We start from the raw sequence: 72,089 nt of genomic DNA, 5'->3' as shown, positions 1-72,089 counted from the left end.
TTGCAGATTAAGGTTTTGGGGGAGTGCACATATTATGAAATAGATATTAAATCATATTATGCTGTCTTGGAAATCTCTTATCTATACTGCTGATGTAAAGACACTGTCTTGAAAGACCACCAGTCCTTACATAGAAACTTAACACTATTCCTTGAAAGAACTTTTAACAATGTTCTTTCATAATTATTTACATTATACTGTTACTAACTTATACTAAGTTATTATTAAAACACCTAACCCCCCCCCCCCCCAAAAAAAAAAAAACACACTAAAAATGAAGTTCTTAAACCATGTTCATGTTGTGGCTTTCGTAGCCTATGCAGAAAGGAAAAGGTGCTGAATAAGCATTTACTATTCTTTATGGCAATGAATGTCAGCTCTCTACCGATGATGTAAACACACTGGTATGAACCTGCATAGAAAGGTCACCTGTTTACATGAACTTCTTAAACTATATTGACATTGTCGCTAGGGAGGGCTTTGAAGGAGTTCCTGATAAGAAATGATACCATTCTTGACTCAACTGAAAGTTTGCTATCTAATGCTGATGTGAAGACAATGTCACGAACCTGCAAAGAAAGGTTACCTGTCTACATGAACTTCGTATATCATATTTTATATGACTTTGGGGATCTTTGAAGGAGTTCCTGATAAGAAATGATACCATTCTGGACTCAACTGAAGGTCCGCTATCTAATGCTGATGTGAAAACAATGTTATGAAACTGCATAGAAAGGTCACTAGTCTAAATGAACATCTTAAATCATACTAATGTTGTGGCTTTTGGGGCCTCTTTTGGGGCCTCTTTTGGGGCCTTTGAAGGAGTTCCTGATAAGAAATGATACCATTCTATTCTCAACTGAAAGTCTACTATCTACAGCTGATGTGAAAACAGTGTCATGAACCTGCATGAAAAGGTCACCTGTCTCTATGAAGTTCTTAAACTATGTTGACATTGTCGCTGTGGAGGGCTTTGAAGGAGTTCCTGATAAGAAATGATACCATTCTTGACTCAACTGAAAGTCTGCTATCTAATGCTGATGTGAAAACAATGTCATGAACCTGCATAGAATGGTAACCTGTCTACATGAACTTTGTATATCATATTCATTTTCAGGCTTTTGGGACCCTATGGGGCCTTTTGAGGAGCTCCTGATAAGAAATGATACCATTCATGACTCAACTGCAAGTCTGCTATCTAATGCTGATGTAGACACATTGTCTTAAACCCATTACTTGCATAGTCCCACACGATAAATATTTGAGACATTTGCCATGATGTCTATCTGGAGCCAGCAAGGCTCAAAACAGATGATTTAACTACATGCCATTATTCACAAAATTCCATTTAAATACTTATCCAAATCAGAACTCCTCTTCTTCTTTAAATATTCTTCTCATGAGATCACTTGGTACTAATGTGCTAAGTGGAATGATCTACTAATTGGTGGCATACATACAAAGCAAATAGGACACGTATCGTGAGATTTTCTGATGACTGTTCTGGAACATTCTGAGTCCTTGGTCATGATTAACCAGAGGGATATCATGCAATCAACAGCCTTTCCCATCACTCTTCATGTGGCCTCAAACATTCATTCACCTCATTTATCAACCTCATACCCTAGGAGTTCAAACAAACATACAAGGTTTACACACCACTGTACAACCTCATGCTTAACACAAAACCATTATGCCATAGAATCTATTAATTGGACAATTGCCTATGCTAATGCCCTTTCTCCCACAATACAAGCAAATAAAAGCTATTCACTATGATGTAGTTGGCTGAAAATAGATGTAAACGGCTCAGCATAGAAGTCAGGAACTTCCCATTCTTATTCTCAACTCTTTCCAGCAAATTCCATGGTATAGTTCATTTACTTGACTCTTGAATCAAAAGATTGTGGGTTCGAATCCCAGCCAGGCACTAACATCCTTCGCCAAGACATTTATATGTTTGCCACTCTCCACCCAGGTGTATAATCCTGCCACCCTAATAACAAATACAAAATAATCTATGCCATAGCACCGCTGAGATGTACTATCAAGATTAATTGCCTTCTGCAAAATTTGCCCAATATGGGGTTATAAAATTACTACAAATGTTCACTACAAAAAACACCCCTAAGAATTACATGTTTCTACCTGAGCTTCTTAATTTCCCACCATGGAATGCACTTTCAATATTGCTTTCAGGCCACACCACTCCTTCATGCATCATATTGTCTGTTCCAAAAAGCCTGTATTTTAATGGGGCACACTTGGCATTTTATCTGTGTAAAGGGCAATAGACTGTTATCAATATTTCATGTCTGCAATTTGAGAATCCTCAAGGATCTTCTCCAGTTTGCCTGAGGCACATCTCCCAATATAACTCCTTTCTTTCCTCAGTCTTACCCATCCTACTCTAACTCACCAGACTTCTCTTTGCCCTACTCCTTGCAAATTGACACTCAGGACCATATACCTTCATATTATGGTCGCGGCCGTATCAAGTCAAGTCTGCCGAATATTGGAAAAGAGGATTTGACCGAGATACTCTGTAGACGGGCGGGAGGGCAAGATTTCAGTCTGGTATATATTGACAATACCTTTGAGATATAGTTCTGTGGAGTCCTGAAACAACAATATTCATCTTCTATATGTGGGCTTGTAACATGCGTACATGCAGCACTAATATTTCTCTTTCATCTCAGGTAAATAGAGTTCCAGTTCCCCACAAGTTTGATTTCATTCAAGGCGGGCAAAAGAACAAGTGGCTAAAGTCTTTCTCCACTACCTTGTGAACCCATCCATGTTTTTAGGAGAGATAAATTTAGTCCTCTTAGTTTGGTCCTTGCTTTTGTAATAAGAAGGCTAACTTGTAATTTCTTTGTAGCTTTTTCTTCTATTCTGCATTCTGTATCTAATTTTTGTTGGTATCAAAATCAATTTAAAGTAATAATTATAACATTCCGCTTATAGATAGCGCCTAATACATCTACAATTTATCATTTATCATTGCTTTATATTGTCTCCTGCTATCTAAGGGAAATAAATAAACTTGAGAAACTGAACAAAATATATGACTTGGCTTGATTAAGTCCACAGGAGTGGACAAAAGCTTGCCTACTAAATTTTAAGGTTGGTAGAAGCTTCAACTACATGTTATGACTACCTCAACCAAAGAAACTTTTCTGTATCAAGGACTTATCTTTCATCTTACTCACATGACCAGAGCTATATTTAGAGATAAAAATAAATTTCCAGTCCAAGCCCCAACCCAGCGGAAATGAAAACAAGAAGCCGTTTTTAGAGCGGAAGTGGGAAGCGCCTATCTTGCAATGTTTCTTGCAGGGCCGTGTAAGGGGATTCCCATGATATACAGATTAAGTCATCAGGCTCTGCTCCGTGAACATTATTCATCAGCTTCTCAGGAACATGGGAGGCTCAGTCACCATTCTTAAATAAGAACTTTTCATTTACTCTTTAAAGGTAATGTTCAGCTTTTAAACAACGATAGGAATTCTAAGTCTTGTGAATAAAGCCTTTCTAAAATCCCTTGGTTAATTCAAAATAGTAGCATAAACCAATAAAATGATCAATAACATAATAAGTTGAAGAGCCTGTATAAATAATTAACCAGCAAGAACTAACACTAAAAACATTTATCAACATTTTTCTTAAATCCCTATCCCCTAACCCAAGAACATGTATTGCATAAAAGATAAGGCCTCTCCCTTCCTCTTTACAAATAACTGTGATTACAACAACAAAAGTTGTCATGAAAGGATATCATTCTGAAGTTGGTAACTATGTTCAAAGCTCTTTGTAATTAAAGTTGTCTGATACGATACTTCCTAATCAGTACCTCCAAACCCTCCCCCCAAAAGGGCCTTGCGGAAGCTTAGTGTTTATGCTAGCCAGTTCCTTGTTATGGGTGAGAAACAGCAACGATCGTCAGCAGAGATATCCAACCCTCCTCCCCGTCCATCAGCCCCTCCCGCCCCGTCTCCCTCCTTGCGTAGGTAAGGGAATAGTATCCTTATGCACACACATTAATTCATCCAACGCAACTTAAATAAACCCTTCTCAAGCTTGGCTGCTTAGATGTCAACCAAATTGGCAACGCTGTCATTCACCCATCTAATGGTGCTTCAAACATGAACGACATCCTCCTGACATAAACAACGAAAAAGAGAAACACTGTTTAAAGTCAGTCACTGACATCAGAATTAGTTAATTTAAGTGTATATTTGTGTGTTCTATTTCTGAATCCTTTCCCCCATTAACCTGCAGTGTGCCTTTCACAACATACACAAATTATTGAGTCACAAATTGTAAGGTCAGATCTCTGTTTCATGATAAGAGAAACATAGAAATATAAAAAGATTCATTAATTATTTAACACAGATTTGTAACATGCTGAATTCTAATGTTTCCAAAAAATGCTTTGCATAAACACTATCAAAGCCAATAGATCTTAAAACTGAAGATCATTACACAATGTGTGCAACATCTCTACCTTCTAACTAGTGTCCGTACCATAAATGCACCCTTCACAGGAATACACACACGGCAATGGAAAATTGGCAACCACAATAACTTCAATTCCTCAATCCATACATGGTTCCATGCTCTCTTGTTAACAGTAGCAAATATAATATTACTCTTTGGGAACCAAGTGGTCTCTGGGAGAATGAGAGAATTCAGTGGAACTTCTTGATCCCTAAGCCTAGGTTAACCCACTACTTACTGAAACCTGGTTTTCCCTGTGTTTAGTCTATGAGAATTGGAGAATTCAGTAGCCAACGAGTTAGGTCAAGATCAAACCGATGGAAGATGGAAACAATCTCTGAAGGGTTGTGTCTCATCAAAATGACACAAGCAAGACAGCCGAGATTGGAACAAGAACTCACACATGGCGATTGAAATTATGAAACAATATACTATTTACTATGTAATCTGCGACACGCTGAATGAAAGTGTCAATATTGTGAGATCAAAAGCCTGTCGATGTAACCCAATTCATGCTGGAATTCAGATTACAAAATAAACCTGAATTAAATATCTCTCTCAAAGCTAGAGTTCTCCTAGATGTGGGTCACGTTCCTGCTACGTACTTCTGACGTAACCTTATTGAAACCTGATGTCTATGAGCAGACCTTAGAGAATTCACTCTCTGGTCTTAAAACTAATCTTTCATTCCAAAGTATCTTCTTATTTCTTTGCCACATAAAATAGCAAGTCCAAGGTCATTAGTCATCTACGTGATTGGTGTTATCCATGGTCTCATGAAGCTATTAGCTGAATAAAATAGCCCAAAATACTCAAATTCGAGATGTGTGTGTAACATACGGGATGGAAAACAAATCTTGGACTTGCCAAAAATCATACTTGTGATAAAAAGATTAACAAGATTATTTTTCTAGCATTTCATCACCATACATGCCCGACTTTTAGCAGAGGCATTTCTGACAGTTCATTATGATACTCCACTCCTTATGCCCTTCTTCTGCATGGCCTCACAACACGGCCATTGGGCAACACCATGCTCAAGTCCAAAATTGATCATCTTCATCGGTTTTTAAAAGGTTTATCTTATCAGGGTCATCCGTTTTCTTTGAACCCAGAATAGGTCTATTCTAATATCTGTAGAATACATTGTTTTAATCAAAGATCATAATTAAGCTGAGAACCAACAGGCTACATAAATCCTTTGCTTACTGGAACCGGTTGTTCCCTGTACTAAGCCTATGGCAATGAATGAATTCAGTAGTCAATGGGGTAACTGTTATGAGATAACATCCTTCTGGCTCTCATGAGAAAAATATAGTAGAATCTACTTTCCCTTTAATAATCAATAAGTCTACTAAACTAATAATGACATCACCTGTGATGGGTGATGTGAAATCAAGCCTCTGTTATCATGCCCTGATTTTCCTATGTACCATGATACTAAACCAACACAATCTGCATCGACTATCTTCGGTTGTTATTCTCAGTAACATATTTTCACAGAGCTTTGTAAACTTGCATCGAGAGAGCCTACGTCACAAAAAAAGAACATCAGTATATTTTTCTTGTCTCAATTTTCTCAATTACATTACATCCATACAGCACAGTAGGATACAAGTTGTAATCAAATATATTTCATTGATAAATTTGCATCTCATGATTGTTTTTCTATCTTCTCACTTACACTGCATGCATACCACACAGTATGATAAGACAATGTACAAGGAACATAAGCTTCAGCCTCTGCAAGCTATGCAATAAAATGTTTCAGTGATAATTTTGCATAATTCACAGATAATTCCTGTGAGGCATATTTTGCACAGTTTGGTATAGACTGTATATATAAATGATTACACACACAGAAGAAATGGAATGTCCAAGCATGCAATAAAAAACATTTCATTATTTGTTAGTCCTTTCCCAAGTACCATAGTAAAGTGAGGCCATATTTGAGAAGGTTATTTTAGATTGGAGAAATGCTATAATTACATCTACAGACCTTGCAAATGAGTGAGAAATCACATCATATTTCATTATTTTTCATGGTCATCCAATTATTCATTAGAAGAAAGATCGCACCTACATAAACGTGACGGACATGTGTGCTATATAAGAAGCCACCATTATTATTATAAACACCCAACGGATCAAAAAAATACTTTCCCTAAACAATGCATTTCCCATGCTCTGGGCAAAGCCAGAATGCAGCAATTTGTATTTATATTGTATTTGTATTTATATTCTGACTTATGAAAACTATATGGAGTTTGTAATGAATGGAATTTCCGGATCTCATATTTCTGAAAGATGAATACCACAATCAACAGATTATTTGAAGAAGAAAGAATTCATAAGCAGCTAGCTGCCTACGGGCCATGCAGCGGCTCATGACAGCATTTATTGATGGAAAGAATCTCATGAATATGAGATCCCTTGCAGTTTTGTGATGTTCTCATTCTGAGTGAACTGTAATGCAACCAAACTTTGTATTTATACAGTCAACCATATCTCAAGGAATCATTGTTAACCTCTTCAGCACCGTGAGCGGCAAATCCTGCCCAGGACTAGCTTTGCATGTCTGTGGAGGTGTGATAGCTCAGCAATAGAGCAGTGGTCTCGTAAGGGGAGGTTCTGGGTTCAAAATCAGGTCGATCCTCATTACCAAGTTCCTCTGAGAAGACTTAACACCATCGGTCCCTCTGGTTGTTTAACAACAATCAAACACATATTTTCTTATCAGTCAGGTAAAAACAAACCAATTTTGAACAATGTATTAAGAATAAAATGGCTATATTTTCTTTGTGAAACAGAAACAGATTCCCTCATTGTGAAGTTTATTCCTGCACGATATATTTCATGCTTAATTCAACATTGAAAAGGGCACTCAGAGATAATCAACACTTGGAAGTTCTCTTATGTTGATTGTCCAAAGAACTGTTGACACAAAAGGAGGTCAAGATGATTAAAACTGAACATTGTTAATAGCATTGCACTGCAGAAGCGCAGCAGATGTATGGTACCAAGGGACTGAAATTCAAGACTAGCATATGGATTGGCGTAATGACCATTGGTATAGATCTCCCATCATGCATCTCCTCTCACCTGCAGCAGTATCTGTAGTGTTATTCTTTCTGCGGAAAATCTCTCTCCACTTTTTGTCTCATCTTCGAATAAACACTTCAGACCTCCCACTTCCATTTCACTCTCTCCATCTCTTCTCTGACTGTCCAATCATCTCCCCTCTCTCTATCTATCCATCTAAATCTACTTCTTTTCTCCCTCCCTCCCTATCTCTCTCTCTCTCTCTCTCTCTTTCTCTCTTTCTCTCTCCGACTCTCTCTTTACATCTATCTTTCCTGCCTCTATTTCTTTCCTGTTTGTCTGAGTGTCTGTTTTTCTGTCTTTCTCTCTCCCTGTCTCTTCTGCGTCTGTCCAATCATCTCCCCTCTCTATCTATCTGTCTTAATCTATTTCTTTTTCTCACTCTCTATCTCTCTCTCTCTCTTTCTATCTCTCTTCCTCTCTTTCTCTCTCTCTCTCTCCCCACTCTCCCTATTCATCTATTTTTCCTGCCTCTACTTCTTTCCTGTTTGTCCGAGTGTCTTTTTTCTGTCTTTCTCTCTCCCTGTCTCTTCTCTGACTGTCCAATCATCTCCCCTCTCTATCTATCTGTCTTAATCTATTTCTTTTCTCCCTCCCTCTCTATCTCTCTCTCTCTCTCTTTCTATCTCTCTTCCTCTCTCTCTCTCTTCCTCTCTTTCTCTCTCTCTCTCTCTCCTCCACTCTCCCTATTCATCTATTTTCCTGCCTCTATTTCTTTCTTGTTTGTCTGAGTGTCTGTTTGTCTGTCTTTCTCTCTCTCTCTCTCCCTCCCTGTCGATCTCTTCTGCCTCTATCTTTCTATAATGCTGTCTGTCTCCACTTCTCCCCCCCTCTTTCTCTCTCTCTCTCTCTCTCTCTCTCTTTATCTCTCACTCAATTCCTCTCTTTATGTCGCTCTATTTTCTCTTTCTTCTTTCTCTCTCTTTCTCTCACCCTCATTTCTCCAGCCATTATGACCTTTTGACTACTTGGTAGAGTATCGTCTCAATTCAACTTAATGGATAATTTGATATCTCCTCCGTTTTGTTCAATCTCCAGCGCACACTAGGCTTGTCTCACTGGGGAGATAGTGTTTTGGAATGCCACGGGCAAATTGAGCTACCATTCTCACTTTGCGTCAGGCCTTTAACTCGATGACTACCGTGCTGAATGTTCAACAGATGCTACCGCTGTATATATCAGTTAGATCAACAGTTTGAGCAAAAGCAATTGACTGTTTCAAGCATGATATACCTCTACTTGTGGGCAGAATTTGATTACTCTAAATTTGGAAGTTGTTTCATTTTGAAAATGGCCAATAACATCCATTATCTATCAAGATCACACCAAGATACATCTGAAAATGAGCGATCAAAACTGTCATTGAAAAAGACAGTCATTGAGATTGTATTATGTATCTTGTGACAATACTCGAATGCCATGGATGCATGAAATTTCCATTATTCTTTGTAAACCGGTAGCTATTATTTTGTTTCTTCCAGAACACAGTGGGCAAAAAAAAAGAGCCATTTAAAGCTACTTTATGAAAAATGACTACACAACAAAGAATTTATCTCCCATGGCACACCTAGTCCATTGGTATCTTCAGAAAATATGTCAGAAATATATCTGACCACATCACAGACCTAAAAACCCAACAGATGGGATGACTGATTGTTTTGGAACATCAATCATAATCCAATTGCGTGAACGAGGTAGGCGGCACATTGGAATCAATTAAAACTAATTAGCACCACTAACGATCTAGATGAGCGCACAGCTTTCTTTCACAAACTGATATATTGCTGGTTTGTTGCCAAATAAGCCTGGAGTGCTTCAAGGCCGAACAATTAATATTTTGATTAATCTGATGAATTATTGATTCAATTACACCATACTGGCCACAACAGATTCATTATTCATACTGAAGTCAAGGTCATTTGTTAAAATCAAGATGTATAAATATCCATACATGGAATCATCAATGGAGGGAGCTTGAGTGCTGGATGAATCATTAAGTATTCAAATAAGCAATGCTAGTATTTAACTTTTGTTGTTATGTTATCAAGAAAGGGCCAGGTTTAATGAATTTACATAATGTTGCAGCATAATTGTTGATTTGAAAGAGAAAAATAATCACGATGTACTTGACTAAAATTTCCTGATTTAAATTCACAATCAATATTTCGTTAACAAGCCACATTCCACATCCTCCCGATGGAGAAAAAGATTCAAATTGTGCAAAACTTCTCTTTTCTTTTTTTCCTTTCCATTCTGCCCACACATTGTGATTTAGTAATAAAGCATACTAAATCACTGATGCTGTATGAAAAAAGGATGAAAAATAGAAAGAGAGCCCCTTCGATCCAGCCATTGGGTTAAATGACTATCAACACCCTAATGTATCACAGTGGTAGAACTGTTGTGTCATGCATCTGATGGATGCATTTTCACATCTCAGTATTAAGCTGATAAAAATAGTCCTAAGAACTCAAGAGGCACATTTTTTTCTTCATAATAGCTAAAATGCTAGCCGATAAAGCTGCATTAACATAGCTGCATGTTTAAAGTACAAGCCAATAAACTGAGCATCAATCAAAGTGCTTGATGCTAAAAATTGTTTTATTAGTTTTCTCTCTCTCAGTAAAAAATATTTACAAATGTCCACTTTCGATTTGGAGTTCTTTTATGTTCATTTAGTTATTGCATGAAAACAAATATTTACATATTTTACAAAGCATCGCTACAACTTTCCATAAATGTCATTTTTGATTAATCTCACAGAAGAATTGTCGTTGCCTGAAGAACTTTGTGTTGACTTTGCATCATAACCCCTTCCCTAGCTCCCACTCAAAAACTTCTTTAAAACATCTTACTCATGTTACATCAACACAGACACTGCATTTTCAGGGCCAGTTGAAGTTGTTAATGAGCTGGGTTGATTACACAGTTGCATGGGTATGCATCAAAGATCATACAGTTGTTTATTCTGCCGCGGCACTAATGTCTTTTGGCTAAGCATCAATCTACATTTGCCACACTCCACCCAGGTGAGGTAAATGGGTACTCATTAGGAAGAAATTCCTTGAATGCTTGAGCGCCTTTTCTTGGAGCTCGGCTACAGCCGCTGTTATGTTATTGCAGAGTCCTCAGGAATAATAGTATTAATACTGATGAGGCTACTCTGGGTAAACAAGACATATTATGATTATTATCATAATAGTATTTTGTACATTCTTTTCAATTACCTCCCAATTTGAACTTTCCTATAAAATCCTATGACATTCCTTTCCTGTCACTTTCCTCTTGGTTTCTGCAGTAACCACTTACATCTATTGACTTACATTCATGTACCAAATTAAACATTGATTGTGTCTAGACCTTCCCCTCCCTTCAATCCCAAAACCATTCAACTTGACGTCTAGTTTGTCTCTTCATTTCCTCTATCGACCCAATATAGGGCGAACTTTAGAACCATATATCGCTCTAATCAAATAGGTTTATGGGTAGAGGAAAAGCCTCATTGATTGCGTTTTGGAAGGCACGGAGGCATTCCGGATGGCGTTTTATAACTTGCGCAGGACAACGTCCAGAAATGTTCATTTTCTTTTGCTGTAAACTGTGCATTAGCAATAGGCCACCATTTTCAAGGTTGAAATTTGAGGCTTTGGAAAATTTGGGTTTTAATTTTACATTTCTTTTCCCACTCTCTAGGGCTTTTTTTTTCGGACAAATGTAGTTAAATGAGAAATGAAAATGTGAAGTACTAAACAAAATCTTACAAAATTAGTAAAAGTAAAAGACCTCACTTGCAAGTAATGCATGGCAAATGCCGTTTTTAGATTGGAAGTTCTTTAGAACCCAACTTTGCCGTACTATCCATCTAGGTTCCCAATATCATTGAAGTAATCTTGAAAGAATGATCCTCTCAGTGATCCTCTCCGTCTCACATATTCAGTTACTCGACAAAATACTGGAATGATCTACCACTTAGAATTAGGCAGTCTCCATCAGTTATTACCTTGAGAAAGGACTTATAAAGACACATCATTTTTTGCAGTTTGTAGTTGTAAGACTTATCACATGTAGTTATGCAATTTTCATTTTCATTTACTGTACAAGCGCTTTGGGCCTTATAGAAAAAGTGCGGTATAAGTAATAATAATAATAGAAGTTCCATAAAAAAAGTTCATTAGATGTAAACAGACACTCAAAGGTGTACACTCTTGCCAAGAACAGGCTGTACATGAGTAGACATCTTGATGGCCTCTTCAATAAGGTAGCTTTAAATAGCAAAATGTAGTGGCAAAAAGAGATGTCTCCGGTATACAAAAGGCATTATAGCTAGTGATGTTTGTCAATTAAAATTAAAATTTTACATACTGGTATATATCTCTCATTGAAAGCTTATGTAACAGTTAGCCTACTCAAAGTAGTACCTGCATTTACCAGCTGCACATCCCAATGACATGGTTGTAACTCTAAATGATAAATATATGATTTTTAACATTTACGCATTTTGCATTCTGGCCAGAGTCTCAATCTTTCCATGCCACTGCATTTTGCTAAGATGTCTAAACAGATTCCTCCTTTACTTTACCTTCCCTATCTGGATGTAGGTTACATTGCTGAATAGAAGATACACAGGTATGTCCCCTTCATCCTTCACATTATGCATTCAACTTATATTATAACGGATCACATTTCCTACAGTGGCACTCCAGTCACACGTCTTCTGGGACATCACTCCGTATTGAGAAAACAACTCTGCTAGCTGCACAAGCCTCTGTCCGTTTGCTCAATTAGACTAGCTCACTCTCTAGTGATGCTAGCTTCACTCTGCTTTTTCAAGCATCTTGGTTGAAATGATGACGGAGGCCTGATCGGCCGGGGTAAGCAGCTATACTTTCTCTTTCCGTTGACTGCGTCCGAACCTCGCCAGGTGTGAATCAATGTGGAGATGATGATCAGGCTAAATTAATTTTCACTAAGCGATGGGCCTAACTGGCATGCTTGATTGGATCCCGTCTTGGCACTTTGCCGCGTCCCTGCACAGCCTCGTTGGCGTTGGGCTCGCTTCCAATTTGCTAGGCCGATGCACTTGAATTTTCCGCACCAGTTCTCCGGGAGGAAGCAGGTGGGAGGACGTGAGGTTCTCGTTTGCGTCCTTCCACGGGAGATCGTTCGTGGAGCTTAGCGAGAACTAGAACACCACATGTCTGCCACATTAAATACAATCCCATCTGAAACTGTCCTGTATCTGTATAATGTCAAACGCACCAATCGCTAATCCCACTCTAAAAGCCCATTTTTTTAAATGTCTTAAGAGTATAAATCACCAACTTCGAGGCACTATTTGAGTCAGTTTCTCAACTCATTAAATGCAGTTCATAATGAAAGAGAAGCCTCAAGTTGTACAATGTCAAAACATTACAATGTATCTCACTCAAAATCATTATCTCAATGATTTAGATTTCATTTGGTTCAATTTAAGATATGTCACAGTGAAAGCAAAACATCAACATTGCCAATTTCGAGAGGTCTTCAGAAATTTCCTTTCTGTGACAGGTTCAACAACAAAGTCCTCTTTGTAGACCAGCGCGTCATAACAAGCAACGTCCGTTATGTACCAAGACGGGACGTGGGAGTTTACCCTAAGTGTTTGGTATTCATCTGAAACGTTAAGTGGCACATATCCCCATACCATCAAGTGTCTCCCGCCCACGGTACGAGTCAGAGAATTTAATTTAAGGTAAATGTTTGTGCTATCAAACTCCTTCAACTGGCTTCAAGGTATTCCAGATGCATTTTTGCGTCACTACATTTCACTATCAAAGCTACCTTACCAAGCTTGTTTCATTGTTTTGCTTGGGTATAAAATATATTCCATGGGAAAAGCCTCACAATGATGATACCTGTTTTTATCTTTTTTCTTCAAATGTACAATTTGTTTTTTCCCAACACTCCAATTCTTGCTACCTATTGCACAAAAGAAGGTAAAACATTGGAGCTTAGTTTGTTCGATTGCTAACATTGCTTTAATACTCTTAATACATATTTGGACAGGTCTGACAATTTACCAGCTCTGTTTTGAAAGGGGTTGAACATAATGGGTTGAACATTATTATTATTTTCTTTTTGCCTGATGGAAAAATCTAATCCATTAATGTTTATGCCACAGGACAAATGGGTAAATATCATGTCATATTGTACATGCAGATATCATGTATAGATCTATAATGCATAATACACTCACAATTAGTCAGATTCATGCCTAAAACATCACTGCTACTCTACAGGGGGGGGGGGGGGGGGGGTCGTCAGGGCGGTGAGTACATTGAGAGCAACTATGAATCATTCTCTTAACACACATGACAAACAACAGTATGTCAAGTGTAGATGTGTAATTGTGCAAAGGGTTTCACACTTGTTCTCCATCTTTTTGAGAGAGAGAAAAAAAAGCTAGTGAAATGAAAACAGGATAGGCTTTTAAGGGTCGAGCGGTCAACATATATCCACAACAAATATAATCTTCCTCTAGTATAGGGTTCAGTTCAAGATTATCATTTAATATGTTGAAAGAGGAATTATGCCTAATGATATGTGATATTGTATTTTCTTATATTTTAAATTTATTTTACCTTCATGCAAGATGTAGAATGTATCCCAAACCAATGCAAGAAGGAGAAAGGAAGAGAGTGATAAGGATGATGAGAGACAGGGAAAGGAGAGGAGAGAGGAGAGGCAGAGAAGGAGAGATGACAGAGGAGAGAGGAAAGGAAGTGTGTGTGTGTGTGTGTGTATGCGTATGTGTGTGCATGAGAGAGAGAGAGAGAGAGAAGGGAGAGAGAGAGAGAAGGGGAGAAAGAGAAAGAGAGGGAGGGGGAGAAAGAGAGAGAGGGAGGGGGAGAAAGAGATAGAGAGGAGAGAAAGAGAAAGAGAGGAGAGAGTGATTGATAGAGGGAGAGAGAGAAAGAGAGAAAGACAGAGTGAGAGAGAGATAAAAAGAGCAAGAGAGGGAGATAGAGAGAACGATATAGAGAGAGAGGAGGGGGTGGGGGAGGTAAGATACAAGATACAAACATCTCTAAGATAGGTTTCCAATGTCAGCAAATTTATCAACGTACTACATCAATTTGTGAAGTGGAACAATTTATGAGGCTAACAAAGAGCAAATGGGATGTTATGATGACATTTATCATAGATGGGGTGGCGAGGGTCATACTAATTTTTTGTGAATAACTAACAGGCCTTGTACAAATCATCTATGACAGATGCTAATTGGGTACATGGCTTCTGCATAATTATGAAAATGACCTAAAAATCAGCCTCAATTGGGCTAATTCACCCCTCCATGTAGAAGTGACCGATATTGGGATAAATCTCATCACTCAATGAATATGAAATAAGAAAGCCCAATTATCATCCTGTGCGTAGGCAGGAGGAGAGATGTCATTTCATGTTCTGATGCTGATAACTGAGATGTATTACTATGATGATAAACAAGAGACTAGTCTTCATGGACAGACTCTAGAACTGATAATTGAGAGGAAAATGATGTACAACAGCTAGTCTTCATAGACAAACCTAGAACGTGTCATTTTATGTTCTGAAGATGAGGATAGATGAAGGCCAGTCTTTATACACAGACTACAAAATGAAATGGTGTTATTTCATCCCCTTTGAAACACATTAACATAGGTGAGAAGTCAACAACAAAATACAATCCTCGTATTGGGGATGGATGATAATAAAATGAAATCAGGAGAAATCAGGAGAAAACAGAAAAGGGACAAGACAGATGGCATTATGACTGTTGCAACAGGGGGGGGGGGGGGACTGGCCAAGGATTCAAAGAGCAATAGCTACAGAAATACATGTCAACGCGAAAAAACAATTTTAAAGAGAAGGTTGAGTTCTGGGAAGAGGTGAAAAATAATTTGTGAGCATAATTATCATTCTTATTATGCAAGTGTGGAAGAACATCAGATAAGAGATGTTCCCTGAAAAGCGTGGCTCTTCAAATGCCTTCATACTCTAAATATGACATGTAACATCGTAAAACTCAGGGGGGGGGGGGGGTAGGATTTTTACGCCACGTGTTCATGTAGTCCCATATACATATTTCTGTGTACAGTGTTTGTAACTTTACCAAGACTTGGCCAAATTTCTTTTCATTTTGATGATCCAAGAACCTTGCAATACAAACAAATTCTTATATGCTAGATGATCAACCTTTTCTGATCGATTCCACACCGTTTCTTTCACAATGCAATCGCATGACCAGAACTCAACTTCATATTTAAGGTTTGTTCACACGCGATGCAGTAAACGGACTACCCCCCCCCCCCCCCCCCCCCCCGAAAAGAAATATGTTGCATAAAAGTGCATGGTCGCTCGATTGCCATAAGTGCATTTTTTGCACAAAATAATGGGCACCAATTGAAAGTAGGATTCTTGATAAGGTCCATGACATCCCCTTTATTTAAACACACTTTAAAATCTTGGACTGGAAGCAGGTAAATGTTCTAGAAGCCTTTGGTATATCCATCCCACGATACATACAATGTGGCACAGGGGGATTGCTTGTGTTTCACAATGAGTGCATATTCTACATCTTGTAAAAAACAGATAACTGATTATGCACAACAGACTTTATTGAGCACAGGTACTTTTTTTCAACCAAACTTCCTACTCATGTTCACATTAAAATTATTCCTATTTTGCAATGGCAGCTATGTTCTTACATAGTCAACCCGGTGTGAACACTTCTTTATCCTGTTCTGTAAATGCATAGACCACTGGGTATTTCATCCATGTAATCAATACGTTAGCACACTTGTGATGTAAATAAAGCTCTCTATCTGACCGGTTATCCACACAGTCTGGACCATGGGTTATCTTATTTCTGCGCCATCTAGACCGAGCCGAGAGTCAATTATCATCGATCAATCAAAACTTACCGTCCAGTCCAGAGTCCCGTCGATTGATACAGTCAACAGCTTGAGTCTTCAGTCAATCAAAATGTCTCTCTGTAAGATAGAAAAACAATTACACAATTATAGTCATATACAATTGTAAATTTGAACATAAATATCAATAACGTGATCCTTATACAAATTAAAACATTCATTTCATTGATGTAATATACAGTGATAGTTTAGATACTGCTTTATGAAAAACCACTCGGAAATGATTTCATATTTTTTAATAACTGAGTTAAACGTTGTATGATCATTATAATAAACATTAATTGTGTGTTCCAGTATGGATTCAAACATTTATTTTATTTTAAGTATTCCAAGAGTTCAGATACCGCTTTTTGATAACCACTTATATATGATTTTAAAGACCTTTTTTTCCAAGTCATGTTTTTTTCCTATTTCATACAAAAAAAACAAAATAAAGAAATTATATATAAAGGTGAGCACAGTCTTGGATGAAATGTATTAATACTGTTCCAAATAATTTTAAAATGCCTTTAACTAGGAGGGAAAAAATGTAGAAAAAAATAAATGAATATTGATTTATCTCAAAAGAATCATGAGGTAGGCAGGTGCACCCATCTTGAGGATGGGGGCGGGTGCAGATGAATTAACCAGAAACATATACCCTATACTGTCATTCCTAGATCTACGGGAGGAGCTAAGGGGACAGGCATCCGTACCCTTTACAGACATCTAGCATATTTTAAGAATGCAAAAATGTACCGTCCAAAAAAACAAAAAAAAACAAAATGGTGGTCTTGCGACTCCTACCCCTTTTAATAGCAAATGTATTCACTTTTTTGCTGTTACTGTTACTCGTTTCCTTGCTTGCTTTTCAAAGAATTAAAGAGGTACTAAAAAGGGAGTGAAAATGTGACAACCCTCCATTTTCTCTCTCTCTTTCTTTTTACTTTGTTTTTCATTTTTTTTCTTTTTTTTTTTACTTGATCTAACTTTTCAAATATTCCTGGATCTGCCCCTGCATAGTTTAATGTGGTAATAACACCTCCCGGAGTATGACATCATAACAGGAACTCTTCAAAACAAACACAGAACAGAGATGACGATAGATATATACTATGCACCTTGTCAAAACATTTTGTCTGTCTGGAGTCCGATGGGCCTTAACTCTGTGTGATATGATGTGGGTTAACGTCCCTCTGGCTCCAAACAGACAATATGATTGATTGATGGATTGATTCTATTTACTGATAGTACCACTGCATAATGGATTTACAGCATGTCATACATATAGTCAATATAAAAACAAACAATATTAGATATGACTCTGTTAACGATATCACAGTACTGAAGATACAGCTGCAGTATTGAAACCCCATAAGGAGATGACTTAATATGGTAAAGAAGGGGACTTGAGCTAAAGAGAAGGTGCTCCGAAGATTCCTTCTACAACAATTACTCCAGGCTTGGTTTTGTCAAACGGTGATTGGTTTGGTTGTTTTACCTGACTGCTAATAAAGCATGAGTATGATTGTAAGCAGCCAGGGGACTGACGGCTTTAATTCTACTCCAAGGGACTTTATAGTGAGAATTAATGTCTTGCCAAAGGGCGCACATCAACTTGGTTTCGAGTCTGCGATCTCATGGTTACGAGACGGCCACTCTACTACTGAGCCATCGCATCTCCCATAAAAATGTAAAGGGTGTGGGGATAGGGTTTCAACTGGGAGTTAGCGTTAGATATTAGTGTTGGGTCTAGGTTTGAAGTTTGAAATTGGTTAGAGTTGTGTAACCAAAACATCTATCCATGCAAGGGCATCTAAATACCGCTCATCTTTCAGTTCTCTGTTCTTTAATACCAAAGAGCTTAAAGACAGAGACAAACAAATCCTCAGCAGCTGAAAAATATTTGCTATCAAGTTTTAAGAAAAAAAGGGCAGCTATGATAAATTATGATAAAAAGCCACCGATCTGTAGTGTTGTTAAAATATTCATGCTATGACTATATATCATTCTTATTGCTTAAAGTGTTACATTTTTTAATGACTTTTTCAATTGTTTAAGAGTATTATTCTCTGAATTAATTAATGTAAACTAATATCAAGTCCATTTTCCCATGTTACCAATATGAAAGCCTTACCGATTTGAGATAGTCATATGCCTTTCAAATAAACAATGTCTTATTTTTTGTGTGATTAGTCCTTTCTAACAGTTTGTTGTATGCACGGCCAAACATGTACAATATGTATTATATGAATTATTATTTTGTTTATAGTATATGTGCTTTCTTGAATTGAATTAGTACATAACATTAAATCCTTGGAAGACGATTTAATTTTCCATTTCACATGCATTTCCAATAGGTCTCATTTCAAGTCAATCAGAGCTCAATGATCACAGGTTAGATTCAATAGCTGTAGAAGCAGAACATGTTACACAAACAAGTCTGTAGCCTTCTGACTACAGAAATTAATGTTACTGTTTTGAGAAAAGCCATCAAATAAACATGCAGAATCACCTACATGTACGTGGCCTTTTGAGTAACGTATTGGTTTGCCACCCATTTATGACAGGAGACCCACGCAGAATGTATAAAGATACCTCTCCCCTCCTCCTCTTCCCTCTTCATACAAAAGCCATAGAGTCATCACCAAACCCAGCTCACACCTCAAACAGTTTCAAGTAATGTGATATTGACATTTGATGAAAAGAATCTGGCCAAATCAGAGATGGAGATAATGCGTTTGCACAAAAAAAACAATCAATGCTGACATTTCAGCGGGGATAGAATGGTCGTCCTTCATGCCCGACCAGACTTAACTCACGCCACAAGCGCATGAAATGATAATATTGATTTCTGGCACCATTTCTGCGCAGCTGCGCGTGTTGGCGAAAAAAAAATCAATGGCTCATTTTAAGAGAGCTTTCGAGGGATGGTAGTGAAGCAGTGGGAACTATAACAGCTCTATCCAAGGTATATTCCTTTTATTGGACATGTTCATCAGCAGGCGCTGCCGTAATGTTATATGACGCTGGCTTTTATCGAAGTGTCGGGTTTAGCCGGAGAGAAAAATGTGGTGAGGGTAATCTATAATGCGCAGTTGTCGGAGAAGAGAGTGGTGAGGATGGAAAAGCAAAATAAGTTTCAGAAAACAAAAATTAAGGATCAGATATCCCTTTTCTGCTTTACCTCTGTTCAATAAAGGTGGCCAGATGAATCTGACATACAATCAACAGACAGATTTATCTGATGAAATTTATTCCTGGCTTATCAACTTACTATCACGGAAGTAAACATATATTCAAAATCCTGGAGGAAAAATGCACAAACAAAAATGATTCAGCCACTTAGAAGGGAATATACACAACTGTGCCAGGAATGACCTACAGAGAAAGAATATCTATTTACACACTCGATTAAGTGCAATACCTGAAGTTCTGCAAATAGGATGGAAAAAATACTCTGGGAGTGTTGGTTTTACATGATGTCTTTATCAATTCTTAAAACATTATTTCATATTAATTATTATTCATAAACTTTCAAATAAATCCAGATAGATGGAAATCTTTATTTTTAAAGTAAGTGTTCATAATTTAGGGTGTCATTCTATCCATGCCCTAACTATCATTATCATCATCATCATATCAATAATAGTAATCTACATTTATATAGTCCTTCATTCACATTGTTTCATACTTCAATGACAGATCTCTGGGCACGTAACCATGTGTAGTCAATTAAAAGAAAACTACACAAATATAATTGTCTTACAATAGGTCATTTTGTAATGCACAACATTAATGGATGCTTCTTCCCAATTAAAGTGATGAGATATTTCATTAAGCAGTTCCAAACAAATACATGTTGCTATGTCAGACAAACATGTCAGACAAAGTCTGTAAATTAAATATGTACAAATAATGAGCTCTCATACTTTTTAAACTCAAATTCAATTTCCTTTACCAGTCACAAAGTTTTCAATTTGTACAATTATCAGAATTTAATAAGACTAAATCGGAATTATTTATCCACCACTTCAAGGAGAAGATAACATCAAAGACATTACACTAGAACCGGCACAACCCTTCTGTTTGACTGGCCAACAAATCCTTACACGTCCTCAGTTCAATGTCTCCCTCTAAATCATAGATGCAGGGTAGATTTCCTGAGCCAAATGAAATTTGTATGATAAACATGGGATGGTTTTCATGAAATTGGAGACAATTTGTTTTGATCCTATCTTGAGCATCATCTGTCGGCACGTGCTGTAACATTGCCTGTTGCTAAGCAACAAAGGGCAGGGTTATTCACGGAGTGACATTAAGTTACGATGTAGATGGTCTCGTGAAATGCCTAATGCATACTGCTCAATCGTTACGGTGCTGTTTGCAACTGCACAGCCTGTACTTTCTGTTCCACTACTATATAAAAGCTTATCTGTCTCTTCTTTAACATTTGAAACGGGCTCATAAATTGGGAATGCATCTTTAGCTGAGATTTTGCAGTACCTATTTATACACCTGGATGGAGAGAGGTAAATGTAGATTAATGTCTAGCCAGAGGGCATTATTGCCATGGTGGGACTCGACTTTCAAGCCATGTGATCCACAGCCTGGCGATGCACACTTCTCTAGTCCACAACACCTCAAGATGTAGGAATAATTAAAGAATTAAGGAATGAATATTAAATATAAAATATAGCGCTCATGAGTTCTCAAAAATATTATGGTAAACAGAGTATAGGAATTTAATTGGTATATCAACATCAAGACCTTGATATTTATCCAATTGTTAATCATATTAATGGGTTAGTGCCTCAAGTTAATAGATAATTTTTGCAATGTTACCAAATCTAATAACTTCGCATACACATTTGATACAAAAGGTAGGACAACCATTATGGCTTGCTCTAGCCACCTTACAACATGAGACGTATGCATTTGCATACAAATTGTTGAAATACATTTATTTGTAACAGAAGACGTGTGCTATAGATCTGGTCACATTACACAAATTGTCTATTGTCCGAGGCATGATGAAGGGTATTTTTATGGGGGAGGGGCACTTTTCCTAAGGAGAACAAATAAATGAATAGAAATCTGGGAATTGTCCAAGAATTTTGTGCTCTGATTGAGAATATTCTCGTTCATGTAGTTTTAAAGCTGTTTGGACCATCAAGTACCACAACAACATTAAAAATACTGATGAACTGCACAAACACTAGAAAGCACTCAAACACAGGTAAGCACACATGGGACTAGGACTTACAACTAATATCCATTAGATTTAATATTTCATGAGTTCAGCTACCAACAAACAAATTTATTTGAGAGAAATCCTATTATTGCAGCTTGTGAGGGGAAGGTCCTTCCACTTGAAAGGATAACTTTAGAAAAAATAGAGAGTAGAGAGAGATCCTCCCTAACTGTCCCAAGCCATGCATACCCCCATCTATTGATTGACATATAGACGAATATTTAACAAGTTTTATCTTTCTCCCGGGTATTCTTGTGCGACCAACGGGTGCTCGAGGCGAATCGATTGCAAGGCATCGAGAGACGTGGCAAAGAATACGCAGACTATTTACTCTTTTCGCAAATCCTGAAGTGTACGATACCCTCCAAAGACGTCTATTACAAGAATGGAGCTCATAAGTTATTTTTATTGAATGCAAGTCGAGTGAGGGTGCATAAATTAGCTCAACTATAACGCATTGTGATAGTCTCACAATTATGATATTCAAGGCTTGGAATGCATGTTTTGATGAAGAGGATAAACTGTAATCAAGCCTTCCCAATCCTTGCGTTTTGTAATACAATTCATTAATATTTCAAGTTGATTATAGGTTTGTGCATGAATTATGTACTGATGCTATAGTGGTTACTGCATTTTTTGGACAAATATCATAAATCAATGTTTCAGGAGTAAGTTTCTTTTCTTTTCATTTCAAAATCAAAATTCATCATAAAATATCTTTAAAGGGAATGACCTCAACATTGCATTAACTAGTTTCAGATTCAGAAAGATAGAGGAAAAGCTACTCTCTTTCAAATATAATAATCCAATTTTTAAATTCTCTAGTATATAATCACATTTCTCTTTTACTTAGTTCACTTTTCAGAGCTACAAACTCAATACAATTAGTGCTGTAACATCACGGATATCTCCAATTCCGTTTAACCGCCGGTCAAAACCGGACGGTTTTCAGTTAAACAATTAAAAAAAATAAAAATAAAAAATAAAAATAAATAAATAAAAAAAAAAAAATCGTTTTTTTAGTTGTTTTTTTGACCGAATGTGAAAAAAATCCATGCGGGAAGGATATTCATTTAAAAGAACATTTAGAAGAATGTGTAAGATCATTAATGTAAATTAAAAACATTAGAGGACCTAGTAACCTAGGGTAGAACCTTGTGGTATGCCATGTGTAAAAGTTGGATGAATTATTATTATAAACTACATATTGAGATCTATTACAAAGATTACTTTCAAACCAAGATGACAGACAAATTGGAGTGTTGTTCTAGTTTCGGAGTGGTGAGTCAACGCACAGATTACTGAGCTGGTAGACATTGCCAGGCATAGTACCAGGTGGAGGGGCATATATAAATCGAAACTTTAAAAAAAAAAAAATTATAAAAAAAATAAAATAAATAAATTAAAAAAAAAAATAAATAAATAAATAAATTAAAAAAAAAAAAACGGGAAAACGAAACCGTCCAATTGAAAACGGAATCCGCCATGGGTGGTCGGATACCGAACGGTTAAACGTTTGACTACAGCACTAAATACAATGACCAAATTTATCTTTGAAATCTTCTTTGCAATAATGTACAGAATTAAGCTGATAATCTATATTATGTAAGGCATTATACATGTCATTACCCCTAATTCTATACTAGACAAACATCCAAAACCCCATTAGCTTGCAGATTTACATAAATTCAAAGAGATTGCTTTTTAAAATGCAAACAGAACTATTTAGGACAGCAATCTACGTCATAGAGAATCAGAGAGAAGCTTTAATCTGTATTAGCTGGGGCTTTTGTCAAGGTATTAGGATATGCTATCTTATGAGGATAGCAAAGTAGAGTATTGAAGAAAGAATAAGCCGTCTTAATATATCATGGAGTGCTATGTGAAAGGGCACATACATATGAAAGGCCTGCAGATTTATAGAAATATGCTTTTTTAAAGTTATAATCAAATTTTGAAATTCGAAATACAAATCTACTGGCAGTATACAGATAATCAAATTTAAATTTCATTATCTACACAAATTTTAAAACATCTATGATACATGTCATTATCTGTTACACATTTTACATCCCACATTGTTTAAAGTGCTAGAACTGCAATAGGTTTCAACTCCTACACATCTGTGATCTTCCCTTAAATCTTTTCATTTAATATAAGTCTTGGAAAATGAAAAATTTGAATGAAATGTTCCAATACTGCAAAACTCTCTAAGCAACATACATGTCAATATCCCAAAGCACTATGCCTTTGCTTCTTTATATATTCTTATTATGTCCTGCCGCCCTTTGGCCAAATGCCAAGAATGTATAAATAATTTGCAGTGCATCTCTAGAAATTCTTGGAAAATGTTGTTGTTGATGTTTCCATGGTCACCTTGCTTCTTGCAACAAAACTTTTCATCTTTTCCCCTCCTCCTCCCCCTCCCCTCCCCCCCCCCCCCCTCTCTCTCTCTCTCTCTCTCTCTCTCTCCTCTCTCTCTCTCTCTCCTCCTCCCCCTCCCCCTCCTCCTCCTCCTCCTCCTCCTCCTCCTCCTCCTCCTCCTCCTCCCCCTCCTCCTCCTCCTCCTCCCCCTCCTCCCCCTCCTCCTCCTCCCCCCTCCTCCTCCTCCTCCTCCTCCTCCTCCTCCTCCTCCTCCTCCTCCTCCTCCTCCTCCTCCTCCTCCTCCTCCTCCTCCTCTCCTCCTCCTCCTCCTCCTCCTCCTCCTCCTCCTCCTCCTCCTCCTCCTCCTCCTCCTCCTCCTCCTCCTCCTCCTCCTCCTCCTCCTCCTCCTCCTCCTCCTCCTCCTCCATTGAGAGCTAGAAGGGCAGTAACTCTGTCAAAGGGATCAGAGTTTGCACCCTTCTGGCTCTCAGCTGTTGATACGCTGAACAGCACCTTTAACAAACTCTTCATTGCAGAATGCTAAATGGGACTTGATCATTTTAATGGTTAAGGCATTTGCAGAGTTGCTCAACCGAAGTTGCTTCCGAATGGGAACATCCATCACTCAAGCTCATCTGTACAACAACCCGTTCAGACTATAGAAAGTTGTTTCAAGAAACGTTGTACAGTGGTGAAAAGATCATTCAGACTAGAAAACAACATCGTATAAAGAAAAGAGATTTGAAATAGTCAATTAACGTGACAGGTGGCCAATCATCACTGTGCAACCTTGATAAGCCCCGCCCAGTAAATGTGTACGATACCATATTCAGACTTGAATGGGACAAAGTTTTGGTAAAAATGATGCTCAAGTGAGCCTTTTGCTATACAATATTAAGTTATACAACATTTTGTTGTATAACATATTTGATTGAACATTCACACTGGGAAAATAGTGATTACTTATCGTGAAGGTATACAAATAGTTTTGGTAGTCTGAACGCAGCATCATTCATCGGCTGTACCATCAATTTTACTATGCACCAGGGAATAAAAGAATATTCCTATGTATGATTCGTGTTATTACTAGTTTAAGCTTGGCAGATACCACAAGCAAAGTGATGATGTGTTCTTCATATACTTGAATGTTTATGTTTGACTTTGTTACAATAAAAGCTTAAAGCTAACCTTGAATTTTGGTGATCAAAATGCATTCTGAGAGAGCTTGCTTAGAATATTGCTAAATTGTTTATCTTGCCAAAGATCAGGGATTTAATCAGTAAATTGTAAAAATGTGTCTAGAATCATATGAACTGAAACAAATTGTTCTTTTGTACTGCATGATTTTGGAAACACTGGCTCAATTGTGTTACCTTCCTTTGCTCATATACTTGTATCATTTATACAGTCAAACCTGTCCTTAAAGGCCAACTGTCTCTATTGTTTATGTATTGTATCTTGGGCTGTATTATGGTACATTTTCAAAATTTATTCAGACTCCTTCATATCATTACCATAACTCTAAATCCTTTGATAAAAGAAACTTTCTACGTAACTAATACTACCTTACACAAGAGGGAGAATATCTAATAATACATACAAAGTAGGGCAAAGCCTGCAATATATCAAGACATCACTTCATTATTTATAGCTCAAGAAAGATCTTGCAGCTAAGATTTGTGTAATTTTTTCATCAGGAACACCGCAATTTAATGAATATTTCATTGGTTTGGACAGCCATTTCTTGACCGCCTACGTATAGCAAAGAGCTAGAGCTTAAGGCAAGATGCCATTTTAGATCTGTGATCACGCTCTTTTTGATGAGTAACTGTTAAAAAGCATCTTTGAATTCGCCATTGTAAAAAACAGCCATTTTCACAGTATAATACCTTCACAGATTGCATACATTCATGTTGTGAACATCATTTAGTAGCATGAAACTTCATGTCCACTTGCAAAATCTGTAACTTGGCGTCATGCATGCCAAAAGTTCAATTTTTTCAGCACGCGACATGTTTGATAAGAGCTCTTAATTGAACATAACCTAAAATAACTCAAATCATGGCCAGATGTTTATATTTTATTTGACCTCTTGCTAATTATTCCATTGTAAAAATATTAAAAAAACACTTACAGGCTTTTAAAAAAACTTTATTTTTTCATTTTTTTTAAATTGGCAACATTTTTACAAGTTGGCTTTGGGGGCTAACCACTATTACATAAAGTACAGATTTTGAATTTCATATGGATGAGCTCTATCATACTCAGTTTTAGTCAGATGATGCATTTTCAAATCAATCTTTTAAACCCTATCTGCACTGGTTTGGCCAGGAGTGATTCGACCTCCCTGCATGGTCACTGACAGGTGGTTATCTCATCAAATCAGCTCTCAATTAACATAAGAAAAAGGGGATTATGGGGGGCCAATGGTCACCACTTAGGCATCGTTTGCTATAAAGAGGGTGCATGTAGCTATAAGTAGTGCAGTGGGGCTTTAATACACATCTCTTTATACATATATCATTAAAGATATCACACTCTTAAATGTCACAGTATGATGAAGAAAGACAATTTATCCACCGAGACTCCTGTAAAAAACACCATTAAATAGCCCTAACCAATTACAACATGAACACAGCAATGTAGAACAGTCTTTTAATACACATCTTGTTAAACTTATCTCATTAGACATATCACACTTGTAGATGTCACTGTACGATGACAAAATGTAAATTATTCACCAAGTCTCCTGTAAATGCACTATTTAATCCCTAACCAATTACTTTACAAATACAGAGATGTAGAACCATCTGTTATTGAACACACAAGTATAAATGGATCTGCAGTGTGAACGTCAGAAGTAGATTACCTTTCTAATTGCTCTAGCCTATTACATCTCATTACACCGGCGTGGCTGCATGAAGCCCGCCCGCCTGGTGGGTAAGTGTACATCAGGAGTGGGATAGCTAGGAGAAACATTAATGAGATTTGGTTCCTCATGAGAGTGGGCCCTACCTCAACTCATTTCCTCTGATCCTTTATTGACTTATTGCTCCCGGCAATATTCTCAAACAGCCCCCTGTCTGTCTGTCTTCTCTGTTATTTAGATTTCAGGAGGTTGATGGGCAAAGCAACGCTAAACCGGAGAGCGATAAAGACGGGCAGAACAACGCATAAATGGATACCAATAGAGACGAGCATCCAGTAGCATTTAAAAGCCTATGTTCAAGACAAATTTTCAGGTGATCTGACAGTTGGATACAGAAGAGAGATTTTAATAAATATTTTGTGATTCCACAGGATCTTTTAAAAACTTATGTTCAAGATAAATCCAGATGATCTAACAGTTGGTACAGAAGATAGATTTCATAAACTCTGCTGTGATACCAGAGGATGTCAAAGATATATTTTTCATAAAACAAGTAAAAAGCCAACCCTCATCCTTTCACAAGGAGCTGGGAATGGGGTGTATGAAAATACAATGCCACAATAGTTTTGATCTGCTCAAAATGGCAATCAAACTCAATTTACATAAAATAGACTACAGACTCATATTGAAAGTCAGGCCATTTAAATGCACCAAACCTTCTCCTTCTTAAATATGATCTATCTTTGAACAGTTATGATGCAATTATGATTAATTCCAGATTAATGTTTCCAAAACAGACAATTCTCATTTCTTGCTCTTTTACTGTTTTTTTTTTTTTTTTTGTTGCTGAGAAGTAGTACTACAAAACAAACGGTTGTCCTCCCAGACAAACTAAGCTAGAAATAAGGCTACCACATAAAAAACCTATCCCAATTTCTAAAGAATCAAATCTTCATTTTAATCAGGTTGAAAGATGGATGGGATATATATATATATGGATTAATGAACACAGGCAATGGCATCATTCTGGATCAGTTGGCTTAGAGATGATGATTATTTCTTGCCTCGTATCATATATACCTTCATAAAACCCTAAGGGTACAATGATTAGCCTACATATGTCTCCAAACAAGGCCGCTCAAATCAAGAAACCTCTTGAAATAATATTTAGCCCACTGGCAACATGATGTACATCACAAGAATGGCATGTGAATAAACAAAAGAGGAAACAGAATGGAGGACACTTTTCTGTTGAGAGCCAAAAGGGCATTACCGCTGTGTTACACAAGTGTTGTAGTTGAGTGGTTTAAGCACTTGACTTGAAATTCATAGGTTGTGGGTTCAATCCCCGACATGGCACTAGTGTCCTTTGGCAAGGCATCAATTTACATTTGCCACTCAATACCCAAGAGAGAAATAGGGACCTGGTAGGATGACGAAAGCATTTGTGTTAATAATTGCCTTTACAGTCCTTACAGTGACCATATAGTAGGAATACTCCCCAGGGAGCAGAGATGATGCACATTGTGCGTGACCGGGGTAATAATATCTATAAAGTGCTCAGAGATGGTATTCCGTTAAGCGCTTTACAGATATTATTACCCCGGTCATCGATTTCATTCACACACAATGAGTTGCAAATGTAGATTGATGTCTTGCCAAAAGACATTAGTGCTGTGTCGGGGATCAAACCTACGACCTTTGAATTTCAAAGCAAGTGCTTAAACCACTCAACTACGACACTTATATGTCTTGTATATCCAGGGTAGCCTCATCCATATTGATACTGTTCTCCCCAGGGGTCTTGCAATCATATTATACAAGTTTGTAAATTAAGTGGCATTATAAAGGCTGAAACGTTTATCCATCCCTTTTAGCGCATTGTATCCTGGGGGCAATTTATTCATAAATACCCCTATTATCATAAATTTTTACGATATTTTTTACGACATTTCATTACGCATTTATCACCCACAATTCAAGCATTTTGTTTTCCCTTGAATAACAAAAAAGCATTCAGAAGCAGGTCTAAACATATAACATGTCTTAGCTCTAATCATGCTGAAATGGCTCATACAAAATTTGGTCCTTTAATAAGGAAAAATATAGTTTACATGAAAACAAACAGACAAAGTTCTGACAATTACATAAGGACTTTCAACTATAAAGTCAACAACAACAAAATGAAGAAGAACTGGCTGATCCATGAGCGGATTCAGAATATTACTTCAAAGATGCATGTATTTTTAAAGCAAAGATGCAAACTTTTTTTTATAAAGAAAATTCTCATTAAAAAACCTGTTTCAAAGGTTTCTTGACTCAAATGCATACTTTGAATAATAAGCATAGAATTACTGAAACTCTTCAAATCAGTATTCTTGTAGGAAAATATTCCATGAAAGCTTTAGGAAAACCAATTAACATTTGGTATGCTGGGGAAACTTATGTTGATGAGAAAAGAACATATACTTGACTACAGGGACTGTACAAAGAGCTCTAAAATCATAGATACCTTCAGATGTAGAAGACTTTCAAATGAATTTTCATACCATTGTCAATACCGACAACATCTTCCTTCAAATGATTTTGACCTAATTTTTCAATATGTATTTCCAAAAGTTAAATGGCCAACGTTAATTGTGTCATTGCGGTATTCTATCTATCAATCCATCCATCCATCCATCCATCCATCTACCCGCCCACCCAAACACTGACTTTACTTATTTCTGCCTCTGGTACAAGACTGTGAATATAAAGAAAAGGCAAGCTATTCCATCGGAGCTCCAAGGCTAGGAGACATATATTCTGAACAATAGGCGGTGGCATCCTACCCTCACGCTCTCACAAAGGCTCATGACAAGATGAAAAAGAGCACCATGATACTCTATCTCTGACCTTTCTTGCCCGACCTCAAGCCCACAATGGGCACACTTATCAAATGTGCATAATATTCAACCATCGGTTTGTCATTGTACAGGAGACGGTGGGTTCATGATGGATTGAAAGACCGACAGCTTTTTGAATGCGTGGGGATGGGGTGACCGTTTCTCATCCATCTGTGCAAGAAATCATCTACTCGCGATCACGTTTGAATTATTTTCCATGCGATTGAACCGACAATAACATATAAATTATAATACTTCATTGACATCAGTATGGAAGTGCTCCGTTCATTAAATAGGAGACATATTCATCCAAGTTCACTTTATTTCCTGCCTATATCATTCAACTTTGTTATTCCCCACTGCCTTTTGTAATATATTTGAACTAGCTCCATCAGGTCTGAGCTCTATCAGTATATCTCAATATTGAAGCTACAACCTATGGTTCCCCATACAAACAAGAAAATATGATTATACAAACATTTATTTGGAGTAAGCGTTGTAATAATTCAAGATCAAATCTAAGTGGGATTAAATATGCATGGATTTTGCTACTTTTGAGAATAGATGGATTAAAAAGAAATTACACTTAAGGCTTGGTAATGAGATGAACTAATGCTTGCCTTCAAAACAAAGACCCAATTAAGAGGGTGGATCATTCCTTGAAAATATTTACATTACATCATGCAAATCATTTGTCATAAAAACTATTCAACAACTATCTGAGGGAGTCTTAAAGTCCTTAAATCCCCACTGCACTACTTGTAGCTACTTGCGCCCTCTATATAGCAAACAATGCCTAATCGGTGACCATTGGTCCCCCATGATCCTCTTTTCCTTATGTTAAGTGAGAGCTGATTTGATGAGATAACCACCTGTCCAGTGACCTTGCAGGGTGGTCTAATCTCTCCTGTAAACTAGTACAGATGGGCTTTAACATGTAAATCAAAGAGAAATATGGCAACATGTTTCAACTGATATTTAGACAACTTTACATCTCAAAATTGCACTCAGACATGACTAGAAATTCATTTAGGAAATATCAAAGTATACCTGACAGAGTTGTAAATTAAGAAGATGTATTTCATAAGAGGGCACAAAAATCTACTCCTACCCCAATTATAAGGTATCTCTAATAGCCAAATGTAGTGACACAAAAGGAGGCATCCAAAATCCCGCCTTTAAGTCCATGAAACACAAAATCAAGCCCTTGTAGATGAAACACCAGGACTCAAAACTTTTGATTGCTTGAATGTCATTGACCGCATAAAGGCTTGTTGATCAAACTTTAATTCCTGCCTTTTTGGCCCAGGTGAACAAATATCACTGCTTCTTGTGAATTTTGCACCCTGGAAATGCCAGCTATAATTTGAACATGAGAAGTTCAGCAATCTTCTAACCCAAATAAAAAGGTAACCGAATACGAAACGTCTTCTAAAATGAATACTTGTTAGCATTTTGTATTGTTTAAAGAAACTTGTGGTCTTGAAATGCAGTTGATGTCAGGCATAGAAGTCTTTTGTGACGCACATAGAGATCATATGTAATTTAGTTCATCCATCTCTGATATCCTTTCTCTTGCATCCTTCACCATTCTCCACAGAGAAGACAATCTTTATTCTGACGTCATTCTTTTACCCACTTTTTGTTCCTACCATCAACTTCAAATACATCTGCGTTATTTTTCGTCCCATTAGAAGACACTTCAGACATCAAATTGGTGTTTGTCTAGCCACATGCTTCAAGGTAACACTTAGGTATTTGGAGTAAAATACGTGCGCAGAAAACTTCACATACAGAACCAATAAACTCAACATCATTCATTCATTTTTTTGTCCATATAATTTTTTTTGGAGGGGGATGAATTACATCTCACAAAGGTAAATCATTAAACAGGTGTAATGTAAAGCAACATTTATCTGATTTAATTAAAAGATTTAAAGCAAAAGCTTTTGTAAGTGAATTATATCTTTGTTGTTTGAAGTAGACTAGTAATGTTTAAGTGGCCCCTCTGAACAGAGAGTATTTGTTGTGTTATTGTAAGGAAAGTGGGCTTTTATCGCAGCAATTTCCTTGTTATGAGAAGGAGTTGTACTCTAACATTTAAAATTGGAGAACAGCTTTACAATTCTAGTTTTGCTTGACAGTCTCCCATAGCATATAAACGCTACAAGGTAATAAATTTATTTTGATTTATTTGCAATGCCACACATTTATATTATTTTTTGAAAGGAAAAAATGTAAAGAAAATCAAACAGTGGTCTCCCAAATCATATAGGCCATGTTTGTACCGTACCAACATTTAATGCATACGTCTTTGAGATGTGCCTCGATAAAAATTATTCCTTTTTTCCTGATTTTCAAGTGATTTGTGAAGAATGATTGTATCTCAATAGTCAGGATGTGAATTGCATGCATTAGTTGTTGCTAGGTAGGACAAACATTATGGCTTGACCTACCTGTCACCCTCTACTATATGCAATTTGTATTCAGACTATCGAAATACAATTACACGTAACAGGTGAATGAAATAATTTGTATCGAGGCCCAAAGACGTATGCATTAGTTTTCTAATTTTGATTACAAAAATGGCACATTAAATAAAAACCGGTATGGCATAATTATTAAAGAAAACCTTACATTATTAGAAAATAATCGTAATAGCAACTCTACTTCTCTACTATTTACAAGGCAATTGAGCTGTATTCATAAAACTAGTGAATGCTGAAGACTATAGCAAATGGATAAATATGCCATTTGCGTAATTTAACCAAATTGGAATCATATGTCTTTGTGAAGTGGCTCGATACAAATGATTCCATTCACCTGCCACGAATGATTGGTTTCAATAATTTCAATAGTCAGAATGCAAATTGCATACATGACATGTTGTTAGGTAGGGCAAGCCTATGTTTGTCCTACCTAGCAACTACTAATGTATGCAATTTGTACTCTGACTGTTGAGATACTATGATTCGTAACCGTTGAATGAAATCATTTGTATCGAGGCACTTCACAAAGATGTATGCATTAAATTTGATTACATTAACAAAACAGTCTGATTGAGAACAGTTCTATTCACCGAGACATAGCACTACAATATGAAGAAGAGGAACAATAGTATGTAATCTAAGGCAATTATAATTTGTCTGTTTGGAGCCAGAAGGATGTTCAATTACAAAAGTTAATGCCTTTCAAGCTCCAAAGAGATAATAAAGTCAACAACAACAACAAAACACATCTTCATTTATCAAATTTGTATTTGATAGATGTATCCTAATAGCAATCAGTATGCCAGGCCAAGTTCTACAGGTCTGACTCGATAGCACAAAACCAACCTGACTCGGCTGAATATAGAATTTAGATAATCATATTCACCACCACCGTATCATTTATAATTCACCCAAATAGAGTACTCAAAATAGATGTCGCGCAGCTAGAGCCATTTATATCTGTGTCTGCCTCTCTCACGTTATCTCCATTGGATAACCGAGGACAAATGCTAACAGATAATTGCATGGTAACACAGATATTTCCTCTTCATAAAAGCACCATACTAGGGAAGATGTACTGACAACCATAAATACTTTTATGATTATAAACCTCTTGTGTGCGGCCTCTGAGTTACAATTGATTGTAATTAAAAAACTAGGTCGTTTGGCCTTATTTTTACTTCGTATTCAATTTGAGGTGATCAGTGAGTCACAACAGTGAGCTACAGTATGATGTATTACAACACTCTCCATGAATACAACTTGACCAAATCCATAACTGCCATTTTCTTTAATAAAAATACAAATAGAAGTACAAATGCAAATACAAAGAGAAATACAAATAGTTTAACTAACTTAACTATCAAATGATGGATATAGTAACAATAACACAAAGTTTTGCTAAGAACAAGGCAATAATATGCAACAATTTTCTCTATCAAGGCCAAACACAAAATGGTAGAAATCAATTACTTTAGCCACAAGAATGGTGAGGATAAGATAATCCTAAGCTGAGCTTAGCTGAGCTTAGCTACCATGTAACCACTCAGAACATCCATATAATGTATGAGAGCCATGATCGCTGAATAGACACATGAGTTATTTTGAGAGCAGGGACATAAAATTCCATCTCTTAGAATATTTATGGCAGTTCTTGCTAGCAAAGTGCCAATAACCAATTTGAGAAAACCCAGGGACAGCCTTGGTATCATTAAACAGAGAGGAAAAAAATAATGCATGCATGCAAGACTATGCATTCTTTCTTACTGCAGCTTTTCCATTAAATTTTGTTTGTAGCATTTTCATATTTCTACATAATTGTTGGTTGTTGAGAATAAGAGAAAATACCTGGCTGTGGCAGGAGGTTTTCTAGTTTCCTTGTTTAAGATTTTACCTGAAGGGCAAAAAGGATTACTTCAGAAGCACCAGCATCACCCTACTATGGCTTGAATGACAAAATAATGGGCACACAAGAGAAGGACATTTAATGTTAATTCGAAAATTATAATGATACCAAAAACATTCTATCCACTAAATTTCAATTAGAGAATTTTATTAAATGAATGAAAAGGAGTTTGTTCTTTGCCCTTTACATTCTGTTTCTCATTATCTTACAGTTTGAATTTAAATGAAGAAAGATCCTGTAAGTAATATTCAATTTTATTCAAAAAATTACTTTTAGTATCTCATCTTCTGTTGAAAGCCAAATAGTCGTCAACTCTTATACTTTACAATTACATTGATTTAATGACCTACTCATTGTCAGCAGATAACTTATATTTTTTAGATATTAAGAATACCCTTGGGATACCATAAGAGTTAACAATTCTTTTATTTTTCTTCAAAAGTACTCACTTTTCAGTACAAAGAATTTGATACTAAACAATTTCCATTTGGTTGGGACAATCGAATTTGCCACAGGCAAGATTTGAAATATGATAGCGGCATGATCGAAGAAGTAAAGCAATTCCATATTTATTTATTTATCCACACAATTTAGACAAACAAAGTAAGTGTTTGAGTCAGCAATGTTGCACACGGTTATAGAAACACTGTGTAACAACCCTACAGCATACAAATTGAAAGGTAAAACCTATGCTGTAATTTTGGTAATTCAGTTTCCAAGAGGTATTTTCGATGAGGTTTGAGAGGATATTTCCAAACACAGATTCAAAGGTGTCGGACTACAGTTGATATCATATTTGCATTTAGTTTCTATGCAATCATTTGAGAAGGAAAATCTTCTTCAAGATTTTAAGAGTACATATAAATCATCCATGGTACCATCTTAATATATTATAAATATTCTTTAAAAAAAATGAAACACCGATAATACCAAACAACAACAACAACTTTATTTGTTCACTAATACAAGACTAGTTTTGTCTTCCACATGATACATAGGCTCTTGACGTTGTAAAGATTGAGCAGTCCACGTTAGATATATTGATTTAAACTTGACAAGAAGTCTTCAGAGGTTAAAGGTCACTCCTCCGGTGAGAGCATCTATCTGCCATCTTCCTTTTTACCTCAAAGCCTCGACAACGTGCGTCATGGCGACAGAGTACCCACTTGGTCATTGCGGGTTTGGTAATGCGTTTGTCGAGGAACGAGTTGTCATGGAAAGTGTAGGAGTTAATAATTCAGTCTGGTTTATAGTCTCCGCCACAATGCCGTTCTGAGGTTGCGCAATGAATATTGCATCAAATTTTTGGTCTAACGTAGGTGCAGAAGTGGGTAGAATAGTTTGCCTCTGTCTACTTTAGATTGCTTTCAATAAAGTTAACAAATGATGAGTGAATTCTGTTCAAATAAAAGAACTTCCTAAATCAAAAGCAAATAGATATCCATAATTCACATGTGTTTTTTTTTTCATACTAAAAAAGTTGTAGTTAATCTGTTGGAGGGAGGGTGCTCTTGTCTTGCCTCTGTATCAGTTGTATAGCTTTAAAGGGATTGGGTATCTTTATCTCAGATTCTAAACAAAATTCTGGATTTGGCTCATGCTGCAATCATAATTATAGACATTTAGGTCAGCCATGAATCCCATGACTTTTACAAACTGATCACCTGTCTGATTATGAAGGTATTTATGATTGGTTTCAAAAAAACATTTTCCTAACGGTTTTTATAGCTCTAAAGTCTATTGGGGAAATTAGTGTGGTATAAAAACCGGTCACTCAAAGAATTTTACTTCTTTGAGGCTCTTCATGATCATTTAGAAGCAAAATTTGTTTAGGGCTTCAATATTAAACTATGTCGCAGATACTGATAACATGTAGGGCCACGCATCTCAGATTTAACATTGTTAAACGATCCCTTTAACAATCAACCCTCTACCTATCTACGTACATATACATATCCCAGAGGAAGACTCACATACCATTATACCAACAAAGATCCATTATCCCTAATGCTGATAATTAACGCCGTAATCCAGATGAGGTGAACAAACAAATGTCTGTCTAGAGCCAGAAGGGTGTTATAACTGAAAAGTATTAATGCCCTTCTGGCAATCAACAGATGAAATATGTTCACATCTTCACTAGATATCAGCTCTGACAATTGTTTAGTTTTTACTTCAATTTAATTTCAAATGATCTGTTGAGAGGAAGAGTTGTGTTTATTCAATTTTAAATGGTTAAGTTGAATTCCCCTTCTGGCTATTATTAGCAGATGAAATATCTTCACATCTTCACTAGATAACAGCTCTGACAATTATTCAATTTGTGCTTCAATTCAAATTCAAACGATCTGTTGGAGGCAAAATGGTGTTTATTTTATTTTAGATGATAAAATTAAATGCCCTCCTGGTCTCAAGTTGAAATGATTTCACCATTTCACAAGAGACTCACTCTGATTAAAATCCCTTCAATTTGAAAATCAAATAGTCAGTTGAAATTAAGAGGGTTGTAATTCGGTGTTTAATATGATACGAGCCAACGCCCTTCTGGATCTAAGCAGATGAAATGATGTCATATCTTCATGAGATATTAGCTCTGATTTTGTTTCTTCTTCAAGATTAAGTAAGAAGGTATGTTGAAAGCCAGAAGGGTGTTAATGCTGTTCTAAAATAAGGATGTTTGCCCTTCTGGATCTAAGCAGATAAAATGATTTCATATCTTAACGAGAAAGTAGCTCAAAAATATATTCTTCAAGTTTAAGATGGTATATTTTGAAAGCCAAAAGGGTGTTAATACTGTTCTAAAATCAATGAAGAATGATTGCTCCTCTGGCTCTAATCAGGTCTAAAGATATTATGAGATATTGGTTCTGGAAATTTGTTTCAAGTTAAAACTCAAAGAAGGGTTTTACTATGACTGTTTGGCTCTCAGCAGATGAAAGTCAATTCAGATTTATCCCAAGAAGAGGAAGATTGATGTGTTTTATCAGAATGTTTTAAAGTGGGACTGCACTACTTGTAGCTACTTGCGCCCTCTAAATAGCAAACAATGCCTAAGCGGTACCCGTTGGTCCCCCATGATCCCCTTTTTCTTCTGTTAATTGAGAGCTGATTTGATTAAATAACCATCTGGCAGTGACCATGCAGGGAGGTCTAATCCCTCCAAACTAGTGCAGATTGATAGGCTTTAAAGTAAATTGGAACTTACTAGGCAGCTTCAGGGTAATCTTCTGGTAATTAAGTTGCATTTTTAGGGAACATGGCTCATAGATAATTAATGTCTTTCATGTGTTTTTACAAGCTTAAGGTCTACAGAGAAGGGGGTTTAAAATAAAGCTTTAAAAAAAAAACCTATCAAGTATGCACTAAAATAAAGAAGGGAAATTCTACAGTGACAATGGCTTACAAGTTACCTATCTTTTTGTCATACCTAACAACAATTACTACACCACATGGTAGCGTCAAGATTAACGTAGAAGCGGGATATCATGCGCAACCTGTTCTTAGGAATATAATGCAACATGTAATCCATCAGAGTGAAGAGTAAAGCTTGACATAGAAAGTAGGGTACGTGTAATCCAGCCAGCTAACTGCATCTCATAAAGACACAAACCGCAAGTTTCATTATATTTCATCCGACCTTTTTTCTCGCACCGCCATGTAGCACCGCGGTCAATGTGTGGGACTAACCACAAAAAATCTGTTCCTCGGATTCATTACTCATCAATATTTTCTCAGGGGCACCGGTCGGGTTTAATAATAAGAGAAGGTCTAAGTAATTACTCAACCCTATCACTCACCTCATTCCAATCAGTCTTTATGAGCAAGATGACTTAAACAGCCGCGTCCTCACAAATACACCTCACAAAAGCCAACTGGTTTTAATATGAGTCCAGTAAGATTTGGTTTAAAATGCCTTCCTTTCAAGTCTTTTTCTGTATCAAATAGAACAAAAAGAAAAGACAATCATTTTTAGATAATAAATTTAATAAAAGATATCTTACACTTAATTTGTGTATTTTATTTTATTTTGATAGCTCTCTTGCAAGATATGCATGAAGTGAAAAGATGGAAAAACCTTGAAATTGTAATTACACTTTGTGAGTTTTCAAGTGCGAAATTGACAACAAAAATGTTAATTGCATGTAAAAAAAATAGGTGCAAAAATATTTTGAAGTCCCTCTCATATTTATGACAGTAGTTTCCTTCAGTACTAAGAGATTTCTACATATTCATGCTTCACTTCAGTCTCAGTCTGTCTTCATGATATCCACCTGCTGAAATGTCATTAATTAATTAATGTTACTTTATGATGTACTGACTGCTTTGTTTTGTTGAAGAAAATCATTTGAAAACAAGTTGGGAAAACAAATCATAATTGAAAGACTACAAAATATTTTTTCAAATATCTGATTAAATGAGCTCTCATTAACATGGGAGATAGAATTCAGTTACAGAAATCTTCACTTGCAGCTTCAAGGTTTTTCCTAAATATTTTCTTAAATATTTTCCCAAACTGTAAGAAAACATTGAATTGCAATTAATTCCCTTAAAATTGATGTGACCACTATTGAAAAGTAAAGATTTCCGTAAATATCTTTCTTAATAAATACAAAGTACCTCATTCAAATTGGACAAAAGGCAAGAAAATACAAATATATAAATACAGTAAAAGAGATAAAGAAACATGTACACCATTACATCTTGATATTCATCAAAGAAGATTATCAGTGGCTGTTTATTCAAAGAGAGAATTTAAAGAAAAATATTCCAAACAGTATTTTAAATTCTATTTGTAATGCTACTGCATACATGTAATACATCGGCAGTGTCATGTATTGAAAGAACATATTCTTAATATGAGCATCAACAGAATATTGTGAATTCATATTAATAATTTACTTCTATAATAGCATCTAATTACATTTGATATGCAGAGGTAAAATGTGGCGTTTTAAAATAAATTACATAGTTGTAAGTTTACTTAACATTTCTCTATCTTTTATTACAGAGCTCAGTGAATGCCCACATTTCTTGAGTGCAGTTGCCATTCGTTTTAATGACATTTTTTTTTAATGTGTTTTACGGCTTCATATCTAAAATAGCCTTAATGTCTGGGGCAATGTCTAATGAGGGTAATTTTTTAATCAACAAAATATTGTCTAGGGATTCACTTCCAAATAAACAGAATAAAATATAATGACTGAAAATTGTGCTTCATGTCATTCAAAATGAGAATTCTGGTTCAAAATACAAAAAATACCTCTCTATGTCACTGTAAATTTGATATATCATTAAATAAATTATGTCATTTGGTTTAAATTGACAAACATCCTCCTCTTTAATCTCTGAAATGCAGAAAAATACAGATGGAAAAGAAGACACAATACCTGTTTTGCACAAAATTTGTTTTATGCCTTCCCAAATCAAAATGGATGTTCATAAAGTTCCGCACAATAATTGCTGTCTTCAACAAGCAGACAAAAGATTCATCAATTAGCAATTCAGCATTGGAGTCTCGATGAGAAAGATCCTCATGAAAATTATTATAATTAGAGCAGCTGCACAAAAGTGTATCTCCTCTTGTTTTATTGCCGCAATTTTCAAACTCACAAGTAGGAAAACTGTGCCATACAGTCAGTTCAAATATCTCCCTTGTGAGAAGACGGTCGACAAAAGTGATGAATAATTCTAGTGAATATATCTGCAGCAAAAATTCAGCGCTGATATTGTGCAAGAACAAAAACCATTATTCACAATTGAAGATTATCACAGTGAGAGCAAAAGGTCGTTATTTTGTCCATTCCTGATAAACAGATTTGCCCTGCTGATAAGTTTGTCGAAATGCATCATGATTATTTTCCGTGAAACGAACGATCTCCGATATAGGGTTCAAAATGGTAGCCATGATCATTGCTCCACTCTTTAAACAATGGTTAACGATTGCTTCAGTCGCTGATCGTGATGATTCTAGGAATGGTGGATGCGATCCTAAGCAACCCAATCTTCCAATATTGTGATAAAACAAGAAGGTCTTGCAACCTGCTATCACCTACTCACAGTTTTCATCACTCCATAGCGAGAGCCACACTAGGCTGTATCAACACTCTCTTGTAATAAGCACGTATCAACAGCTTACTCGCCTAAACGCCAAACAACCAGTCTCTTACGCCACCGCTAAACAGCCAGCGCACTCTCTACGCGATGAGAGAGGGAGTGATTTTCTCTATTAGCGAGTGATGCTCTCATCTTCATCACCGAATCCAACGAGATGCTCGTTTATTCCTCCACACACCGACCAACCGATGATGATGTCGAGATAGCTGTGTAGCGATGCAACAGTGTATGCAAAGAGATAGTGTGGTGATCCCTTCTCAGTGACTACTCCCAGCATAGATGCACTCGTGCTTGCAGCTCATATAGGGGTGAGATGTGATAGCATGCTCTAGATGCTTTTATGGTCTGTGTCATCTTGCTCTCCCCTCTTTTAATAACACAAGTGCTGTGGAGGGGAAGGGAGGGTCGTACCGCTCTAATCGTCATAACAATATTGCCTCAATTGGAGGGCTGGCCTTGCCGTTTTCTGGACGTCATCAAGCACTATCATGGAAAAATCAATAGCATATCATAGCTGTGTGACCCATGAAGGAGAAGCACGAATGAGAAAGAGAGAGCTAATATTTGATCACAGATTTTTCATATCGGCCAACAGACGCAAACAGATAACCAACTACATCTCATTAAGTGTCTGTCCACAAAAATCAATGCAATGCAAAATAGGAAATGATTTTTTCTTTCCTTGCTTGAATGGGAAAAATATTCAGTAATACAATTCAGGAAAAATAGATTTCATAATTGACTGAAAGTGTCTTTTAAGACACAATACACATAACTATTTTGGTTTTGCTTGAATGCAATTCAGGATAAGTAGATTTCATTAATGACTGGATTCTTATCATCATCAGTATTTTATCAGAAGTAATGATATAACTTCCTAGCTATGACCATCATGACCCGCAACTGACATATAGGAGGTATGAATCTTATCAATTATCAATGTAAAAAGGCTGTAAAAAGTCATTCTAGTCATTTCTTGTACATAAATCCTGAATAACGACACTGTTACTCCTTTACATTTGAGATGTCCTTGGGCATTGCCATGACCGTTAACAGTCACTAATCATCTACAAACGTATCACCACCACACATTGACCTCGATCACACTCCCAGAAGAATGACGATTACTTGGGATAAGTGCCCCAAAAGAAACGTCCCATCAATGCTTTGTGGCGGATAAGTGTCTCTTTGACACTTATCCCTCTTATTTTTGAAAAAGAGTAATTAGTTTTTCGAAGAGGTGTGGTTGACATCGAGCATCCTTGCCCTTACATATGTCTCTGTTACAATCTGGGGTTTCCCCCCTCTCTCTCTCTCACAATTCTCTCTTTCTCTCTCTCTCTCTCTCTCTCTCTCTCTCTTCTTTCATTTGTTCTCTATTTGTAAAGCCAGGTATTAATAAGACTTCTTCAACTACATGTATATATTTGTATTAAACAACTTCCCCCCCCCCCCTTCTCTCTCTATCTTTCTGAGACTCTCGCTTTGTCTTTGTCTCTTTGTCCATCTCCATCTCTGTCTCTCTCCCTTTTCCTCTCCCAGGCTCTCTCTGCCTGCCCCCTATGCTTGACCCCCCCCCCCCTCACTCACACACTCTCTCTCTCTCTCTCTCTCTCTCTCTCTCTCTCTCTCTCTCTCTCTATCTCTCTCTTTCCCTCTCTCTCTCTTGCCATCTCTCTTCTTTCATCTCTTTCTCTTTCCCTCTTCCTTTCCCTCTAGGTAGTCCCTGCCCTAGAGACTACATATGCAATGACACGGAGGCTGCCTGTAATTAAGAATCTGGGTAATGCAATTAAAAACTGTGTCAGCTCTCCACATCGTAGAATGTGTTGATGACACGTTGCTGGGGTCTAATATGCTGCAGAATCGTTGAAGTGTGGCTAATGTAATATTATGGCCCATTGGGTAGACACCTTGTGCCGCCAAGGTATCCCTAACATACAAAAGATCTTGAAAAATACATGCTGAACAAAATGAGTAAATAATATGACTGTACACACCATAAAGGTCTTTAACTCCAGAACTTTTATATCACATGTTGATGACTGCTTCGTATGATGTTGCAAGATATTCAATTCATGATATCATATAAACTCTGACATTTCATCACTTCAACACCATATTAATTACCAATGGTCAGCTACAAGAGACATGCCTCACTCATTAAATGGGAACAAGGGAGAAAGAAAGAATAGAAGAAACAGGAGGGAAAGAAAACCCTGTTAAAATGATATGATCCCCCCCCCTATATCAGTCGCATTGCTACCTTGGTGAAAGCAATTGGACCCATTTGACACCACTGCTCCTAAAATTGTTTTTAATAAATGAGTAAAAAGGCTTTAATGAGAGCCTTACTTCCATTCAGGTCAGCCCAATTGGAAATAAGCAATTAACTAGCTTTTATCATGGGTCATTCATGACGAGTTATATTTCAAAATCACAATTTAAATCTACATCGTACTTGACAATCAATCAATCTAACTTGTACTCAATTTCAAAACCACTTTAACAATTAAACTTGATTTTACTCAAATATAGAATATTTATGAGTTAACATTACAGACTATGAAACCACTAAAAGTATATTCTTTCGCAATATAAATGCTGCACCATCATTACAAGACTTTGTGAGAGATTCAAAATTTTTACATTTTAATCAAATCTGCTTCATAAAAAAACATAAAGTAAATAAAGATATGATTTAATCCCAATTACTACGTTTGAAAATGCTCAAAATGTATGACATTCATGTGTGAATTGCTAGGTGGGAATGGAACAGAGCAGCCTGTTTGATGTTCAATATACATACCAGTTATGTCAGCTGGTCTGCTAGATTACTTAATTGATAGTGCAGCTTTAATTAGGACATTGTTCCAATTCCTTGGCTGTTATGGTAATCAGTATTTTATCAGGCCGCATCATCTTGGTGCAAAGTTACTTGGAAGCAGAGGCCATGCTCTAATAATCATGGTGTATTTATTAAGCCATCATTGGTAATTAGGGCTTTACAAGGCCTACGGGTCAAGGTATACTTCAATTACAGCTGAATTGGTCAATTGTTTAACAATTTCATTGATTTTCAATGAATATGTATCCTAATGATAAGGTTTTTTTAAACATAATTTATAGTATTCATGTGAATATTGTTTTTCTTTAATATCAAGTTTGAATTATTCCCTATAGCTTTATGGTGAGGATGATGATGATGATGATGATGATGATTCACACCAGTATAGGCACATCCCCTGTGACTGTTTCAAATCTTTTGTTTCATTGTCTTTGGTGGGAAATCCATTCAAAGTTTTTATTTAAAAGTTGATACACAAATTGAAACTAAAAGAAACACAAGATTGGAATTGCAAGATGTTCTGGTCTTAAAACAGTGAAAAAGGTGAAATTGGTAAACTTAAATTTGATGAGAACCTGACTTAAAGAGAAGGTTGAGTTCTGGGAAGAGGTGAACAATAATTTGTGAGCGTTATCATTGTTATTATTGAAGTGTGGAAGAATATCAGATAACATAATATGATGTTTCCTGAAAAACATGGCTTTTCAAATGCTTTCATATTTTAAATATGGCATGTAACAACAAGATTTTTATGCCACATGTTCGTGTAGTCCCACATACACCTTTCTGTAGACAATGCTTGTAACTTTACCAAGACTGGGCCAAATTTCTTATCATTTTGATGATTCCAGAACCTTGCAAGTACACACCAATACTTTTCTGATCGATTCCACATCGTTTCTTTCACATTGCAATTGCATGGTCAGAACTCAACTTTATTTTTAAAGAGTTGCAAATGATCTGCATTAGTTATCCTACAATGAATAGATGGTGCAATGGTCTTGCCTTGGCTTAAAGACCTGTAACTCCATGGTTTGTTTCACTTGCAACTCTTTCCATCAAAGAGCTGAGAAGGATATACATCTTTTTTTGTTTTTTGTTAAATGAATAAACTAAAATTACAAACTTCAACTCTCAAAAGGTCTGCTTCCACTAGACGCAATAAGTACCTCACAAATGCCCCCGCAGTAAAACGAAAACAAAAAGTATGAAAGGCAATATTCCAGGGTAAAAAAAAGAGTATCACCATGCATCGTTCATCTTATATCATTTTGCTGCAGGGTATTTGTGTAGGCAGTTTACCATTATCAGTAAAACAATACACAAGAGTACTCAGCAATATAGCTCTTCAAAGCTCAAAAAGAGCTCTGTAAATCTATATAAAGATCTCTGGTAATAAAGACAAAACATAAAAAAGAATCAATCAAATACATACCAAAACACTGCACAGAAATCTAAATATTACCCATGCAAATCCCGAAACCGATGAACAAATAGTTTTTGTATTTATATATAAACACCATGTGAAAAACAAACCGTGAAGTTAAGTCATGAAAACAATTAATGTAAAAATGAAAAGGAACTTCACAATTATAACTGTAAACTTATTTTGCAGGTATACAACAAAAAAAGCTCCTTAGCTGTTGCTCATCTCATTTCCTTTTGCCGTGGGGGCGTTTGGATCAGTGGTTTACCACGCAATGTAGTACAAGTCGTTAAGTTAATTGGCAACGCCCGCTGTCAAATGAATGGCACGGACAGAGTTAACGGTCGGTCCACTCGAATTGCTCAGCAATGATAATCACTTTCAAATGACCTTCAACTCTTCTATACACTGATACTGTTTTCACACTGGCAATATTTTGCTTAACCCCGTACTATAGGTGGGGTTAAGGGGGGGGGGGTCTTAGCCCCACCTATAGTACGGGGTTAAGCCTATTCCACTTTCTGTTCAGACTGGTTTTTACCAAAGTGGGCTAAAGTTGGCTAACTCCACCTATAGTACGGGGTTAACTAACCCTGCAAAATAGCAGGGCTAACTCCGCAATTGTGGTGCTAACTCCTGCTAACCCCGCAATTGCGGTGCTAAGCAAATGAATGAGAACAGAAACGAAAAATAGTCCGGTATTACGCAATGGAGCGTATCGCAGCTGGCCAGATGCGAAGTATGTCCAATCATAACATACATGATATCCAGGGTTAACGAAATGCAGTGAGAACAGCGGGAATTTTCTTATTCCGGAATAGGCGCTAGTACGGGACTAAAAACAGCGAGTGTGAAAAGCCAAAAAAATAGTCCGGGGTTAAGGATAGTACGGGGCTAAGCAAAGTACGGGGTTAAGCAAAACCAGTGTGTAAAGAGTATGATTCACCCACACACCAAAAAGAAGATATTGTTACCATTTCAAATCAAGCTTTTTCCAGGCTTGCTCTCTTTATCCACAGCAAAACACTTTGTTGACATTTAAAGAGGCTTCAACTATGCTATCGGGCCTTAAGCCCATATCCGAATCATACTTTTAACAGCAGAATAGGTTATAGATACGCTAAGGGACCTTAAACCCGTTTCTAAGAGGCTCATCTGGTAGTTTTTACCTTAGAGCGAGGAAGACTATTAAGGAATTGTTGAGATTAATCTGAAATTTCGTCTATATATCCTTTCAGCTTGAAGCAAAGATTTGTTTACTTTTTTTTACAAGAAATTTGGCCTTGATAGATCCTTGTGGAATAAAAATTAAACCAGAAAAAAGAAATTAGGACAAGAGATGAAAATTGGACAAATTAAGTCCTTACCAGCTTCAGTCAACTTATGGAGCAAGCAGTGCATTGCCATCGTTGACTTTTGTCACACTTCCCACATAGTTAAAACAATGTTGCAGTCAGAGTTTGATCCATCGTAAATAAAGAATTTACAGTCTATATAATGATTCATGATGCTACTTAATCAGTGAAGAAGAGCATGAATACATGGCTCTTGCATGCATTCACATACATGTATTTATGGAGACGTGATCGATGACTTAGTGGTAGAACAGTGGTTTCGTAACCGGGAGCTCCTGGGTTTGAAACCAAGTTCATGCGCTACTGCCCTTTGGTGAGGCATTATTCCTCAATACCAAGTCCTTCAGAGAGGACTTAAAGCCGTTGGTCCTCTGGTTGCTTACTCAAAAGCATGCACATACTTTCTTAGCAGTCAGATAAAAACAAACAAACCAAATATCCTCTCAATCTTGTAACCTAATTGGTGCAGGAGTTGTGTTAGCCCATTGCCTACCGACACCAGGTGCATCCTGTATTAAGCCTATGGGAGTATAAAGAGAATTCACTAATTCATGGGGTAAGAGTTGTTATTAATATTGTGTATATACTATTGTACATTCATGGAAAAGGTAAAGGTTTGAGTTTTGCATGCAGTTTCTGCTGAATAAGAGTAATTAAGGGCAAGAAATAATGGTAAAATTTGTTTGAGTTATTTTCCTAAATTTTGAACCATTTGAGAGTTTGTTTTTGTGTGTATCAGGTGTGGGCATCAATCATGTAAACATCTCTGTACATAATACATTAAAAATCTAATTATACCTCCCTAGCAAGAACCAATCAAAGATAGTTGTTTACATTCATTTTTTTATTCTATTACAGAAAGTACACATCATTACACACGGTACCTTGACCTTGTCTTCGCTCAGTACAAAAACATGTCAAGCTAATTTAAACGGGTCACAATTTCCTGATACACGAGCGACGAGCATAAAACCCCAATGTCCTCTTAACTAAAAAGCCAACACCTTGTTGCCCACCTGTTCCTAAATCTAGGTCACGTATAGATTAGTGCTCCCTCTAGGTTCCGTTTGGACCCAATCTCATTAGCAGCGTTACACGATGCGTGGACGGTGATACGAGGCGATGGACAGGGGATTCGCTAACGAACGATTCATTACCGTGGAGGTGTTGGTAATGAAAGCTCTTCAGCATCATAGTGATAGATATCCACTGGTCATGATAGCATGGTAAAAATATACAGCAGACCTTGAACAAATGGTGATTGCCCCCTTGATGTCAATTAACTTAGTGGGAAATATCTTGCTCATATAGACCCCCTCCTTCCCCTGTTACCCTCTGTAAGAGGACCCTGGGCCGACACTGAAAATACTTTCAAATTTCATACTTTAGCTCTGGAAGGAAAACAAATCTCATACTGAGTAAAAGCATGTCTTCACCATAGTGTTGGTGTAGGACACAATGTAACATTTACTTATTACTAAGTACAACAAACAATTTTTACAAATACGGTTGTCAACTGCATCAAGGGTTCTATAAAATTCAAATTAAATTCATAAAGATATAGGCCCCCTGTCTTTTTTCTCTCTTTCTTTATCTCTCTCTCTCTCTCTTTCTCTCTCTCTCTCTTTCTCTCGCTCTCTTTCTCTCATTTTTCCTTGTCTTTATAGTGCCTCTTCCCACCTTCCCTCCTTTTTTCTTCTTCTTCGTCTCTTTCTTTCCTCTCACTTTCTCTCTTTCTCTTTCCCTGTTCCTCTCCCCTCCTCTTCTACTCTCCTTTTAGCTCTCTCTCTCTCTCTCTTGCTTTCACTCCCTCTCTCTCTCTCTCGCTTTCACTCCCCCTCTCTCTTTCTCTCTCTCTCTTTCTCTCTCCTCCACCTGACTTTCATGGAAGTAATTTAACACTCCTAGGAATGCCACATATTTACAGTCTGCTATCAAACTTCACACCACTTATCCCAACTCATTAAATCCGCATTTAAGCAGATACACAACGCACCTCAGATTATTCTTCACCCTGAAATTGACGCACACACGTAAAGGTTGACTTGCCGTGACATCACACCACGCAGCCTAAGTATTCACACATGCTAATATCTCCGCACAAAAAAAACAGGTCGGCCGAGGCCACGGACAGAAAAAGCCCGTCTCCTCGCGACCAGACTAGCACCTCACGGAATCGATAGCAAAGGGAAAGTATCCATTTTCGTTAAGTGTCGCCAAAAAGTGCGCATAAAACGTCTGGACCAGTCTGCAGCTTGGCAGGTGGCGTGTAGCCGGAGATTAAGGTCTTATTAGCACATCTTGCATGAATGTGAGATGTGTACCTTATATACACACTCAAACTATAACGTAAGGACCTTACACGCAGATGCAGACATGCACAGGTTCAAAGACACCTCGATACCTTTCCTACTGAGTTGTTGATGAAACAGCTTAGCTCATTATCACAAGTCAAAAACCAATTAAGAGAAACAAGTTTCACCAGAGCTGAATAAATCCTCCTTTCCCGATTCAAATAACAGAAGTTTCCTTTCAAGATTTTCCATGCAAATCCCTTTTGTTTCTTTCCTCATGATATGTCAGATTTCTAACATGTACATTAGTTTCTAGTTGCTCTTGTGTTCAGTGTGTTTATTCAATGACTCGTTTCCAATTCCAAAATGGTTGACACATCATTTCGGAATTAATAACCTTTGGAGTAACAAACCATCAAAATCATAAACCTTCAGAAAATGACAAGCAACTGAAAAAGGCAGTTGGTGCAACGGAGGTTGAGCTTGTTTACGTTTCCTTCTAAAGCCCAAAGGCAATACCTAGAATCTTTTCAAATCCAGAGAAAAGATGCCCTACTAAAAAGGTCAGCTGAAGTACAGGCAATGAAAGGGTCTATTCAGGGATTAAGTTAATTATGAAATCATCTGTTCAGAGCAAGAAGGGCATTAACCCTGTATTAAAGTAAAGAGTTAGTGACCTTCTGGCTCCAAACAGACAAAATATGTCCATGGAGAATGCATGTTACAGAGACATACTTATATACAAAGCCCTTGTGTGAATAGCATGGTAGGTTAATTATGAAATCATCCATTCAGAGCCAGAATGGCATTAACCCTCTATCAAAGTAGAAGATTGAATGCCCTTCTTGCTTCAAACAGACAAAATAGGTCCATGTTACAAAGACATACTTATATACAAAGCCCTTGTATGATAAGCTTGTTAAGTAGACCTAGCAAAGCTGATTATATTCATGGTCATCGATCTTGGTAAGATATGAAAACAGCAAATTTTCCTGACATGTACATGTACTTAGTATTCAATTAAATTGCATCTCATATCTTTCCTTTCTCTGTCATCTTGGGAGTATATATAGAACACCAGCAAGCAAAAATATAGAAACCATTATTTGGTGAGGGTTATATTTTCATAAAATTTGAAAATTGGTGTAGGGTGATGAATCAGTATCATGCAATAAATAAGCTGACAATGCGTATGCAGACATATGATGTAAGAAAGCCTTGTTGGTTACCCCATAAGCAACTCATGAAAGTCTCTCTGTTTGTCATCTGTAAAAATATCAGCATGCATAAACGTTAGCTTATAAAGTTTTCAGTTGTAACGGAGGTGTCTTTTCTTTGATAGCTGCTGAGTTCAGAAATTGTTATCTGGGTAAGGTGTGAAAACAGCAGGCCTCCATAATGTGAAATTGTTTGTAACATATACTGCATCTATTTGCATGTAACTTTGGGAATACATTGATTCAACTAAGATGATATGCCTTTAAAAAATTAGAGGCTGTAATAAACATTCTTTTACCAAATATTTGTCTTCTTTCATAAACGTATCATTCCGATCTCCCTACAACTCTTTTGGGTAGCATGCTGTGTGACTGGAGAAAAAAAATGTAATCTACTCCCAAATATCTAAATCTTCGACACATCCTCACTTTCTCTCAAAAAGTCTGATGCAATATATAAAATATATAAAACAACACACAATGTTATACACAATATTGATTTTATCTAAATTAAGTCCTTCCCATTTCCCTTCAAAGTGACAAGTCAATCGCTGCAGTAAAGTACATATAAAACTTCCCATCTTTCCTGGAAAAAAATTGATGCAACACACAAAACAACTTATGCTTCAATGAACAAGCTTTGAAAACACTTGTTTCTCTAACCAATGCCCTTCCCAATTCTCTAGCAATAAAAAAAATTCCAAGTAACAAGCTATCTGCTGGGAGAGAAAAAAATCTATCCTCCTGAATATTTTTATACACATCACATCCTTACTTTCCTCAAAAGGTGAAGGTTAAAGATGCTCTTAAGATTTAGGCTGCAATAAACCATCACTCCTTCACCTTAACAAATTCCATCCATTCAATTACCCTCTAGATGAGTCCCTGTATGTATGGCTGAGATCTATCACCAAATACATTTTTATCTCAAGCACCCTCCTCACTTTCCCCTCAACAAGTACAAGCTATATCTCCTTCGTGAGACACCTGTGCATTTTGCCTTTCATTATTTTCTCAAGTCATCTAGGGATGGCTCTCCGTGTTTACATAATGTCATCCACCCATCTCGCCTCTTCCACAAGCTACATTAATAATATATCTAGCGTGAGCCTGCCCGACCGGACGAACGACCGACCGGGAGAGGTGCAACGCCAAGACCCTCACTCTATATTATTAACTTGAAGTCAATCATCTCACTGCTGATGTTTATACTTTCCTTTTTCTAAACTAGAAAGAGGTGGAAAAGCACACTTTGGGGGATTGTGTATGTTAGTCCAAGTAAAGATAAATTCCTATGCAGTTTTTCATCCCTGCTGTGAAAATGATAAGGTTGCTTTTTATGTGGAGTACCCATATCTTATAGAAGACAAAAAACATGGCTGTTGTAACTGAGTTGAAGGAGTTTTACATTTGTTTAATTATTTGGGGGGAATGTAGTTTAATTTCAACAAATTTGTATATTTTCTTCGCTCTGTTTTTATCTTTTCACGTCTCACGATGAAAAAGCTGATTTGCTTTCCTAAATCAATTATCATCAGCCCTTATAGATGGTTCCACACTCCTAAGGAAAAAGAAAATTAAAAGTAAGCAAAAATGTGTACATGCATATCTGCTTAAAAAAGCACCGGAACAAGCCATTTTTCATATATTCAATACTAAGGGATGGTTGAAAAATACAGGGCAGACATGCTGTGGCATTTAAACGAGTTTCTATCTTACAACAATAGAATACCAGTCTTCTCATTATATCATGCAGTGCTTCTTGAAAGAAAACCCTTTCCCTTCCATTATACCTCTTGTATGTTTCTATAGAATTTTTGACAGACACTCAAATCTTATTACTTTCTTCCTGCACGGACTCGGTTACATTCTTTACCATTGCAACTAAATAATTCAATTCCGATTTGATTCGATTTGGCAACTCTGGCATTTACAGCTTATTGGAAAAATCATGGCCGGCAATTTTTGAGCTAGCTATAGCCTAGCCAGGAAACGAGACCTTTGGCAGACAACAATGGGAGCTTGCTTGCCAGGAGTATCGCAAGATAAATATGAGCTTCATGCTTGTGGGCTCTCTTTGTATTTACTTGAAAGCTTAAGTCAACGGCAGACTTGAGGATTCGACTGCGGTACGATCCGACTACAGTTTGATCTTGGAAGAAATTGCAATATCTTAAGTTAGGAAAGTGTAAATTATCATATATAGTCTTTTTTAATGAGGTTCACGCTATTCACTATTAATCATAGAATCAGCACTGTGGGCTAATGTAAGGCTATACTGCAAATTCATTGTGTAACAACTTTACACAACATTGGGTGGTTCACTCCTCACCAAGGGATGTGTTAAGTTGTGTACAAAAATTACACAACTTTACAAAACGAATTTGCAGTGTAAAGTTGTGTAATTTTATTTTCCCAAACTTAACAAGACCCCTGTGTAAGGAGTGAACCATCCAATGTTGTGTAAAGTCATTACACAATAAATTTGCAGAACAGAGAAAGGGCCATATTGGCTACAGATCAGGAACAGTCCTTTATTGGCCTAATTTCACTAAGACCTTTCCTATGAAGGAAGGCTTAGTTATCTCAAACTTTCAAATTTTTACTCTTCACACAAAATTAAAAAAAAGCTGAATCACAAAGAATTTAACCCATTGAGAACTGGATTCTCCAATTCTCATAAGCAATGTACAGGGGCAAATTGGTTCCCGGAGGCAATGGATAAATAATTGAAGAATAATAGGACAGAAAAAAAAAGTTACATTAAATCTTCAAGAGCATCTCTACACTAACCTGCATGAGTGTGAACAAAATTGAAAGCAACACAGACCTGGAAAGTAATAAAGACAAATGAAAATCATAAGTTAGATTTTGATACTCCTTTAAAAGTTTCCTAACAATAAAATATCATTTATATACAAATTTAAGTTCATATTTGTTTATATAGGCCATAAAGTAGCGTGTTGAACAGAAAAATAGTTCCAATGAAGAAATGTTCATCCCTGCAATGAAAAAAATCTTTCAATGCCACCACATTGCCAATTTGCTACAATTTTCTCATAGCAGTGATCATCCAATTTGTGTAATGTTAAATACTTCCTGTTAAAAAATGATTTCAAATTTGAGATATTGCACACACAACCTTTCCACTGATTCAGACTGCCAAATGTATATACTCTTGGACAGGTAGAAGGAACAAGTTTTGTGAAAACCATTAAGGTATGGACTTGATAAAAACCGTGAAGAAACAAGGCTCTTATTTACAACACTGAGCTATAAATCAAAGTGTTTTGACTTGTAAGCATAAATCATCCGGGTGGGGGATAATTGATAGGAGGGTCATGACGGAGGAAAGTGGATTAATGATCATGAGCCCTGAAACTATGTTTACATCACTCACAGCAGAGCGTATTACTTCTGACCAAACGCTATCAATCAGGCCGCGTTCACATATCTCTGAGTCACTGAAAGGCAGCACTTCTACCCTAATGAGAAGTGCAACCTCCGTTTGGAAATGAATTATTGACTGTAATCAGGTGTCAAAGGTCGCATTCTTGTCTTTAGAAGAGCTTAGCTAATAAAAGTCTGAGAAATTTCCTTGAAGACTTCTATTATTTAACAGATGAATTTGAGCGATTTGATATAAAATCTGTTTTGATTGATGATTTGATTTCTATAAAAGCATTTTTTACATATATTTCAATTTACAAAACTAAGTTAATTTTTGAACAACCTTAATATAGCAAACTTATTTTTAAATTCAGAAATTATACTAATAATTCTGAACTGCATTAGTTAAACCAAAGACCTTAGATTACAAGATATTTCACAGGAACATGCTTCCGTTACCCTCACTGTGTGCAGATTATTTTGTAAAGAAAGAACAGCTATAAAAAGAACCATATTTTCACCCAGCATTTCAAAAAGTTTCTAGAGGTAGTCATCAATCTTCCATTCTAATTTTCTGGTTAAAAACCTTTCTTCTTTTGCATTTATTCATCCAATTTTACATTGCAATCATGTTTCACATGTAAAATGTCTACAAATTTGAAATGATTCTCATTTCTCAGAATTGTTTAAAGATTGGCAATACTCAATATGAGTTTGATTGAATACATGGAAGTTAATGCACTTAATACAGACATGTTTTCATAATAAAATAGACAAGATAACTGACTGAATTCCCTCTACAGAAGGACAGATACATAATCGCATGCACATTCTAAGTAGCAAACATGATGAGCAAAAAAAAAAAATCAATTTCAAAATCTTTCTAGGAGAAAAGTCATTGAAGATTCGGTCTGATGCAAGCTATAAGACTGAATTCTAACTAGCACAACATACAGTCTGCACAATTGTATTACAGACACAATAGTGATAAGAAAGTTTGAAATAATGAATAGAACACAGAAAATGGTATCTTGCCATCTCAAAGGAGTGATTTTATGACAGAAATACAATTAAAGCAATGATTAACGACAGAAATATAATCAAACCCCATCTTAAACTAAATCCAATTTGTGGAGGGCTATCAATATTTTACAAATTCTGCAATTACAACAAACTGCAAGTCCCCTGAATACGCAATGGTTGCAAAATCACGCACACGAAATGTACAATGATATACCAAATACAAAAAAATTATCAATCTAATGTTCTGTGCCCATCTGCAATTCTCGACATACATCTGTCACGTTCTTGTTTTCCAAAGTGTACTTCTGTTACCGAAAGAAGTCCCTGGTGGAGCAGGTCTTTACGTTGAACAAACACGGTCTTGAGTGATGTTCCTTAAAGGACACCACGTAAGCGGATGACTCAAGCGTAATCAATTATATGAGAGATAGATGTGACCGGTGGAACTAACTTGCCCCCAGGGGCTTGCATGTTATTCTTGCCCCGTAGCGTCTTTCTGGGTTATGTTAAAAGGTAGGCAAATCCAGAAACTAACTTTAGATTGCAGACAAATCAATTTTACTTTTGATGTTGTTTTCATCACTTGGGTGCAATGTGGGGAAAAGTTGAATCAGCACGTATTATAAATAGGGCCCATGCAAGCTTGATGGACAAACCTGATCTAAAAGATAGCCACACTTTAACAGAAACCGTTTCAAACGTTAATGAGTGGCAACAGGGGTTTTAAAAATTGTTAAGTAACAAAGCAGGCCCTGATATATACTCTGTTGTCTGTCTGTTATACAATACACAGACTTCAGATTATGTTTTCATCATCTCATTTCATAGTGGCATTTTGTTGCAGGTAGGTTACTGTAAATGGGAAGGTTCCTGGCAAATCAAAATCTTGGAAGACACACAAAAAAGTAATTAAATATCTGTTTAGCCTTTATCAAGTGACACAGGCAGTTTATACAGACACTTGTTTATCATTATATCATCTGTTTGGAGCCAGCAGGGTGTTCACTCTGTGTAGAATAAGAGGAGTTAACGCCCTTCTGGCTTCAAACAGACAAAACCAAAGGTTACTTTGGGGTAAATGAAGAGCTTGTTTCTCATCTTGAGTTTAAAATGGGGTACCAGCATAGTGGAGACATGTTGCAGAACACCGTTTGTATCAAGAGGACAAATGAACGGGGGAAATTGTAACTATTATATATCTTACAATAAGGGTTACGGTACCCAAACATTTTGGTATCAAAGCATCAAATATCACAATAAAAATGAATCAAATTTATCACTTATTGAGGACCAGAAAGGAACAACTCATATATATACTTTAAAATTATTGAACACCTTTCTGGCTCTCAACAGATGATGTAAAAGTTTGCTGAAGTAACATCTTTGTCACATTGAAATAATTTTCTGACACTGAAATAGCTATAATGTCTATTTTGTTCACTGCCTAGATGTATGGTTACTTAACATGGCTGGCATTTCAAAGTGATCTATATGGGCATAATATTCTGCTCTCTTTGGAACTTGCATGATATGGTTTGCAGCCCCAATGACTCATGACTTGCGCTTTCACGTTTCACATTCATGTCACGAATATGATAATTAAAAAACTACTACAAGGGGAATCGTGCCATTCCAACAGGCATGCAACTACAGTAAAAAATGTTCTTTATTCCTCTGAAAACCGTTATCAAACAACTACAATCTGTTAAATTATATATGCAAGTGCCTAAACATGTCAGAAAATTTATATACTTTGACAAGAAATCCCCACATGAATATGCACACCCGGGACTGTAATTGCACAATATGAGTTCTGTCTCACAGCACGCATTATTGCCGCCTCCAATAATGTCTGCAATGCTGTGTGAAAGATCATCTCCACGAGAGAGAGCATCTGATAAAATGAATAATTCATAAGGGCTTTATAAAGCCTTCTAATGGAGCCAGACAAATGGCACGGCTTTGGGGACCTGGGAAGAAAAGATGCTGAGTGACTTTGATAAAAGGGTCTATAATCCAATTCTTGTTAGAATAAATCATGATGCATGCCATTGTACCAGCAAAAGGAAAATGACATGAAAAGCTGCATTAACAGTCTTCATATACAGGTCTCATTGTGTTCATGTGGAAGTGTTCATGTTGATTATGTTCCGTTTCAATGAGAAACAATGTTTAAACAAAACAAAATCAGATGGTTCTTTCTGATAGTTCATGTAGTACATTGGTAACTGAAGCATCTTGAGTGTGTTTATATCCAAAGTTTTTTTACTTCACAAAATTCCCTCATAAACTACATCAGATTGTTTGCTGTCCTGAAGCAATAAAAGTAGAACCTTATTAGACCGAAAGCTCCAGTCTCTGATATCGTTGGTTGTTCCACTGAGACTATGTCTGGCTCCACTGACCATCTCTATTCTACAGCTAATCAGATTCAGTCATGCATAGTGTGCACCATCTCTACTCCCTGAGGGGTATTCCTACCATATGGTCACCATGAGGGCATATGGCCATGAGGGCATTTCGTCATCCTACCAGGTCCCCATTTCTCTCTTGGGTATGGAGTTGTAAATGCAGATTTATGCCTTTCAAAAAGATGTGACGTGTCATTGATTGAACCCACAACCTTTTCCATTTCCAGTCAAGTGCTCAAACCACTTGACTATAGCATCTCTAGGGCTTCACATGCACTTTTTTTGTAAGGAGTTCAGCTTGAAATTTGTAGGGTCTGTGTGTATGAGCCCTATAATAAAAAAAGTAATATTAATACATTTTGGGGATTTAGACTGGAGCTGCCTGTGTACTGGACACCTGTTAATGTCAAGATTTGATGTAAAGTGTATATTGAAGTGCTTGAATTGGGAATGGATAGCAAATCAAATTCCTTTCATATAACTATCTATTTTCTCATATATCCACATTTTATAGAATAACCCCAGCTCTATGATTAAAAAACCTTCACATGCTTCAGCCATCAAGCCATCATTTAATCATCCCTAATAAAATCTGGCAGGCAATGACTCAAAATGTCACTGACTGTGAGTGGTCAACAAACCTCCAGACGCCGTCCAAACACACGCGCGTGGCCCAACCCCCAATCAAACATGGCCGTTAACCAATCTCCTTTCTCCCACTTAATACCAGTCTCTCCACCTGTCTGTCCATACACATCCTTGCTCACATATCTACGCACGACGACGACGACTTGAGTCTTCTATCTGAATTTTTTTACATGAAAATGGCGGGTAATGATCCCCTTTCGCCAGCTTGGTTGCCATGACGATGAAACTTGAGCCCTCTATGGCGTAGAGGGGGTCAGGTAGACATGTTGATACAGCTGAGAGTGTGTGCGTTGGGATTCATTATAGTACCGCTGCCAAGTGGCCATGATAGCTGGGAGAAGAGTCATCTTCTTCCTTTTGATTTTCTTTTAGTCACTGTCAATCCTGAGATGTATACCATTTTCCCATCTACCAAACACCCCCCCCCCCTCCCCCAAGACTTAATTACCACTGCTACTACTGCAAAATAAAAGTGCCATAGGATTGAAACACGTTATGCATGATTATGGTCCTGTTTGGCTCTAGCACACTGGGGAAATAAAACAAACTTGATCAGATTAGGGTGTATGGTTACTGGAAGAACTGGACTCATTTTCAAGGAAATGTTGTCAATCCCACATACAATAGGACAAAGATGCATTTCATTTAATACCTACATGTTATATAAGTGCTCAACTGAATGTAATGGCACATGATAACGATCCATTCAGATTGCCCAAGATATAATTATTGAAAACTAAAATCTTACTGCAAAGAGACTGTACACAACCCTGATTTCCCAACTTTTAGTACCGGTATGTTTTTATGGGAGCTATTTCTAAATGAATGCAGTTTAAATGGAAAGTTTGTTTGGGGTTATTTCATATTCAAATATTGTATATGTAAAACTCCTTGAGTGGCAAAAATGTAAATGATAGCAGTCAGATATCATATGACATGTGACTGGCTCTCAACCAATTATATCATTGGGATTGTATGATCTGCTATGTTTGGATGTACAGCTGTTGTGTGTGAGTGTTGTATGTGTGTTAGTAGATGTACACACACACTGCTATCCAGACTAGATATGAACTTCTTAGCTGTAATTATGAATCAACAGGTTTCTAGCCCATACAGCGGGAAACTAACTATGTCAATTTTTACCTTTTGGTGTTCTAGCTTGATTATTTTGGGGGTCAGTTTGATTGAAAAAAGGTGAATAAGACCCCCCCCCCCCCCCAAATGGAAAAGTGTATATATGAATGTAAACAAGTGAAAAGATGAATAAGAATTAAATTATTATCTATGGAAACTATATTAGAGAGTAAAACATTGAAAGATACAGACAGACAGAGCTAAAGAGAGAGAAAGAGAGGTGTAGGGAGAGAGAGAGGGAGAGAGATGTAGGGAAAGAGGGAGGGAGAGAGATGTAGGGAAAGAGAGAGGGGAAGAGAAATAGACAGAAAAAGTGGAAGAGAACAGGAAAGAGAGGGGGAGGGAAAGCTTTGAAATAGAAAAAGGCTGAATATGGGAATACAAAATATTGACTGAAAATAGAAATGATATGCACTGTAAATCGATGGTAAAAGAAAAGGAGAAATGAGGATAGCTTCAAGAGATAGAAAGTGATTTTAATTGCAATAATATTGGATATAGAACAGAAAGACAAAAATTAAAAAAATGTATACAATGGAAAGAGTATTCAATAGCAATTAGTAAACATTGCTAAAAAGCTACCTGAAAGAAAGAAAAAAGAAAAATAGGAGGAAAGAAGCCAAGTACCGGTAAGAGGAAAGAAGCCAAGTACCGGTAAGAGGAAAGAAGCCAAGTACCGGTAAGAGGAAAGAAGCCAAGTACCGGTAAGAGGAAAGAAGCCAAGTACCGGTAAGAGGAAAGAAGCCAAGTACCGGTAAGAGGAAAGAAGCCAAGTACCGGTAAGAGGAAAGAAGCCTAGTACCGGTAAGAGGAAAGAAGCCAAGTACCGGTAAGAGGAAAGAAGCCAAGTACCGGTAAGAGGAAAGAAGCCAAGTACAGGTAAGAGGAAAGAAGCCAAGTACCGGTAAGAGGAAAGAAGCCTAGTACCGGTAAGAGGAAAGAAGCCAAGTACCGGTAAGAGGAAAGAAGCCTAGTACCGGTTAGAAGAATGAAGCCAAGTACCGGTAAGAGGAAAGAAGCCTAGTACCGGTTAGAGGAATGAAGCCAAGTACCGGTAAGAGGAAAGAAGCCAAGTACCGGTAAGAGGAAAGAAGCCTAGTACCGGTAAGAGGAAAGACGCCAAGTACCGGTAAGAGGAAAGAAGCCAAGTACCGGTAAGAGGAAAGAAGCCAAGTACCGGTAAGAGGAAAGAAGCCAAGTACCGGTAAGAGGAAAGAAGCCAAGTACCGGTAAGAGGAAAGAAGCCAAGTACCGGTAAGAGGAAAGAAGCCAAGTACCGGTAAGAGGAAAGAAGCCAAGTACCGGTAAGAGGAAAGAAGCCAAGTACCGGTAAGAGGAAAGAAGCCTAGTACCGGTAAGAGGAAAGAAGCCAAGTACCGGTAAGAGGAAAGAAGCCAAGTACCGGTAAGAGGAAAGAAGCCAAGTACCGGTAAGAGGAAAGAAGCCTAGTACCGGTAAGAGGAAAGAAGCCAAGTACCGGTAAGAGGAAAGAAGCCAAGTACCGGTAAGAGGAAAGAAGCCTAGTACCGGTAAGAGGAAAGACGCCAAGTACCGGTAAGAGGAAAGAAGCCAAGTACCGGTAAGAGGAAAGAAGCCAAGTACCGGTAAGAGGAAAGAAGCCAAGTACCGGTAAGAGGAAAGAAGCCAAGTACCGGTAAGAGGAAAGAAGCCAAGTACCGGTAAGAGGAAAGAAGCCAAGTACCGGTAAGAGGAAAGAAGCCAAGTACCGGTAAGAGGAAAGAAGCCAAGTACCGGTAAGAGGAAAGAAGCCTAGTACCGGTAAGAGGAAAGAAGCCAAGTACCGGTAAGAGGAAAGAAGCCAAGTACCGGTAAGAGGAAAGAAGCCAAGTACCGGTAAGAGGAAAGAAGCCTAGTACCGGTAAGAGGAAAGAAGCCAAGTACCGGTAAGAGGAAAGAAGCCAAGTACCGGTAAGAGGAAAGAAGCCAAGTACCGGTAAGAGGAAAGAAGCCAAGTACCGGTAAGAGGAAAGAAGCCAAGTACCGGTAAGAGGAAAGAAGCCAAATAAGGAGGGACTAAAGGAATGTGTATAGGAAGGAGACTGCGGAAGGAGGCAACAGAACATGTGACCAAAAAGACACAAAGCCCAAATTTTGCTAATGATTGATGATTAAAATGGATGTTTTTACACAAGAAATAGAGACAGAGAACAAATACAAAGGGTGAAACACTATAGGTGAAACACTTTTGTTTTCATTTTTTTTTTGCTGGTCAAATTGGCTCATTCCTGTGCCTGTTTGCACGGAATCCAATCATCTGTTCCCGTAACAACATATCTGCAGGATACCATCTCTCTTTCACCTCCTGGTGGAAACTATCTTCCATGAAAAACAACAACAAAATAGGCCAAAAGAAAGATGTTTGAAAGGAAAGATGCATCCACTTACTGTAAACAAATGGTTGAAGGGTAGCTTAACACAGGATGGGAGAAAGACAAGACAAGATACATTTATCAAACAATTTGTTGGTTTGGAGCCAGAAAGGCACTAATTCATATCAGTTTACACAGAGTTATCACTGTTCTAGCTCCAGATAGATGAATTATAGAATGCGCTGTACAACAACGGTGGAAAGACCAATACATGGTCGTATTGGCTAAATCTTGTGTCTGTTTTCATGCCCAGATCCAATCTTCTCGTTGCCACAATGCATGGCTCGAGGATACTTTCTTTCCTTTGTCTCCTGGTAAATCAGCTCTCAGCTCCCATTTCCTCTATCCAATGTCTGGGAGCCCTTGAGTCGCCCTATTCAAACACTTCGGGGTAATCCATCACAGCGACCCCACAGCAAGGCCTCATTCACATTAGATAAAAAATGTTCCCTGAAAAGCATGGTTCTTCAAATGCCTTAATATTCTAAATATGGCATGTAACAGCATAAAAATCATGACAGATTTTTGTGCCACATACTCATGTAGGCCCATATACATATTTCTGCGTACAGTGCTTGTAACTTTACCAAGACTGGGCTAAATTTCTTATAAATTTCTTATAATTTTGATACTAAAGATGGCTATTTATACAATAAAGAGTTTACAACATACCATTTGTCATTTTATGTCCCAGATTAATTTAAAAATGAAAAGACAGATATCGAAGAAAATAAATATATAGTTCACAGAAAGAGAAAGAGATAAATAAGGAAAAGAGAGAGAGAGAGTGAGAGAGAAGAGAGGGGGAGATAGGATTAAGTGAATTGAATTCACTACTTGGCTCTAGCACACACTAGCTCATACAGATACATCTTACAAAGTTAACAAGAGAGAGAAAAAGAAAATAAGAGAGGGATAGAGACAAGGAAAAAGTAAAGAAAGTGAGAAAGTGAGAGAGAGAGGGAGGGAGGGAGAGAGGGAGGGAGGGAGGGGGAGACTGGATAAAGTAAATTGAATCTGCTACTTTGCTCTAATACACAATAGATAATGAGGAGACACCTATAAAGACAAAGAAAAGAAAGCAAGAGAGAGAGAGAGAGAGAGAGAGAGAGAGAGAGAGAGTGTGAGAGCGAGAATAATAGAGATAGATGACTAGCTCACGATAAAATGCATACAAAGCTCATGCAATGACATCTATAATTGACAAGTTCCAGGCCTCATTTAACCTACCCTCCTCGGTCAGAAGAGCACTTCTAACGTTCTCCAGGCTAATTGATGACTGAGCTCTACTTCACTTCCATCCCCCATCCAGCGTCGACGATGATGCCCAACATTATTACCGGGCGATAGCTAGAGAATCTTTGTTTATTTGTTGCATAAGAATTTTGCCTGCAGGAGGATAACTTCACCATTGCTTTTAACAAGCTCTTATCGTTTAAGATAAGAGGATGAAATACACGATCACCGTTCGTTCATTTCTTCAGTCATCTCCTTATATAAATAGCTCCTTTCACATATATCAAATGAATCATCCCAAATGAACCACAACCCTGTAGCAATACAATGTATAGCAATGATTAATCGGGCTTCAGTGAGACATCTCCCAGCAAGTGTTAACACACCTCGTGTTCCTCCCTTCATCAGTCTATTTCTAAATGTCAAGTGGTTTTGTAGCTGTATTAAGTTGAAATATTTATTCAATACAGACAGTACACTGGATGTTACCCATTGGCTACATACTTTATTGAATATTCAATACAAAAGACATTAATTTATTCAATTCTATCACTATCTCATATGTCAGTCAATATGTACTAAAAGCATGAAGCTGTATATAATCCTTTAAAGCGGGACTGCACTACTTGTAGCTATTTGCGCCCTCTATTAGCCCTCTATAAACAATGCCTAAGCAGTACCCGTTGATCCCCCATGATCCCCTTTTTGTTATGTAATGAGATAACCACCTGTCAGTGACCATGCAGGGAGCTATAATCCCTCTTGGCCAAACTAGCGCAGACAGGCTTTAAAACATTTGTTTCAAAAATTTGTCTACATATTAAAATCAAGTGAAAACTAGGTAGTATCAATGGTAACAATTGCCTTCATGATATCTTAATTTACTTTGGTAAGATGACAAAAGCAGTACGAAAGAAAGAAAGAAAGAAAAAGCTCCATGCACTCAAAACTGCAGATATGAACATGTGCCTGTATATAGTACAGAACTAAATGTGCCTAAATATGCATCCCCCTATGCAAACAACATGAACAGTACCATCATGAATATATCCCAATGCACACATTGTGAAGCTGAGGTTCCTACGGCTATTCAATTTACTTTCTCTAGACAATCAGCACCTTTTTTCTTCTTGCCAATCATCATTTCAAATCCCTGTTCAACATACATATAAAGGAGGAGATTGTATATCAATTGCCTCTGGTCTGGATTTAGAGCACAGCATATTTTCCCTAGCTTTATCATTTCGGGGATTAACTTAAATTAAAGTGCTATCAATTAAGATAGAACTGATCAGCTCTATTACTGTTTTTTATGAACTCCTAACTTGCAACACACCCTTGTCTCCCTCTCTCTACTCCTCTTACTCCAATTGACATTCTATAATTTTGAATTTGAATTATGTTTTACAAATGATAATTGTAGTTTACTCAAAGGCATATTAAGAATAACCACCTGTCAAACACTGTGTGGTTCTTCAACTAAATAAATAAACGTAACAAATAACAAAATCTAATTTTGTTTCCTCCTCCTCCTCCTCCTCCTTCTCCAAACCTCCTCATCCTCCACCTTCAAAGATCCCCTACTCCCTCCTCCAAGACCTCCTCTCTCCCTATGCCTTTCACATCACTCTTCCCAACCCCCCCCCCCCCATTCTCTCCCTACCCCTCTCTCTCTCTCTCCTCTTAATCTCAATCTTTCTCACTCCCCATATCCCTCTCTTTCTCTTTCCCTTTCCATCTCTCTCTTTCTATCTCTCTTTCTCTTCCCATCTCCCTCTCTCTCTCTCTCATTTTCCCCATCTCTCTCTCTCTCTCTCTCTCTCTGTCACCCTCTCAATCTCAATCTTCCACCCTCTCTGCCTCTCTCTATCCTCTCTCTCTCCCCCCCCCCCTCCTTTTTGCTCTAGTACAGAGAGCTCAAAACCCCATTACCGTGGTGATAACTTCAGCCTCATTGACCCACATACATTTTCATAGACTGGGACCGAGCTAATATTGGACGTAGCATTGTGAGCAAACAAAATGTCCACTGCAGTCATTCTCTCTTCCTTTCATTCACTTACATCAGTATGAATCCTTCGTTCTCTGGCTGGAAAGCTTTGTCAATATTGAAATAAAGTTCATGACCTATCATGCTTTCCAGCAAGTTCCTTTGTTATTACGATGAGTTATCTGTGCACATGCCGTCAAAGGGTCGCAAGCAATAAAGGACCAAATGGTATAATAAAGCAAAGGTTCCTACCTCTAAATCAAATATAAGCAAAGGACTGGTGATCATCACAACCAATACAGAGTTGTGTATGCGCTCCTCCATTCACGGGCGTGCATTTTGCGGAAATCGATGCGCACGGCCATTTTGTGAATGTTTGTGACCTAAATATTACATTCTGCATGTGAGTACATTCTTACTGTCTTCTTATCTTATGCATATATTCATTGCCCCATAAACAGCAGTTGAATACAAATTCAAAATTTATAATAATACCTCTAGATTTGAAATGGCTGCACCCTATTCTCTCTATCAGTGTGCATGCATGGAGTAAAGGATGTCTTTGAAGACGGATCATCATAGCACAAATGGTCCATTGTTGGAGCCTGAAGGGTGTTAACTCATATACTTTAGAATAGATTGAATGCCCTTCTGGCTCTGAACAAACTTAGGTTGCATTTATCTAGCAAATTTTTGGCTAGAATCAGGTTTCTCAAACGTCTTTCAGGCAAATGTAGAAGTTGATAAACGCAAAGCCTTTTTCAAACGTCTTTAGATATGGGCATATCTAAAGACGCAAAAAGGTGCGTTTTGAATGTGACATACAGCCAGAACCACGATTCTGAGAGATCGATAAACGCAACACTGTTTTGAACTTCACATACAAATAGGACCCCCAGGTGTTGTGTACAAGCATATGTGTGAAGATGACCTCCGAGAAACTGTCTGCTTCCCGGGTCAAAACAGCTGGGCAGACACAAGGCCTTTATTTTGAATCGTGAAGGGACGATAAACGCGACATCCCGCAAATCACGATCGTATAGTGGGGTTCGATAGTGGGGTTTGATAGTGGGGTACGATATGTACATATCTAGTGGCAAGCCTTGATAAACGCGCCCAAAATATACAATGAAAATGGTTGTCAGGAGGTTACCGGTATGTTGTCAGATGAATGAGATCACACTTAAGGTTATGACTGGAGAGCAGGTAGTGATTGGGTTTTAAGTTAGGGTTAGAGTTATGGTGAGTTTTAGAGTTAAGTTCAGTCCCATAGAAAGTAAAATGCTTGAAGTAGAAAAGGTCAAATCAGCTCCAACTCATAATGACATTAGACTAGTCCACCACTGATGCCATTTGAAGCCAATTTAGCTTACTCTGAAAAGCTCACTAAAATTGCAAATTTGTAGTAATCCTATCATTATTCAGAACCTAAACCAGGAAGATTACAGTTGTTTGAATCACCATATCTTATGCAATTTTGTTATCATCAGAAATCGGATTGCAGTTGCGTCACGTTGCAAGCAGTAACATGTCTCAAGGTAGTCAGATCGAGGTCAGCATCAAAGCTTCTCATCCCTACAGCTCCGGTTGGTTCAATGCCCAGGGAGACTGTGACCAAAAAAAGCTCTCATTTTGATATTCATGAAAAGCTGGTGTATTAATCCCACTCCGAGTGTCTTTATTGATATTAGAAAAGAGGGATTCAATAGGCAGTCGAGAGGATAGATTCCATCTCGAGCGCTGATGGAGAGGTGCTTGCCTTTCACTCGCTCGCTCGGTGAAATCACCACCAACAATGTAAGAGCAGGTGTTTAAGGGGATCCTGGGAGAAGAGAAGAAGGTGCCAACGAAGAGAAGATGAGGTGTGTGGTTTCACAGAAACTTAGACAGTGTTAATCTTGCTGGATGCGACACTGGGTGTGTGGGTCAGTTCTCACAGACACAGTTGGCGCCCCCTCATACGTGGCCCAAAAAACAAACAGGGGCCGGGTGTTTCACAAAAATTGTCATCATTGATAAATGACAGTTTTTATTATAAGCTACTGAAAACCTTGCTTCTGATTGGTAATCAGCAGATTTGTCACTGATTTTTGTCATTTGTCATTGAAAAAAGGCTTTGTGAAACACCCCCCAGAACAGATATAAATTTACCTCAGGAAAGGCACAACAATCCCAGAGAAACCAAAATAGATGCTCTACTACAAAGCAAAATTTGTTAAGAATTGCCCTTCAGTGAATCTCACTTTCTCATCAAAATTCTGGTAGGGTTCCTGGGAAATAAAAAATGTGCATTCAAACCTGAGGAGTATTGGATCCACCCATCCCCATAGGCGTAATACATGAATCACCTTATATCAATAGACAATGGGCAAATTCACTCATACTGTTTACTAGCTTGCATCACACACATCAATGCTGACACGTTACCAGACAGGAATCTCGGAGCTGGGGATGCTAAGGGGCTGAAGCACCCCTGAAAAAGTCAATAGAGCCTTTTTTCCAGGGGGAGTCAGGAATATCTCCAGCATCTCATGAAAAGTGCAGCAGGATTTTTACTTCATGTTTCTTCTTGCCAAGAGAATTTCAAACTTGTCCTCCCCCCCCCCCCCCTCCTTATTCTCAACAGAAAATCGTGAATACCTGATCCACCACGGCAGTGAGAAACTCCCTCCCACTCCAAGGGCCCGGTACGAAATACTACTCACTACTCAGAAACATGGGAAACCGATTCCACAGATTTGATGTCACTAGCAGATAATGAAAATTGTAATCAAACAATCTTGCAGATACCTTGTAACATTACAGTGATTTTTTTTAATACAACCTTAAGCCTTGTTCAGAATCTTCAGATATGATGCTGCAAAACCCTTTTAACAGATATTTGTATGATTATGTAAAGTGAAATACACTTCACATTTCTGTATCTTACAACACAGAGCTAAGTGAATAAATGTAAGACGTTTCTTGGGTGCTGTTGCCATTCATTTAGACGTCAACAAATTGATGGAATATTTTTGCAGTGGTTTATTGCATCATATGTGAACGAGTCTTCACTCTGCAAAAGAGTGATATTTATATAATATTGGATAATAATAATAATAATAATAATAATGAATGTTATTTGTATAGCGTATAAACATAAAGAAAGTCCCTATGCGCTTAGAAAAGAAGGAAATAGAGATAGGGCGGAATAGAAATGAACATTAATGCCTGAATGGCTTTGAGTGTGATACAAGAATATATTGTTTGGGCTATGATAATATATTCTTGTATCACACAAAAAACAAAGCCATATAATGTTATTATTATTATCTATATCAGGCTGACTAGCGAAATAACAAATTTGACTTACCTCGGTAAATATGGCTTTGCTTTCGTGTGATATCAATTTTGATAGTTGAAGTTCCCAGATGACTGAGAAAATAATACAAAAACAATATTGATCAGTCATCCAGGTACTGTGCTAAAGATATTGAATACACTGATTTATTTTACCACTAGGAAACCTGACGGGATATACCATAGATAATAATATGTTATATTATAGTTCAGGGCACATATCCTATATATTAACTATATGGAATTTTGACTGCGCGCAGTCGAAAATGATGCCTCCGCCATAGAGCAATTTAAAGAAGTTTGGAGTTTAAATCTCCAGTGGTTCTTGAGATATCATGATAACAATCTCAATGTATGGAATTTCATAAGTTGACCTCTGTGACCCTTGACCTTTGACCTACGTGCTCCAAAATCTAATCAGATTGTCTTCCTATGGTGATACACACTATCATTAAGTTTGAAGTTTAAATCTCCAGTGGTTCTTGAGATATTATGATATGGTGATACATACTATCATTAAGTTTGAAGTGAAAATTCTTCAGTGGTTCTTGAGATATCGCGATAACGATCTCAATGTATGGAATTTCATAAGTTGACCTCTGTGACCCTTGACCTTTGACCTACGTGCTCTTAAATCTAATCAGATTGTCTTCCTATGGTGATACACACTATCATTAAGTTTGAAGTTTAAATCTCCAGTGGTTCTTGAGATATTATGATAACAATCTCAATGTATGGAATTTCATAAGTTGACCTCTGTGACCCTTGACCTTTGACCTACGTGCTCCAAAATGTAATCAGATTGTTTTCCTATAGTGATACACACTATCACTAAGTTTGAAGTTTAAATCTCCAGTGGTTCTTGAGATATCATGATAACAATCTCAATGTATGGAATTTCATAAGTTGACCTCTGTGACCCTTGACCTTTGACATACGTGCTCCAAAATCTAATCAGATCGTCTTCCTATGGTGATACATACTATCCTTAAGTTTGAAGTTTAAATCTCAAATGGTTCTTGAGATATCGCGCTAACAAACTCAATACAAGGAATTTCATAAGTTGACCTCTGTGACCTGTGACCTTTGACCTACGTACTCCAAAATCTAATCAGATCGTCTTCCTATGGTGATAAATACTATTCCCGAGTCTTAAGTTTAAATCTTAAATGGTTCTTAAGATATTGTGATAACGGTCAAACGGGACGGACGTACGGACGGACGTACGGACGTACGGACGGACAACCCGAAAACATGATGCCTCCGGCACCACCTTCGGTGGCGGAGGCATAAAAATGCATAACATGGGGTCTGCAGGGAGCTCAGCTACCTTTTTACGAATCAATCCAATTTCAAAGCTGCTAAAATCAACACAATAATAATTATTGTGAAGCTGCATTAGGCTTGAATCAAGCTGCAATAAATTTTGTTGAAGAGCCAAATCAGAGTCTGTTCATGCAGACTAATGTGAATTTGTATGAAATTGATGAAAAAAAGTAATTGCAGATTATGTTCATTTTGCTCTCACATACTACTGGATCAAAATCAAGCTAGCACTGAATTGGTATCACTGAATCACGATTGGATTCAACTACCGGTACACAACAGTCATCAATGGATTATCTATTAATAATATGGATATGTGAGTCATCAAATCTTCCGAAATGAGTCTCTTTCAAAGGTTGTATGAATGTCAGGATAATTTGAAAAAGTTCATTGAGCTACATTGTAAAAAAGCCATGCTATCGTACCATGCTAGGGATATTAAAAAAAAGCTCCCCCTAGCCATGCAGTGATTACTATCTACTCCATGCAGTAAACATGGCTGTACACATGACATTGACCCATTAGATACATATCTGTTGCAGAAATGAGAATTACTATGAAAAATACACTTACTGAAATATTTGGGGTTATTATCATCAAATTAAAGCAATGCACATCTCAACCCCCCCCCCCCTAAAACAAATCTTCTTCTTGGGAGGTGTTTGTTGACCTGCGACAAATGTATTAAGATTCATCATGCCAAATTTTGTTTATTTCATAACATTTCTTTAAAGATATATGGTACCTAGATGACATCATGATTCAGTGATCAATGTTTTAAAGATCACACTGCCATGAGAATAATCATATCTACAAGACTACAACTGACAGATATGATGACATCTAACACAAGGGCTGAGGTATTGACTAGACACAAAAAGAATTGAAAGAATTACCAATTATGAATAAACAAAATAGGTGCAAAATAAAAACTGTACATGAAGTATGGGCCACTTATTGAGAAATATTTTATTATTTGTAATGTTTCTCAGCCAGGTAATACCAAGTAATAGATTGGCTGGACATGCATCGCCCATCAATTTACCTTTCATGTCCTTTCTAACGCACAGGAAAACAACTTGTAATCCATATTACAAAAATATCAGGATATTGTTATCATCTTACTAATGCCTCCTTGAAAGACTCGGTTCCAGCATAATATATATCTTTCTAGATAACCTTGGAGTCTAAAATATGTTTACCATTTTAGATGTGGATATAATCACAAAATAATCTGGTGACGCTTGAATTACTTTATGATCATCCATGCACTCTGCTCAAGAAAAAAATCAATTCTTCAAGGTCTTTGCCACGGATTGAGCACAAGACGTAATGCCTGTTGAAAGCCAGAAGGGCATTCAATCTGCATAAAAGTAGTTCGGTTTCTGAACAGATGTTTCCAAAGTACACAAAGAACTAAAACAGTGCTGCCGTGGGAACAGCTCATGTTCATGGTAATCACACAACAAGAAGATTGTGATCAAAGGAAATTGAAAGGAATGAAATATCTGTCAACATGTCACTGCGCATTTGAGTTCTTAATACATGCAGACAAACATAAAGTCATGGACAGTTCACTGGCCAGAAATGCTCTCTTTCCATCCAGAAAAGAACAATAATAGGACTCCACAGAAAGAAAGAAAGACAGTGCACTAAGGTAAGCTCTGCCATTTTGTTGACATTTGAAGGTACTGTTAAACCCAGAAAGCTTTCACATGTAATGTTTACAAATTCTGAAAGTGGCTTAGATTTGTGAAAGTTTCATGCCCCCCAAAAATGAATCATATTTGACACAACAGTAAATTTCTGCAATTCTTGAAGTTTATTGCAGGGCAAATGGTTATTCTTAACAATTTGTGAAAGTTTTAAGGTCAGGCAGTTTCTGGCTTTTACAGTATAAAGGAGCTCTTCTGTTTTACAAAGGCTCGGAAGGAGGACTTGCCTAGATTTGCCACTGAGTATGACAATCGAAACAGGCCTTTTATTTCATAAATTTCCCTTTTGGATCAGATGTTGAACAACGATGAAATAAAATGAAATTGAAATTATTTTTTATCCTGTCAGTGTACTGACAAATAGGGCAGACATGCATGTGCATAATTCAACAGGACTCATATTAAAAGGTTTGAAGATTTAAAGATAAAGTTGAGTTCTGGTCATGCGATTGCATTGTGAAAGAAAATTTGTGGAATCGATCAGAAAAGGTTGATCGTGGAGCATAAGTACTGGTGTACAAGGTTCTGGAAACATCAAAATGATTAAAAAACTGGCCCATTCTTGGTAAAGTTACAAGCACTGTACACAGAAAGATGTATAGGACTACACAAACATGTGGCATAAAAATCTGTGCCGATTTTATGTTGTTGCATGCCATAATTAGAATATGAAAGCATTTGAATGCTTTTCAGGGAACATCTTTTATCTGATGTTCTTCCACACTTGCATAATAACAATGATAATGCTCACAAATTATTTTTTACCTCTTCCAAGAACTCATCATTCTCTTTAAACACTTTAAAAAGGAACATCCCAGCAGACCAACTGTCCACAAGAATGACAATGTTTGCTCAGTGCAAATAATAGGAAAGCTGTGCAGAAGGCGTTTGAGACAAACACCATCGGTCTCAGGGGCTTTATCCTCTTGGGTCGACGGTATCATGTACTGTCGATCGCTAGAACCCTCATGTAACTTTTCAGGAGATCCAAGAGGAGAGTGGCGGGGTGGAGAAAGAGTTTACTCTGCTGGTGATTTAATAAGCAGCTGTGGAATCATGTACATGCCAAAATAAATACAAAACCAAGTAACTTAAGCAAGAAAATCACAACACACTGAGAAAAAAGGCATATAAAATTTGTAACACACATGCCTACGGTGTTTTAAATTACGTTTTTGTATCTAAAAATAAATGCATTTTTAAACACGTTAAAAAACACAGTGTTTATAACGTGCCAACCCTGATTCATATTACCATTAATTGTTTAAATTGACTATCTAAACAATCGTCTAGGTTGCTCAGCTGGCATTAAACAATAAAAATTGAAATAAGAATATCAGCAAAAAACAACTACTAATGACATTGTACATTGCCTGTGAAAACATACATTGAGTCACAAAACTTGATTGATTGGAAATTATATGAAGGATAACAGCATCATTGATGGAGATTTAGGCTAAGCTCCAAAATATCCACCAATAATGCTAATTTAACCAAATACTGACAACTTTTCATTTAGGAGAAATGCCTAAAATCAGTGACTACGTATATCCCTACCCAGCAGGAGTTTTCTTAACAATGATCAGTGCCACATGCAACCTGTGCACCATGGGTAAAAAATTCATATAACGGCACAGTGTCGAAAGCAAGCAGAGAGTTTGACGCACAGAGCATCTGTTTGTTGTTGAAACTGGCAAAGGGTATTACTTACACCTGTATTGGCAGGCAGGCCTGTACATACGCAAACCCCCCATTATTAGGATTTCAATTTGAAGTGCATCGAATGTGAGAGTGCCGTAACCGCTCATAATGGGGCACACGAATCGGCCAAAGACACCCCCTGGGCATGCATGATATACAGCACTTCCCCGGCCATGTTTGCCTGCATCTAAATACAATACATGCCGTGTCAGCAGCTCATAATTCTATATTTG

General features: G+C 37.2%; 1 long non-coding RNA gene across 1 annotated transcript; it reads right to left on the bottom strand.

The window, feature by feature from the left end:
* Window positions 1-16,395: 16,395 nt before the first annotated feature.
* On the bottom strand, window positions 16,396-52,392 carry LOC115919711. The gene is made up of 3 exons (XR_004061968.1): window positions 52,347-52,392; window positions 38,097-38,231; window positions 16,396-16,613 (listed from the first exon to the last, which is right to left on the bottom strand). It is a non-coding gene; the product is annotated as an uncharacterized LOC115919711 (long non-coding RNA).
* Window positions 52,393-72,089: the final 19,697 nt, after the last annotated feature.

This window comes from Strongylocentrotus purpuratus, unplaced genomic scaffold (genome assembly GCF_000002235.5).
Source record: "Strongylocentrotus purpuratus isolate Spur 01 unplaced genomic scaffold, Spur_5.0 spur5_scaffold_7, whole genome shotgun sequence".
NCBI classification, from domain to species: Eukaryota; Metazoa; Echinodermata; class Echinoidea; order Camarodonta; family Strongylocentrotidae; genus Strongylocentrotus; species Strongylocentrotus purpuratus.
Note: the sequence above shows the minus strand (reverse complement) of the source record. Positions and strands in the feature narration are given on the sequence as shown.